General features: G+C 38.5%; 4 protein-coding genes across 7 annotated transcripts; 3 read left to right on the top strand and 1 right to left on the bottom strand.

The window, feature by feature from the left end:
• Positions 1-21,569: 21,569 nt before the first annotated feature.
• On the bottom strand, positions 21,570-23,762 carry LOC138888216 (uncharacterized). Its single transcript, XM_070170036.1, has 6 exons — positions 23,489-23,762; positions 23,312-23,390; positions 22,765-23,098; positions 22,608-22,691; positions 22,032-22,340; positions 21,570-21,854 (listed from the first exon to the last, which is right to left on the bottom strand). Exons 1-6 carry the CDS (start codon positions 23,760-23,762, stop codon positions 21,570-21,572), a joined length of 1,365 nt encoding a protein of 454 aa, XP_070026137.1.
• Positions 23,763-26,994: 3,232 nt separating this feature from the next.
• Positions 26,995-31,358, top strand: LOC104237799 (heat stress transcription factor A-1b). The gene is made up of 3 exons (XM_009792022.2): positions 26,995-27,417; positions 29,034-30,341; positions 30,885-31,358. The coding sequence occupies exons 1-2, from the start codon at positions 27,193-27,195 to the stop codon at positions 30,300-30,302; spliced, it is 1,494 nt and encodes a 497-aa protein (XP_009790324.1). The 5' UTR covers positions 26,995-27,192; the 3' UTR covers positions 30,303-30,341; positions 30,885-31,358.
• A 1,842-nt stretch (positions 31,359-33,200) lies between these two features.
• Positions 33,201-36,124, top strand: LOC104237798 (F-box/FBD/LRR-repeat protein At1g13570-like). Of its 4 annotated transcripts, none has more exons than XM_009792020.2 (4): positions 33,201-33,284; positions 34,360-35,216; positions 35,310-35,462; positions 35,569-36,124. In XM_009792020.2, the coding sequence occupies exons 2-4, from the start codon at positions 34,740-34,742 to the stop codon at positions 35,782-35,784; spliced, it is 846 nt and encodes a 281-aa protein (XP_009790322.1). In that variant the 5' UTR covers positions 33,201-33,284; positions 34,360-34,739; the 3' UTR covers positions 35,785-36,124. The 4 variants fall into 4 exon arrangements, 2 of the variants coding, with proteins under 2 accessions (XP_009790322.1, XP_009790323.1); XM_009792021.2 differs by having other exon boundaries at positions 33,274-33,361; XR_011406217.1 differs by lacking the exon at positions 35,310-35,462 and having other exon boundaries at positions 35,624-36,124.
• A 7,457-nt stretch (positions 36,125-43,581) lies between these two features.
• On the top strand, positions 43,582-47,970 carry LOC138888215 (uncharacterized). Its single transcript, XM_070170035.1, has 8 exons — positions 43,582-43,708; positions 44,066-44,215; positions 44,312-44,406; positions 45,151-45,159; positions 45,740-45,901; positions 46,154-46,263; positions 46,411-46,925; positions 47,543-47,970. Exons 1-8 carry the CDS (start codon positions 43,582-43,584, stop codon positions 47,968-47,970), a joined length of 1,596 nt encoding a protein of 531 aa, XP_070026136.1.
• Positions 47,971-60,917: the final 12,947 nt, after the last annotated feature.

Raw genomic sequence — 60,917 nt, 5'->3', positions numbered from 1 at the left:
TTTGATACTAGAGTGGGTCTTAGCATGCTATCTACGTCTCAAGGGAACTCCAATTCCCTTACTAATGATGTAATTTTGCAACACTGTTCATAATGTTATTGTATGGGTCCAAAATTGACAACCACACCAACGGATAAGCAAGACATGGGATGGGGTCACCACAACACAACAACTGACGGTTGTCGTGACAAAGGACGATGACCAATAGCGGGCAGTCGGAATAAGACAATAACGGTAGTTTAAACTTAGAAAGAGGTAGGACGAATATGCCTTCTGGATATTCTTTATGTTGTACTTTTTAGAGTTTTTTGAAAAATGTCCCTTATAAATAGGAGGAGTTAATAAACAAGAAATGAGGCTGCCATTTCAAAGAAGAGAGAATACATTGTAAAAAGGAGAGAGGAATATACGAAAGAATTGTCTTATTCACTTTACTCAAGCACATGTTGTTTAACTTTCATCCATAAATCTCAAGATTCCACATCCATATCGGTTGCATATCGTTTCACGTCATCAGAAAAGAGGAGACATCTAATCACACAATCATTGGGTGACAGTCCCTTCATATTATGACTATTATCATTTCTTGCATTCATTGCATTTTCAGGATATTATATATTTTGTTAATCACATCGTATTGAACACATCACTTAACGTTCCTAAACCGTTCTCATTATAGTAGAATCTCGTTCCATCTGATCTAGGAATTATTAAGTTCAACTGAGATCCACTCCATTAATTTGTTACTAATTAGTTTTAGCAATTATTTGTTCAAACAATTTGGCGCCGTCTGTGGGGAGTTTTCTAGTTGAAACTATAGTTCTTTCTAGATCATAAATAAAAAAACACATCTCTTCCTCGTTTGCCCCACTAACAATGATAGGAAAAGGAGATGCGAGGTTGAAAACGATAGCAGGTGTCACTACCAACATCTTGAACACAATCAACGAAGATGGCAGGGAAATCGATGAAAACGCGACACCGAATGCTACACCCAGGCGGAGTGCTTCGCCTCCCCCTCTCGCGAGAGCGTAACTGCTTCACACGAAAAAGGGAGCCTCCACGTCAACAATAGAGGAAGCACCACCAGCAATAAAAAGACTACTGTAAGAGTGGCTAACGAGCACTCTGAACAACATACTCGATAAACCTGTCCAAAGGGAGAACAGAAATACTACACATATAGACATCATGACAACCATTGGCGAACAGGACGCCCCCCAAATAGGTAACACTCATACCATTGTTGATGTAGGTAATGACGCACTCATAGCCATTCTGAAGAAAATGGAAGAAATAGAAAACAAAAACAGGGCGCTCCATGATTAGATGAAGGAACATCAAGAAAGGGTCCACAAAATACCGGGAGCCCCAAAGTTATTAACGAAACGAGACGTTGGTCGATTCATCGAATAACCATACAGTGAAGGAGTAGCCCCCCATGCCATATCAAACACCTTCAAAAGGCCACCATATCTGAATATTACGATGGCACTACGGACCCAGAAGATCACATTGTCCACTATGCCACAGCGGTGAAGGGCAATAAACTTTTAAAGGAGCAAGTATCGTCAGTATTACTGAAAATATTCGGCGAAACCCTAATAGGGAGAGCCTTAACCTGGTATTCACAACTGCCGCCGCAGTCAATAGCAATGTTCGAGGAAATAGCGGACAAGTTTGTCACCGCTCACGTGGGGGCTAAAAAAGCGGAAATCAGGGTAAACAATATATTCACCGTTAGGCAATCGCCTGGTGAGGGACTTAGGGACTTCCTCGCCCGGTTTAATAGGGTGAGAATGAGCCTACCAAACGTGTTAGAAGGGATGGCGGTAGCGGCCTTCCACAACGGGTTGAGTAGGAACGGGTCGAGAGCAACCAGAAAACTATTGAGTAGACTCGTGAAATATCCTCCTACCACCTGGGAAGAGATCCACAATGCCTACTGCACCGAGGTAAGAGCCATTGAGGACGACCTCAACGATCCGATCCAATGGCTGACATCAGTTCAATCAGAATCAAGGAAAGATCGTCGTAACGACAATAGAAGGGATCAATTGGGTCCCCGTCTGGCCGAGATAGACACCAACCCTACATCAGAACAGACGTCCCACCACCAGCTCGGCACAGGATGGCCCGCTCCATCACAGGGACTCAGCAAAACAAAAGAGGTATGCCTCCACTCTTATCTGCTCATAATTTTTGTGTTTCCCCTTCAGAGTTAGTGTATGCACTGGAGAAGCTCGGCACAAAGGTGCAATGACTGCAAAAGATGAAATCCGATCCAAATACTCGGAAGTCGAATGCTTTTTGTGAATTTCACCAGGAGCGGGGTCACAAGATCGAAGACTGTATAGGCCTGCGGCAGAAGGTAGTGAGAATGCTGAACTAGGGACACCTGAGAGAACTAATGAGCGACCGAGGACGAGCCAATTTTACCCGCTGACGCGAACAACCCCAAGGACCTCCAAAGCTCCCTTTCCTGCTCACACTATCCAAATGATCATCGGTGGAAGCGACGGGGCAACAATCAACCATATGAAATACACCACTACACACAAACTCAAGCGGTCGATCACTCATGAATGGTATGATGACCTCGAAGATAGTATCATCTTCGATAAGTCAGATACCGATAGTTTGACTTTCCCTCATTACGATGCTCTTGTTATTACTCTACGTATTTTAGATACTGATGTAAAAAGAATAGTGGTGGATGAAGGAAGCGGCACATGCATTATTCATCCCCGAGTCCTCGTACAGATGAGGCTCGAGGATAAGATAATACTGCATTGTATAACACTAACGGGTTTTAATAATGCAGTCGAGCGGACTTCTGGAGAAATAGTGCTACCCGTCTTAGCCGGGGAGTCACCTTGGAAACAACATTTCATATCATGGACCAGGATACAACTTACAACGCCATCATAGGACGGCCATGGATACACGCTATGAGGGTCATCCCGTCAAGCCTCTATCAAGTGATCAAGTTCCCTACTCCATGGGGAATATTCAGCCTCCGAGGCAAACAACATACTGCGTGAGAGTGCTATCATATCGCCCAGGACTGCACACACACTCGACAACTAAAGGAAACCAATGCGGAAGCATAGTAATCAGCGATGTTGGGAACCAAGTCAGGCGTAAAAACAGACGTTATCAAAGATCCCGACATCGTGAAAGCCGCTGAGCCGATGATAGAAGATCTTGATCCTGTCCAAATAAACAATAGCGACAGCACAAAGAAGGCTTATATCGGGCACAATCTCTCGGAGCCAGGTATATTTCATAAATTCTTAACTGACAATGTCGATCTATTTGCCTTCTCCCATTCAGATATACCAGGCATTCCAAAAAACATCGCTACGCATAAGTTGAATGTCGACCCACTCTATCCACTGGTGTGACAAATAAGGAGAAAGTTCAACGTCACAATCAACGAGGCCGTCAACGTTGAAGTTGATAAATTGCTCGCCAACGGTTCTATCCGAGAATCAAAATATCCCTAATGGGTCGCAAATGTGGTCATGGTAAAGAAGAAAAATGGGAAATGGCAGATGTGTGTAGATTTCACAGATCTAAACAAGGCATGCTCGGAAGACTCTTTTCCACTGACTCATATCAACCAACTCATCAATGCAACAGCAGGGCACGAACTGCTAAGCTTTTTGGACCCCTATTCGGGTTATAACCAAATCCTCATGGAGGAGGAAGACCAAGAGAAAACTACTTTCATCACCCATCAAGGAACGTATTGTTACAAAGTCATGCCATTCGGGCTAAAGAATGCAGGGGCCACATATCAAAGGTTGGTCACCAAAATATTTAAAGACCAACTCGGCAAAACGATGGAGGTTTACATCGATGACATGTTGGTCAAATCCAAAAGGAAAGAGGACCATGTCGACCACCTTACAGAGGCCTTCGACACATTAAGACGATACGGAATGAAGCTAAATCCCAAAAAATGCACCTTTGGCATAACCTCAGGCAAATTCCTCGGTTTCTTGGTATTACAAAGAGGCATCGAGGTCAATCCAGACCAGATCAAGGCCATCGAAAGAATACCCAAAATATTAACCAGCAAAAAATAGGTATAAAAACTAGCTAGTCGGATAGCCGCCCTGTCGAGGTTCATCTCCCGGTCATCTGATAGATGCCATAAATTTTTTAATGTGCTGAAGAAAGACAACAGGCTCCAGTGGAATTCAAATTGCATCGAGGCCCTAAGAAAACTAAAAGCATACTTGTCCTCGCCGCTAGGGGTGTGCATTCGATTTTGACCCTTATCGATTTGTACATATTCTTGTCGTTATCGTTTCAATAAGGTTTCAAATTTTTCGATTTTTTATCGATTTTTGGGGCTTATCAATTCGGTTATTGATTACACCAATAAAAAAATTTGTGGGATTCCACGGAAAGTATATCGCTATAAACACGCCTAACTAATATGGACAAAAAGAAGCTAAAATAAGTCGAACACTGTTTATAACATAAAAATTGTGTCAACAAGCACATGCAACGAAACTAAAGTAAGGGATCAAATGTATGCCACCAACACTCTAATAGTATAAAAAAATACATCATCACGACTAATTTTGTTTTCCATTAATTTGAACTTCATTCCCTTGAGCTTTAAATATGATCATTCCTTAAATGTGGTAGAGGAAATAATAGGGTTAGGGGCTTAGGGTAAAGGAAAAGGTATTATAGAATAAGGGTAAAAAAAATTGTCTTTTTAGTATATCTTATCGGTTTATCGATAAATTGATAACCCAAAAGGACAAAATCAAAATCGAAATCGATAACTCGATAAGGAAAATTTTGAAATCGAAATTGAAATCAATAAACCGATATCGATAAACCGATAACAAATAATCGATTCAATTTATCGATAAACCGATTCGAATGCACACCCCTACTCGCCGCCACTACTCGCTAAGGTAGATCCCAGCGAACGCCTCCTATTCTACCTAGTCGTCTTAGAAGTCGCGGTAAGTGCAGTTTTGGTCCACGAAAATGAAGTTACGTACTCTTCGATTTATTATATCAGTAAAACCTTGTTTGACACCAAAATGAGGTATCCCCACCTCGAAAAACTGGCTCTGGCATTGGTTATAGCTTCATGAAAGCTTAGACCACATTTTCAATGTCACATCATATCAGTGGTGACGACGACTTTCCCCCTCAGGAGCATCCTGCATAAACCCGAACTGTCGGGAATTGGCCAAATGGGCCATATAATTGAGCGAGCACAATATAACATATCAGTCGCGAACAGCGATAAAGTCGCAGGTACTCGCCGACTTTGTCGCCGACTTCAGTGCAGAAATATTGTCCGAGGTCGAGCAAGAAGCATTTCGCACCTCCCCTGCGCAACCCGACCTCTGGGTTCTCTACACCAATGACGCATCTAATGCATCGGTGTCTGGACTGGGACTAGTACTTGAAGTCCCAATAGGCAAAGTGATTCGCCAATCCATACGGTGCCCCGAAATGACTAACAATGAGGCCGAGTATGAGGCCGTTATTGCAGAACTGAAACTGGCCCTCAAATATAGTGTACGACGAGTCGTCCTCAGATGCGACTCACAACTCGTCGTTAACCAAGTTACTGGGACTTTCCAAATCAAGGAGCAAAGGCTACAGAAATACTAGGCAGAAATCCATAAGCTACTGCCAGAATTCGATGAATGCCGACTCGACCAAATACCCTAGGCGCAGAACATCGAAGCAGATGGCCTCGCCAAACTGGCAGCAGCAACCAAAAATATCACCAAGGAGAACGTGGTCACCCTCCTCCACTTGTCAACAGACCAATTGAGGTACATTCTGTAAATTTGACTTGGGATTAGCGCAACCGCGCCATGACATATTTGTAAGAGGGAACACTCCCACAAGACAAAAAGGAAGCCAAAAATCTTCGAATGCAGGCGGCCAGGTACAGCCTCATAAATCATGACCTTTACAAAAGGACGTTCGGCGGCCCCTTGGCAAAATGCCTAGGGCCAAATCAAACAAGGTGCGTGCTCAAAGAAGTATACAAAGGATACTGTGGTGCCCACACAGGCAACCGAGCCCTCGTCAGATGCCTCATTCGGGAAGGGTACTATTGGCCCACTATGAACAGGGAAGTCGCGGATTACGTCAAAAGATGCGAGCAATGCCAGAAGTAAGCACCCATGATACACCAAGCGGGCGAACTCCTTCACTCCATCACTTCACCATGGTCGTTCATCAAATGGGGAATGGATATCGTTCGGACCCCTCCCAACAGGGCAAGGTAAGACACATTTCCTTTTAGTTTTAACTGACTACTTTTCCAAATGGGTGGAAGCAGGTGCGTTCGCCCAAATATGCGAACAGGAAGTCATCACATTCATATGGAAAAACATCATATGCCGCTTCGGCATCCCCAAAGAAATCAGCTGCGATAATGTACCTCAGTTCACCGAAAAAAAGACGATCGAGTTCCTCGAAAAATGGCGCATTAAGCGAATACTCTCCACGCCATACCATCCCAGTGGTAACGGTCAAGCCGAATCCTCCAACAAAACAATATTGAATATCCTAAAGAAAAGGTTTGAGGATGCCAAAGGGTTATGGTCGGAACTGCTACTAGAGGTATTATAGGCCTACTGCACCACGCCAAAAACAAGCACAGGCAAAACACCATATTCATTAGTCTACGGGACTGACACTGTTATACCCGTTGAGGTTGGAGAACCTAGCCTGAGATACTACAACGAAAGCAGAAAAAACAATGACGAGAACAGAAAGCAAGACCTCGACGAAGTAGAAGAACGAATAGACATGGTTCATGTAAGGATGGTATCCCTAAAACAACAAGCGGAAAGGTACTACAACAAGAAGGCTAAAATACGATCACTCAAAGTTAGGGAGTATGTCCTCAAGGACAAAACACAAGCGGCCAAAGACCCAAAAGAAGGAAAACTGGGAACCAATTGGGACGGGCCATACAAAATCACAGCGGCAGCAAGCAAAGCGGCATTCTAGTTAGAAACAATGGAAGGAAAACTACTACAAAACAATTGGAACGTCACCCATCTTAAACACTTCAAAACTAAAAAATGACGCCCCTCGAGTCGTACTCTTTTTCCCTCACCCGGGGTTTGTCCCAATCTGGTTTTCTCAAGGAGGTTTTTAACGAGGTGATGAGGGGGACGTCTCGAAGTTCAAAGTATAATTCATCGCCCCGCCTGCCGACAAGCTCTCCAGGTCGAACGATGAAGGGACTAGATATAGGGAAACTCTAATATATGTATGAAACCGACATGTACAATACTCCAGCAAATGAAATTAAGCAACATTTTACTCTCCATCATTCTTTTGCAATCTAACGTTCGACCTCGCTCGAATTACAACGGGTTAAAATTTCGACCAACTTGAAATAACACCCCTGCGGCCAAAGGCCATCGCCAAACAAAAAATTCAACCTCACTTGAATCATTTAATATTCGTCATCGCTCGAATTACAATGGGTTAACATTTCGACCAACTCGAAATAACACCCCTACGGCTAAAGGCCATCACCAAAAGAAATTTTTTTTGACCTCGATCTAACCATTTAATCTTTGACGTCATTCGAGTTACTTGACATCTGACGTCGCCCGAATTACTTTACATAACCTTGTTTGAGTTACTAAGATCTACGGTCATCTATGACAAAACATCACACGAGGTTGAAAAACCAGGGACCCCCTCGCAACAAACAAAAATAACAATTCAGAGGTACACAACAAAAAAGTAATTGGTCCATTACAACTGGATATATTACAGAAGTTTTTCTTACAAAAGGCTCAAGGACGCCCTCACAAAAATAAAAAAATGAATACAACAAAGTCCTACGCCACGTCATCCCCCGTGGCATACTCCTCATTATATCAAGAATCGGAGGCGAGCCTATCCGTATCATCATCATCAATATCATCCCCTTCAGGTGTACCGGGGTCGTAACCACAAGCCTCACGAGCTCCATATGCTTTAATACGCACATCCTGAAGTTTTGCCTCTAAAACATTCCCATTGGCTTGCAGGGACTTGTACACATCAAGTCAAGCCTCGGCGTGGACCTATATCTCATATAGTTCCAGTGGCATGACAGGATCAGCCAAAGTATGAGACGTAGAGAGTAGCGACTACCATCGCACATCCTCCGTATTCAAAGCAGTAACTTGTTCGTTCAACACGGACAACTCCGCCTCCAGATCTTGAATACGTTCCTCAAACCTCGCTACCTTGAGCGCGGACGTCTCCATCTCATTGTCCAGTTCAGATCTACAAACATGAAGGGCGTCTTCCAAAGCCACTACCTCAGATAATGGCAGTTGCCCTACCCCTTTTGGCACGAGCCAATCCATCAGCCTTAACACTCAGCTCACCCCTCAAATCGACAGCCTCCGCCGCTCTTCAATCAAGCTCAACAGTTAAGGTGGCCATCCGCGCTTGAAAATCGGCGTTCTCGGCCATCACCCCCTTGATCACCTCAAACTCTTCTTCCTTGTCCTTAAGAGCCGCCTCAAGTTCACTATATCAGGCGATGGATTTCATCAGATCTTCGTCCCGCTCTTTTAGCTCTTCGACCTTTTGTGCCAACTGTTTCTCCTTCTACTTAAGCCCATCACGGAACAGCTGAAAATCGATGTCCTGAGTGAAGAAATCGGCCAATGCACACTGCTTGGTGCGATACTCCTTATATTTAGAGGCCACTTTACCAAAAGCGCCCGTCTTCCGCTTATCCCTTCGATCACACTCGATATCCATGATGAGAGTCTAATATGCAGAGGAAAGAAAGCCAGCTGAAGTAGATTACGTATACAAAATGAATTCAAAAACAAAAAGAAGAGAGAAAAACACTTACCCGCAAAGACATGCTGAAAATACTCCACGATAGCTCTGCATCACTTATTGCCTTAAGCACCGTACTCTCGGAAGCAGCACACAAAGGGGCAAATGCCGACGCTGCCTACTCAGAATTCGCCAACAAGTCATAATCCACGGGGATGACTATGTGTTGGTCAGGACCCTCCGTCCTCACTTCCACACGAGTATGTTGCTCCAAGAAAGCTCGCACATCTTCGAGATCGACGTCCAAACATGAAACATCGTCCTAGGCATGCACCGCTCCACCACCTTCGACAGTAGAAGACGCACCACCCTCAGCAGATCATATAGATCCCCTGCCTTGACATACCCTTTAGGCCCTAGGGGACCTCTCTGCCAAAATAACGTCCTCCATAAAAATGGCCCATGTGCCTGACCTAGGCGAGGACGCCACTCCCAAAGCAACGACTCATTTCTTTTCAAGATCAGTGGCGACGGCCTTCCTGAGCTCCACCCTCCTCCTTTTCCTCAACGGTGATTCATCCCCGTTGGAAGGCTCATCCACGAGGTGGTAGATAGGCCGAGAAGAGATCTCATCTCGTATAATGACATCATGAGGAGAGTCTCTTGTTGGTACGGTCTGAGTACGACCTTTTCGGACAGACTCAACTAAGATAAATTGCATCCCCGCCGATGCAACGGCCTAGCAAAATGCCGGGACCGGAGCCTTCTTCGTGGAAGCTCTACGACCTATCACCACAAAGAGGTCGTCTCAATAAACGATGGCAAACAACCAAAGGTAAGAGCAAAGGGAACACTTACCAGACAGAACTTTCTGCCCAAAGCGTTTGAAGAATGCGGGCCAATCTCGAGTCCCCACCACATGAGGCAACACACGAGCTACCCAATCCTCAATGCCTATGACGGAAAAGGGTGCACGCCTCTGAACTACACAGAAAAATCACGGGTAAATAAAAATTAGAAAGAACGAAAGTAAACAACAGGCGTACGCCGCCGACACCCACTATTATGACTCTACTGCTCTAGAAATCTAGTAGGGTACGACACCAAGTGCTCAGTTTTGATGAAGAAATACTTATGCCAAAACTTACGGCTTGTCCTGTCGTCTGTTCCGACCACCAACCCTCTGGTCCCACGATGTTACAGATGTAACTCTATCAAAACTCGGGGAATATATATGTAAAAGGTGGTGAATGCTAACCTCACACCCAGGCAACTCCGTATACTTCGTCAGCACCAAAAAAATCTTATATGTATATAGAGACAACTGTGCAGGGCAAACTTCGTAGAATCGACAGAACCCCTCCGCCAGCGGAAGAAGAGGGGGGGTATGACCGATCACAAAACGATACACGTAAAAATCACAATATCCCGATATGTGGACATCCAAGTTGGAACCATCTCGACATGAGGAGGAATACTGTACGTAGACCGAAGTTCATTTATGTGAGTGGGCCCAGTCTCATAGATCACCGAAACGGGGGAAGGAGTGGGCTCCTTGTGGAAATCCTTTCTGGACATAGGGTTTCTGGGGAGTATCTCTTCTACGGTGGGGAAACTATCACCCTCCTCAACCGCTACATCCTCGCTACCGGAAAGAGGGGCCATAGACAACGGAGTAGCATCAGAAACCTCATCACGTGCACGGTGGGTTCAGGGCATCTTGGTAATAGGGGGTGTGCTGGTAAAACTAAAATGAACAACAGTGACTGAATGGAAAAACTAGAAACAGAGTTATAGGAACTGAGCTAAAGAACTGATGAAGATGGTAAGGAGGCAATGTATACACAAAGAAGGAAATGGCCAAAAATTTATGGAAAAAAAACTTTCACCTATTTATAGGGTTGGATGGCACGAGAATTGAAGCAAAAGACTACCAATGGCGCTAAAACCAAAGTGACAAGCAATCAGACGATGTCTCGGGAAGATGCGCAGTAATGACGCACGTGGGAGTGATGTCACACCTTGATAAATACATCAATCAGGGTTCCGTGGAATGTGTCGCTCTCTCGGCCTTGGCCAAACCGGTGCAATTCAACAACCAAATTCTCCAACAGAAACGGACGATGTCTGTTTATCAAGGACGTGCAAGTAGGGGTGGGCGTTTGGTATTTCGGTTTGGTATTTAAGAATTTCGGTTCGGTATTTCGGTATTCGGTTTATCAATTGTGTATACCAAATACCATACCAAAATATTTCGGTACGGTTCGGTATTTCTTATTTTGGTTCGGTACGGTTTCGGTTTAATAATCAATGAAATAATCAATATTTCGGTGCACTGTTTTCTGATATATAACAGTGCACAACTGCACATGGCTGATCTGAATCTGATGGCACATGCACAATTGAATAAGTGAAAAGCAAAAGCTGAATAAGACAACAACTTCTTTACAAGCAAAAACTGCACATTACACAACTTAACACTTAATACAGTACACAATTGAATCTGTACACAACTACACAACTACACAACACATTATTGATTACACAACTTAACACTTATGACTTAACACAGTACACAGCCAAACCATCTGAACAGCATCTGCAAGCATGAACTAAGATGCAGCAGCAGAGAAACCAGTGATTGGAATTGTGGCCAAGTGTACCAGGAGCATAGCAAATCCAATAGGCAATGGTGCCAAAAGTGGGACATATGAATCCCTAGCACCAAGACACTGCATCACCATGTAGAACACTGCCCTTGTCAACGATAGTTTCCTTGCCAAGAACAGCCCAAAGGTCACTGCTGGATTTATGTGTCCTCCAGAAATGCCAGCGCCCAGCAGTACAGTAGACAATGGCAAAGATCATGCCCACAAAAGCCCAAGCATTGATAACTCTTCCAGGCACTCAACAACTCATGTCACTTCATTCCGAGCCAATAGCTTCCTTAATTATGCATCAAACGTCCTTTCATTTGTCTCCCTTTATTATATTCTCAAACATAATATTGTTTTTTAATAAGTTATTCTTGATCAAAATTAAGCATTGCAATACTAAATCAAAGCAGGCTGATAAGAACTAGATATAGCAACAGATTTATGTCATTGTACCGCAGTACTGATATTCAACTATGTAAACTTCCAACAACAAGCTTCTTTCTCTCAACTAGCCATCAAGTCATTCTGATTCATCATAATTATCAAAAAATTGATAAAATTGAGAAAAAGGCCTTTTTAATCTTATGATTCATCAAAATGCAGAAAACAATGAAAAAAATTCGAAAAAAGCTAGACCTCTTGCTATTCAGAAGGTAATATGGCAATGAGTAGCTGGAAAGCAAAGTGAAATTGCTCAACTAAGTATTCTAGACCTATCAAGTTGATAATTTGATCCGCTATTCAAAATTATCATTTAAGAACAGTTTGCTCCACCAAGTCCAAATAATGAAGTGTTGAACGAACAGTTATCATTGTTAGCACAATAACGTCCACTAGAAGTAGAATGCAAGAAATTAAGTTTCATGACATACACTACTTTAGTGGCTAAAAGCAGCAAAACTATGTAAAGAGACACGGCTGACAAGTGTAGAACAAACAAGTCAATTAGTCCTTTAATGCAGTAAAGTGTTTGAACTTTGAAGAGATAAGTTTAACAAAAGCAGACCCAACAAGCTAATCAGTCTCCAAAATTAATTAATTAGAGTACTATGTCCATTGCTAAAGAACAGAGAGCAGCAGCAACAGAAATTAGTACAGTTTCTAACTTTCTATCCAGTTAGCTCTAGTAAGATACAATTACTACAGTTTGTGCAACGGTCTACATAAATTAATCATTTTCCTGTATCAGTTACTTCAATCAATATCAATACACAACTGCCAACGCCCAACGCTTACTGCTAAAGAAATTTCACGAAACTACTATCTTCATTCCCTGTTCTACTGCTATACCTTATAGGATCCTCATATGTCAACCTACTTTATACCTAATCAAATACTTGATCCAAAAAAATGAGTTTCGAATATAAAATTAATCTTCGCTAAAGAACACCGCTAGAAATCTTCATCAAATTCATTTCCATCGCTAGAAAGTAGAAATCGCTAGAAAGTAGAAACATACCTTTGAAAATTGAAACTATCGCAAGTTCGCAACAACAGCATCTTCGTTTGCCCGGAACCTTGTGACAAATCCCATCACAACAAAACCGATCGCTGGTGACAAAAATCCAACAACCTTGTGACATCTTTTGACGAGCCTAACGTTGTCTTTGGCGAAATCTCTAAGAGGATCGAACACAGAATCGAGAGCGTCCATTTGAATTAGATTTGATCTGAAAGAAGAAGCAGATCAGGGTTTCTCACTTTCTCTTTTGTATCTGAAATTCAGAATTGGACAAATGACCTTTAGAGTTTAGGCTTGGGCTTGGGCTTGGGCGTTTGGGGCTGGGGCGGGCGATGGGCTGGGTGTTTGGGGCTGGGGCGATGGGCTGGCCGCTGAGTGTTTGGGGCTGGGGCGATGGGCTGGGCAATAATTAAGAAAATGTCTTTTAAAAATCGGATTTTCGGTATTTCGGTATACCGAAATTTCAGAATTTTAATACCGAATACCGTACCGAAATACCGAAATTGCAATACCGAATTGGACCAGAATACCGAAAAAATCAAAACCGAAATACCGAATTAATTCGGTCCGGTTCGGAATTCGGTTTTTCGGTTTTTATGCCCACCCCTACGTGCAGGGCCACGACCTCCACAAGTTGAGGGACTAACTGTATGGGTCCAAAATTGGAAACAACGACAACGGATAAGCAAGGCATGGGACGGGGTCACCACAAGTTCACAACACAACAACTGACGGTCGTCGTGACAAAGGACGGCGATCAAAAGCGGGCAGTCGGAATAAGACAACAATGGTAGTTTAAACTTAGAAAGAGGTAGGAAGAATATGCCTTTTGGATATTCTTTATGTTGTACTTTTTAGGGGTTTTTGGAAAATGTCCCTTGTAAAAGAGGAGTTAGTAAACAAGAAAGGGGGCTGCCATTTCAAAGAAGAGAGAATACATTGTAAAAATGAGAGAGGAATATACGAAAGAATTGTCTTATTCACTTTACTCAAGCACATGTTGTTTAACTTTCATCCATAAATCTCAAGATTCCACATCCATATTGGGTGCATATCGTTTCACGTCATCAGAAAGAGGAGGCAACTAATCACACAATCATTGGGTGATAGCCCCTTCATATTATGACTATTATCATTTCTTGCCTTCAATGCATTTTCAGGATATTATATATTTTGTTAATCATATCGTATTGAACATATCACTTAACGCTCCTAAACCGATCTCATTATAGTAGAATCTCGTTCCATCTGATCTAGGAATTATTAAGTTCAACTGAGATTCACTCCATGAATTTGTTACTAATTAGTTTAACAATTATTTGTTCAAACAGTTATAATATCCAGTTTACCCCCCAAAAAAACTCTCAAATGTTTCTTGATTCTTTCTCTTTTAGTCAATTTTCAGTCTTCATGTTAAATTTATGTTTACTTTTAAAAGTACTAGGTGGGCGTTTGGATATAAGAATTGTAAAATTTCGAAAAAAGTTATTTTTTTTGAAGTGAAAATGGTATTTGAAATTTAGAGTTGTGTTTGGATATGAATATAATTTTGGGTTCTTTTTGAATTTTTGTGAGTGATCTGATGGAAAATTTTGAAAAATTATTTTTTGGAGTTTTTCAAATTCTCGAAAAATTCAAAATTCATGTTCAAGTGAAAATTGGAAATTTTATGGTCAAACGTTGATTTTGAAAAAAAATGAAACTTTTTGGAAAAAAAAAAATTCATGGCCAAACGGGCTCTAGAATTAAATAAGTATTGATTAATACCATAAATCAATACTCTAGTTAGGTCTTAGCATGTCACCTTGATTTCAAATGTTGGAAGGTAAACTCAAATAATAGGCTGCTTACTTTGTAATTAGCTCACAAGTGCCTGACTGCTCTCGGCGTAGTTCTAGTGTGCTTTGCTATTGTGCGCCTAGCCGGAAATGGGAAGAGGAAGACTGAGGAAGGAGCCTGAGAAGGCTCAGGCAGGCCATCAACAGACAAGTGAAGCTATTAAACGAAGTGGAGGAGCAAAGGAAGTAATAATTTCTATGGAACAAATGGGAGCTGCAATGGAAACTTGGCCACCTCTGGTAATTAGAGGGGAGGAGATCCAAACTCCGACGAGCACTGGGGTAGAAGGCACAGGGAAAATGAAATCGAATTCTGGGAGAGGAATTCAACTGATAACCAATGGAACAGTGATGCAACAGGTGGGTGCAGATACGAGCCATGTAATAGTAAGTGATACTGAACAAGGGCTAAATTCAAAGGTAGATATAGCAACTGGTGCTCAAAGGTGTTTGAATTTAACGAAAACAATTGAGGGAAAGTTTAATTCTGGGGGAATAAAAAATGGGCCAAATTTGGAGGTAAAATTGAAAAAACTAGAGGAAGAAGCACCATTGGTGAAGGGGGGAGGGGGAAGTTAATCCTACTGGAGTGAAGGAATGAAAAACATTGTTTGCGGGTAATAAAATGGCGGCAAGGGGTATGAATCTGAGTTTTGTTGCTCCAGTTATTAAGTATGGGGAGAAGATTATTGAACTTAATAAGGAGGAAATAGAAAAGGAAAATTAAAAATGGAGACAAGCATTGATACTATATGTGGTGGGGGATACTCCATCTATTGGAGCCCTTGAGAGATTCATAGCTGCGCATTGGAATTTTGCTGCAAAACCTAAAGTATTCTATCACAATGATGGATACTTTGTAGTGAGGTTCAGTTTTATGGAAGACATGGATCAGTTACTGTTTACAGGGCCCTATACAATCAACAATAAGCCAATAATAATCAAACCATGGACAACTAATTTTGATTTCCAAGCTGAAGTTCTACAAACTATTCCATTATGGGTGAAATTTCCAAACCTCCCCTTGAGCTGCTGGGGAATGGATTCACTGAGTAGAATTGGAAGTGGTTTAGGGATTCTCCTATATGCTGATGAATGTACTACAAAAGTGGAACAAATATCCTGTGCTAGAATTTTAATTGAGATGGATGTTACTAAAGAGCTGCCAGATATAATCAAGGTGTTAGATCCAAATGGGAGGATTTTTGAACAAAAAGTTAAATATGATTAGGTTCCAGCATATTGCCCTCATTGTTTACAGGTTGGACATACTTGTAGGCCAATGCAAAAGCCCCCCCCCCTCAGTTGCAGTCCAAAAGAAAAACATGGATTAAGAAAAACGAGGAAAATGTAGATAGACAGGACGAAGTTATAAAAGGGGATAAACTTAAGCCAACAGAGAAGAGAGCTCAGAGTGCACAGGAGTCCAAACCAATAGAATCTGCAGCTGATCAATGGCAAATTACAAGGAAGAAATCTGCCATGAAAGGAGTACATAATGTAATTGAGCAAGGGGTGAATGTATCAAATGGTTTCATCCCTCTCAGTGAACAAAATTTTCAGCATCTAGGGCGTATTAGAAGTGATGAGGAGATGTATGGGCAAAGTAGCTATAGTAGGGATCCTGGGGATTTAATCACTCCTTTTAGTCCAACATAAATTTGGTAACTTGGAATGTGGAGGGTCTGAACAAACCATATAAACAAAAGGAGTTCAGGTTGTTCATGAAGAATAATAATGTAGTAATCATAGCAGTCCTGGAGCATAGAGTAAAGGAGTAGAATGCTGTCAAAACGATTGGGAAAATAGCAAGGAGCTAGGGTTGGCATCATAACTATAGTTATAGTAATAGAGGTCGAATATGGATAATTTGGGATCCTAACTGTATTACTTATACTATAGAGAGTATGTCAGATCAATATATACATGGAGTAGTTACTATTCAGAGACTAAACTTGAGGTTTAGTTCTACTGCCATATATGGGTTGCATATCATTGAAGACAGGAAGAAGATGTGAGAGGATCTAAGAAAGTTGAATTAGAATCAAATGGAGGCTTGGCTAATTATGGGTGATTTCAATACCATATCTCACATTGAAGATAGACAAGGTGGAGCACTAGTACATGAGATGGAAATTAAAGATTTCAATGACTATATGGAGGATACTAACATGAATGACATGAGATATATTGGGAGATGGTTTACATGGACAAACAACCATGTATTTAGCAAAATTGATAGGGCCATAGTAAATTCAGAATGGATGCTCAGATTTCCACAAAAGGAGGTTATTGTCATGGATCTAAATCTTTCGGATCACTCTCCTTTATGTATATCTTTGGATGAGGTGACATTTAAAGGACCAAAAACCTTTAGATTCCTCAATTGTATTGTTGAACATAGCAGTTTCCTGAAGGTTGTCAAAGATGCGTGGGAAATTCCTATGGGAGGAAGCTGGATGAATAGGGCATGGATGAGACTGAAAATATTGAAAGAGGAGCTGAAACAAATCAACACAAAGGAATATAAAGGGGTGAATATGAGGATCAAGACCTTGAGACAACAATTAACATAGATTCAAGCACAAATGAGATGCCATGATCACAACCAACTATATTTTGAACAGGAAAGGGATATCAAAAAACAGTTGGAAAAATGGGATACTATTGAGGAAAGCATTCTCAGGCAGAAATCACGAATACAATGGTTGAAATTGGGGAACTCAAACAGTGCTTTTTTCTTTACTAGTATGAAGAATAGGGTGAATCAAAAGAAGATAAGACATTTGATAAATGAAGATGGTGTTTTTCTGCAAACTCAGGATGCTATTAATGAGGAGATTACTACATTCTATAGCAAATTATCGGGCACTGCAGTAGCTCAATTACCTACTATAAATCCTAATATTATGAAGGAAGGCAATAGGTTGGATAGACAACAACAACTCTGCCTTGCTGCACCGGTCATAAAAGAAGAAATAGTCCAATCTTTGAAGGATATAAATGACTTGAAGGCATCGGGGTGCGATGACTACAATGCTGTATTTTTCAAAAAAGCTCGGTCAGTTGTGGGAGAAGACATTATTAAGGCTGTTTTGGAGTTCTTCTCAACAGAAAGTATGCATGAACCTATAAATTGTACTACTATTACTCTCACTCCTAAAGTGAAGAACCTTTCAAAAGTATCGGAGTTTAGACCTATCTCATGTTGTACTATACTCTACAAGTTGATATCGAAGATCTTAACACATAGATTGCAGTAGATCATGGATATGCTTATGGACTCCAGTCAGTCAGCTTTCGTACCAGGGAGAGTGATCACAGATAATATTGTTATGAGTCACGAATTAGTTAAAGGGTATGGAAGAAAAGGAATTTCGCCAAGATGTATATTGAAAATTGATACGAGGAAAGTGTATGATTCAGTGGAATGGACTTTTATGGAGCAAATCCTTAATAACTTAAATTTTCCATTAGTGTTTGTGAAATGGATAATGATCTGTATCAGCACAGTATCCTACTCAATAATTATCAATGGTATACCTGTTATCCCTTTCAAAGCAAGGAAAGGACTCAGGCAGGGGGATCCCCTATCCCCTTTTCTTTTTGTGTTGGTCATAGAATATTTGAATAGGAGAATGAAGACTTTAAGAAGACAACCAGATTTTAATTTCCATCCAAAATATGAGAAACTGAATGTTACTCATTTGGGATTTGCTGATGATTTGTTGTTCTTTTGTAGAGGAGATCCTATATCGGTTAGAATGATTTATGAATGCTTCCAGGAATTTTCTGAATCTTCTAGGCTGGCAGCAAATACTGAGAAGAGCTTCATTTATTTTGGAGGTGTATGTAGAGAGGATCAAGAAGACATAATGCAGAGTTTGGGGTTCACAAAATGGGAGTTGCTTTTCAGATACCTGGGGATCCCTCTAAGTGATAAAAAGACCAGTGTGGTACAGTTTAAACCACTGATGGACAGAATGCTAAGCAAAATTACATCGTGGACTGCAAAATTCTTATCTTATGTTGGACGTGTCCAATTGATAAAATCTGTACCGTTCAAATTTTCTGGTCGCGGGTTTTTGTATTACCTAAGAAAGTGGTGCAATTGATTGAATCATTATGCATAAGGTTCTTATGAACTGGTGGAGCTGAAATGTCAAAGAAAGCCTTAATAGCGTGGGATCGACTATGCTATTCTAAATCTGTTGGGGGTCTAGGATTACTGTACATATATGCTTGGAATAGGGCAGCCATATATAAGCATCTATGGAATGTATATGGGAAAAAAGATAGAATTTGGATTAAATGGGTTCATGCTTACTATATCAAACATGGTAGAGTATGGGATGCAAGGGTGGACAGAGCTTCATGGGTGGTCAGGAAAATTTTGAATGCGAAAGAAGTGTTTGAACAAGCTGGATGCAATGAAATGCAGGTAACTCAAATGATTACATTTTCCACAAAAGGGATGTATTGCAAAATTAGGGGAGAATTTCAAAAAGTTATCTAGAAGAGACTAATAGGCAATAACTTAGGGGCACCAAGATGGGTGTTCATATTATACATTGCTATTCATGAAAGATTGCTTACAAAGGATAGATTCGTAAAGTGGAAGCATGTGTATGATTTGAAATGTCCTCTGTGCAACAGTGAAGATGAATCCATAAATCACCTATTCTTTCAATGTTGTTACTCTGCAACTGTCTGGGACAGGATATTGGGATGGCAAGGTAATAACAGGAAATCTATGGGATGACATGATAAAATGAGATGGACTGTGAGATACGGGCAAGGGAAGTATGATACTGCTGCTATGTATAGACTAACTTCGGCTGGATGTTTGTATTGCATTTGGCAGGAGAGGAACATGAGTTTGTTTCAACACAAGAGGCGAACTAGTGAGATATTGAAAAGACATATTATCCAAGAAATCCATTGTAGAGGATCGAGGTTTCCTAGCTTAAAGACGAAGATGGAGAGTCTGAACTTTTATCTTTAGTAGTGAGTGATAGAAGGTTAGAGCAGTAGAGAAGATGTGTAGTTGGCTGGATTGGGGCTATGTCCAAGATAGCACGGTTGTATTTTTTCTTCTTGTATTGAGTCGTATATGTTTACTTGGTAAATAAAGAGTTTAGTTACCAAAAAAAATGTTGCATATATTTTTTATTTTTAAATAATATTTTTCAATCTTCGTTATTTTTACTATGTGTTTTTCTCTATGAGATACAAACTATCAATGATTACAGAAATAAATAAATAACTAGACATTATCAATTGAATAGCTACAACTTAGTTTTGTTATTTTGTACATGCAACAAAATGCTTTATAGATTATTTTTTTCCGTTGTTTTCCTGCTACTTCGTTATGTCTAATTTGTATACTCATTTATGTACTTGAATATTTTTACAAAATTTTGAATATGTATTGTTCTTGTTTCGTCTTCTTGAGCCGAGTGTCTTACGGAAACAGTCTCTCTATTCCTCGGAGTAGGGAAAAAATTCTACGTAAACCTTATTAGTGGGATTTCATTGGATCATTGTTGTTATTGTTGTGTTGCTCTTGTTTGTGCTCGCGATTTTAGTTTTTATAACCAGCTTATTACTATATAATCATCAATCAGGGATCTAAGTGTTATTTTTGTCACCTTGGTGGGTAGAGAAACACTGCTTGTTCTTATTGCCCCCTCCCCTCCCCCATTTTTCTAACTTTTAGATCGCTAGTTTTATATTTTATATTTTTGGTTTTTATTATTACTTGTTTTTATTTTTCTAAGCCAAAAGTCTATTGACTCTTTACCTCCCAAAAATAGGGATAATGTTTGCGTATACATTATGCTTTCGAAACCCACTTAAGAAATCTATTGGATTCTTTTGTTATTGTTGTTGGGTACAAAAACTATAAGAGTATGTTTGGAAAGTCACCCAGTAATTGGAATTGGTGTAATTACTAGGGTAGTAATTACACAACCTAGTAATTACACAGTTGTGTAATTACGACGACTTGTTTGTTTGTCATAGTGTAATTATAGTGTAATTACAAGTTTACTGTTTGGTTGCACAAGTGTAATTATACAGTTAGATTAAATTTTAAATTAAGTACTTATCAAAAATTAAAAGTTAATATAATAAATATATGCTTATAAATGTTATAAGAGTAAATAACATTAAATTTGGTATTTAAGATGTACATTTTTTGTGAATATACATTAATTAGTAATTATATATTTATAACTAATATTATAAAAATAATTTATATATATATATATATATATATATATATTAAATTAATAATATTTAGTTTAGATACTTGCAAAAACTAAAAATATACGTTTTGTAAGAACATCATGGAATTCATGTTTGATAAAATAAATTAATATTCATAAATATAGTGTCATAACATTTTTCAAATGTTTGATAAAACTAATTTATCAATTCCAACTAAAAAATGAATAACATGCAATGTGAGCCAATACTACTAAAATAAGTAAATTGGAACATGAATATAACACAATTTCAAAATTTAAAAAAATAAAATAAAATAGTTTTTTTTGGTAATTAATTTTTTTTATTAATCATCAAAATGATTACATAAAAGTTCCATAGTAGACTACATCACAGTCTACTATCTGTTAATACTCACAAACGACTAAAACACATACTACCAGAATTAACTAACTCTAAGCTGCTGAATCTAATCTTTGATTCTGGCTGGTGCTTGAACACTACACACATAAGCAATTTGCCTCACCAGTTGACTTGAATTCTTTGATTTGCCTTCAAATCTGCGTTGATTCCTTTCTATCCATGTTGCATACACCCATTCTGTGTATGCCATCTTAAACACTTGAGCTCTTTTTGTTCTGCCTTTTGCTCTTTCAATGATCCAGTTCTCCATCTTTGTGCTATTTTGAAATGTTGAACCTTCATCCATTTTAGTACCCCTTCCCAGATTTCCATAGAATAAGGACATTCCATGAATAAATAGTTCCTTGTTTCATCATGCCTATTACACAGTTTACATACACGATCCACATTTATGCCCCAAGCAGCAATTCTGTCCACTTTTAGTAATTTCCCTTGCATCTGCATCCACATTGTGAAATGGGCTTTTGGTCAAGCATCATTCCCAAACCTTAGTGTCTTCCATGGTATCCTCTCATTGTTGTCAATTGGTTGAAGGTAAATCTGCTTGATTAAGCTGTTTTTGTTGTTGTGTTGAACCCGTGTCACATATCTTCATGCTTCAAAGATTCTCCTCACCATCCATCCTGCATGCATAGGTATGACCATTTGATCAAACTTTTGGTTCTTAATATAATAAGAGTGTACCCATCTGATCCACAGTCTGTCCACCTTATGTTCAATGTCCCAGTTAGCTTTAATTATTGTTGCCTTATTCCATAGTCTCATATTTATCAATCCTAATCCACCCATTGATTTTGGAGTGCACACTTTCTCCCATGCTAACAGAGCCTTTCTCGTAATTATATTGGTACCAGACCATAGATAGCTTCGACAGTAAGCCTCAATTGCATTTAATACTTTTGAGGGAAATTGTGACAAATATGCCTGAATACCAAACAATAGTGTTTAAATTAGCTGGGGCCTTCCTGCGTAGAGAGTTTCTTGGCAGTCCAAGCAGTAATTCTAGATACCATCTTGTTGATCAAAGGTTGCCACTGTATTAAGGATATCTTCTTTGTAGCTAAAGGTATCCCTAAATAGCTGAATAGTAAGTCACCTTTAGTGACTTCTAGCAATTGTAGTATTTGATTCTGAACCTCTTGAGTAACCCCTCCAAATAAATAGAGCTTTTATCTTTATTGACTTGAAGACCTGAGGCATTAGAGAACTCCATGAAACATCTTCTAATAGTATCCACAGATTCAGTATCACCTCTTTAAAATAGCAAAAGATCATCTACAAAGGACAAATGAGTTATTGATAGCTTAGAGCACTTTGGGTGATATTTGAATCCTTTACTTCCTTTCACTTTATTAAGCATCCTACTCAGATATTCCATGGCTATTGCAAATAGGAAAGGAGAAATTAGATCTCCTTGCCTAAGTCCTTTAGCTGCATTGAAAGGAACTGTTGTCTTACCATTGACCAAGATAGAATAATTCACAGTTGTCACACATTCTAGTACCCATGAAATGAACTGTCTAGGAAATCCCATCTCATCTAACATCTGCTCCAGGTATACCCATTCCACAGAATCATATGCTTTTTGAATATCTATTTTAATCATGCATCTAGGAGACACATTTTCCCTTGTATATGACTTCACCAGTTCTTGTGCAAGAAAGATATTATCTGAGATCTTCCTTCCAGGAATGAATCCAGTTTGAGTTTCACATATCACTGTTGCAATTACTTTCTAAATTCTTGTTGCTAAGACTTTGAAAATAATTTTATATAACACTGAACAATAAGCAATGGGTCTATACTCCTTCACACTTATAAGATGCTCATTTTTATGTATTAGAGTCACAGATGTACAATTGATAGATCTATTCATCCTGCTAACCTCAAAGAACCTTTTAACTGCATTTATAATCTCTGGACCTACTACACTCCATGCCCTTTTATAGAAATAAGCATTGTATCCATCCAACCCTGGAAATTTATCATTCCTAATTGATCCCAACCCTTCCACTATCTCTTGTTTTTTAACGGAGGAACAAAGAAATATTTGTTGTTCATGGGTCCCTTACTCATTACTATCTTGTTAACTGCCCTTAGAGACTGTTTTGAACTTCCCATTAACCCTTTGTAAAATGAAACAATTTCCTGCTTTAGGTCATTAGGATTAGTCAGCATCTTACCATCTTTCAATGCTTTGAGTTCTTTGATTTGTTTCCTTTGAATTCTTTCCTTTATAATAATAGCAAAATATTTTGAATTTGAATCTCCAAGTTGTATCCACTGAGCTCTAGATTTCTGTTTCAATATACTCTCCTCTATCAGACTCCATTTTTTCAGATTCATCAGGGCTTCTCTCTCTCTTCAATTAACAAACTGTCATCATAGTTAACTTTCATTGTTGTCTGAATTCTTTGAAGATCTTCTCTAGCTTTGTCAATCTTCCCCACAGTTACTCTGAATTCCTTCTGGTTTAATTATCTGAATACATGTCTCATTGCCTTCATTTTATTCCAGATATTCTGCATGAGATCTTTATCCGGTTGTTTCTTCCAATAAGTCTCAACAAGATACAGGAACTGTTCATGCTCACACTATATGTTGAAAAATCTGAAAGGTGCTCTAATGTTTTGGTTCACTTTAAGCAAGGTTAACAACATAGGGGCTTGATTTGAAATATTAGGTAGATCATATTCAAGTACAACATGGCCCCAATTCATCATCCAGTCATGATTTCCAAAAGCTCTATCAATTTTGCTACTGACTCTTTCTCCTCCTTTTTGCTTGTTTGTCCATGTATAATAATCACCTTTCCACTGTAATTCATTTAATAGAGTTGAATTAATGCATTCTGAGAAATCCTTAACTTCATTGAATGTTACAAGATGGGAGCTCAATGGGCAATTAGTGCTTTGTGTTATATCTTCCAAACTACTCCATAAACTTCTCCTCTCTTCCACAGTATTATAGCCATAAACAATAGTCATCACACATTCGAAGTCATTTGTAGTGATTTCACAATGTATTAACTGGGCTTCCACCCTTAGCACATTTACACTATATGAGTTTTGATCCCACATCAACCAGATTCTTCCATTGATAGCAGCTGAATAATTATGTACAATGCCCCAATTAGCATCAATTTTTGTAGCTATCTTCTTGCATCTATGCTGCTTAACTCTTGTTTCCACCAATCCTAGAATTTTTATATTTTTTGCTTTTATATATTTCTTTAACTCTTTTTGTTTATACACTTATTTCACCCCCCCTAATATTCCAAAATATCCAAGTCACTGAGCAATAATAGGTCCTCCTAGGTCAGGAAGTTCAACTTGCCTTATTCTCTACATCTCTCTCTGTTTTATCCATGTAGATCCAGTCCTAGCTTTGGTCATCATCACTGCACTCAACCGTGGAAAGTTGATTAAATTCAATTCTGGGTTAGGCATCAGCTCCTTTCCTTTAGTGACACTTCTATCCTTCTCAGCTGGTGTTGCAATTTCTTGTTGCTGCAGTTTGCTCATACTATAATCCACTTCATTTTGATTGACTTCTGTAGTCACCTGTTGTTGATCATCATTCTGCTTATCCATAGTTTCTTTAGGCTTCCATTATTGCACTATCTTCTTCTGTTCCCATCCTCTTCTATTTTGTACTTGTCTATTCATCCCTTGCTGCTTAGGTTTCTTAGTACAAATGTGTCCAATAACTTGACATTTTGGACAGAATTGGGGCTTCCATTCAAACTCCACTTCTTGTTGAAATTTCTTTCCATTTGGTTCCATTACTACTATATGTATCAGGTAGTGGCTTGGATACATTAACTTCAATCAACATTCTAGCATTGGAAATCCTCATTTGTTTAGTAGTACATTCATCAGCAAATAGAGGTTTCCCTAATGCACTAGCAATCCTGCCTAATGATCCACATCCCCAACAACTCATAGGTAGTTTAGGAAACTTCACCCATAATGGAATCTCTGTCATAAACTCTTGATTAAAATCAAAAGCAGGGTTTCACAGTTTCAAAATAATTGGTCTATTCTTCATAGTATAAGGTCCAGAAAAGAGTACTTCATTCATATCATTTTCATTATTGAATCGAGCCACATAATATCCCTCCTCATGCAAATACAAATCTGGCATAGGAATAGAATTCCACATTTGAGAAATATACCTGTGCATGACTGTATATCCTGGTGTCTCTCCCAAAACATAGACAATAAGTGAGTTTTTCCACTTCTCTGCTTCTTTGTCAACTTCATTTTTCTCTAGTTGTACTATCGTCTCCCCATCAACAATTTGGGGAGGAAAGTAGCTTAGGGCCATTCCATTTTCTGCCACTCTATTTCCAGCAAATAGTGAGTTCCACTGTGGTTTAGCCATCTCCTTTGCTTCCTTTTGATTCTCATCACTCTTTACTGTTGCATCTTCTTCTTTTCGAGTTTGAATCACCTCCTTTTGTACTAGATCTGTACTTTGTTTACTCTGTTTTCCTTCCTCCACTTTAGAATTCTCTGTTATAGGAGTTTTTTCCCCATCCTCCATTGTTATAGCTTTCACAGTTGAGCTCGATGACGGATCTAAAGCTGGGTACTGTTCCATTGGTATTTTTGTCACTGGTTGCTTTGATATTGATGCTTTCTCCTTGGATTGAACATGCACCGAACTTCCAAACGCTATTTGTATCTCTTTTCTAGGTCGTCCCCTTCCCCGACCTCGCCCCCTTCCCATGGAGCTCCAGTGCGTACGTTAGATTAACCTATGCTTAGAGAGAAGTTAGAGCGAAGAGAGAGAAAGTTTTTTTTTGCTTTAAAATAGTTTAACATATCTCAAATTCCAACATAATATTATTAAGTCCCACTGCAACTTAAGATTAGGAAACATGACAAGTCTATAACCACATTCAACAACGAAATCCACTTTAGTTGCATCACTCATTATATGCCAAGTTTATTAATGACTCATTATTTCTAATATTAGGAGGTGTAGTTTCAAAAAATAGGATAATAAAACAAATAAAAAATAAAATATAAGCAATTACATGGAATCACAAGAAGGAAAGATAGAGAAATAAAAAATAAATAATGTACAGAGAAAAATATATTTTAAAATTTCAAAAGAAATTAAAAAGTAAAAATAAAATTTAAAAATTAAAATAATAGAAATAAAAAGTTATAAAGAAAATAAATTAAAATAAAAACAAAAAGAAAAAAAAAACTAAAAAACAACCTTGTAATTATACAGCGTAATTACCACCAATTCTCACCTCCCCTTGAGAATTGAAAAGTATAATTATACCACTCTAATTACACCCAATTTTATGCTGACCAAATAATTACTTGATAGCCAAAATGTGTAATTACACCCAAATCCATGGCTCCAAAAGACTATAAACATGCAAATTTAGGAGAGTGCACAAATACTCGCAACAAATATGCTCCTCGAGAAAATTTCAATAAACATAGGGGGCAAAGGACAAACGAATATGCCTCGTTGGCGCAAATCAAGCGTTCCATGACCTTCTCGCGTCCTCTAGTTTCCAATTTCCACCGCTTGGTGCCAGTCACTCTCTCCCCTACTCCCCTTCTTCTTTCTCCTTAGTCTCCTTTTGCTCACCGTACAGCGACATTTTTCCTCTCTTTGCTTCTCTTCGGATCTCGATACTTCCATTTTTTTTGGCAGAATTCTCTCTCTATATTTTTTTGAATTCAGCTGTCGCTGTATATTTATTTCTGTAGAGCTTGTGAGTGTATTGAGAAAACGGTTCGATTGAATGGACGGAGTTCATGAGACCACGACGGTAGGGAATTCGCCGCCGCCGTTTCTGAGCAAGACGTATGACATGGTTGATGATCCGTCGACGGATTCTGTGGTGTCGTGGAGTAAGAGTCACAACAGCTTTGTTGTGTGGAACGTGCCGGAGTTTGCTAGAGATGTTTTGCCCAAGTATTTCAAGCACAATAACTTCTCCAGCTTCGTCAGACAGTTGAATACTTACGTCTGTACATTTCGTCTTCCTTTCCCTTCCTCTGGTTGCTACTTCTCTTGCTTTTATTATTGTGTCCGAACCGTTTCCTTAAACCCTAAAAAAATTAATCAATTTTCTATCTCTGCAAATTTCTGTGTCTATTTATACTGATTTAAATGCTTTAACTTGTTATTTCTCTCGCTTCTCTATCTTCTGAATTTTTTCCATTAGACATTTCGAGACTATATTAGTGGTATATTATGCTGGAACGATGCTTTAGCTTGTTTATTTGGAGTGCACTGGTTGATGCCTAGAGATGTGCAAAGTTTATTGTCAAGCTGGCAAGGATACAAGATTGGAGGAAACAGAAATAAAATTTGGAGAACAGACAGCTGCTTTATGCATCTTATGGAGTATATGGTGGGAAGGGATAGGAGGTGTTTTGATGGAGAGAGGAAATATATAGCAGAAAATCTGTTTCAATGGTGTAACGAGAGGATAGTAGAAGGCTTCTCAGATGTTTTAAACTTTTTAGATTCATTGAGATGAGTGTGATGAATTGTTATATGGTGACTTCTGTACTGTTGTAAATTTGTTTTTTGCAGTACCATCTTGGTACTTGCCTAAATAATATTTACTTATCTTAGTAAAAAAAATAAAAATAAAGGTTAAGAGACTTGTGACTTAGGTCGCATATTCAAGAAGAGTTGAGGGGGCCCCCCCATTATCCGCGAGTTACAAAGGCTGTAGTTGATCCTAAGGGCTGGCTTCAGCTATGTTGCTCGGTCTCTATGAAAATGTCACCGGATGCGTGTCGGATCCTCCAAAAGTAGTGCATTCTTGGAGGATTCGACAGCGGTGCGGCAACATTTTGGAGAGTCCGTGCAACATAGGGCTTCAGACAGCTTTTCTCGGTCATAAAAAGATAAAAAGAAGGATGGCACATCTGTTTTGATCTCTATGATTTTAAATTGTAATGTTTGGTATCTATGGGGGAAGCTTAGGATTGAATTGCTCAAGGGGACTATAATTAACTGAGATGAAGATATTCCTTCAGGGAGGTGGGGTAAAACTTATCCCATGCCTTTACCCCTTCTTTATTTTTCTCTCTCATCCATCACCCACTAACCTCCATTGCCTCACCGCACTCTATACCCCTATTTTGTTGTATTTGCTCTTGTTTTTCAAACATTTATTGTTCCCTTTTTTATATCTACTGTGCCCAGTAAAATTTTACTTGTAAAAAAACTTTACCATTTCCTGTGAAGTAGATTTAGTAAATGTACTGAAGATAGTGTTAGACTAGCTTTTAAAGTAGTTTTAGGTTAAATCGCATATTATTCTATGCCTTTGGGGCATGCCATTTTGTCACAAAATTTAATACTTTATTGCTTTATTCACGTACATACTTGTGCTACACCATTATAGTCCTGCACTTTAACTCCCTGGGTAACAATCGTCGACATAGTTGATGGAATCATTCCAGGTTGAGATGTTTTAAGTAATAGATGGATGTTAGGGATTTGTTTGTGATCAGAGAGTCATCTTTCTGCAGAGTGTGGTCGTCACTATTATGTGTTCTGCCCTTGTACCCACTGGACAACTTTAATTCCTTTTATAGTTTGCTTTCCCCTTTTGTCAATCAGGGTTTCAGGAAGGTTGATCCGGATCGCTGGGAATTTGCAAACGAGGGATTTCTTAGAGGCCACAAACACCTGTTGAAGAGTATAAGCAGGCGAAAACCCTCTCAGGTGCAGGGCCATCAGCAAACCACCTCCCAAGTGCAAAATGCATCTGTTGGATCTTGTGTTGAAGTTGGGAAGTTCGGAATAGAGGATGAGGTGGAAAGGCTTAAAAGAGATAAGGATGTTCTTATGCAGGAGCTGGTTAAGTTGAAACAGCAGCAGCAGGCGACGGATCACCAAATGCAGACTGTTGGGCAGCGTGTCCAATTAATGGAGAAAAGGCAACAGCAAATGATGTCATTCCTTGCCAAGGCCATGCAGAGCCCTGGCTTTGTAGCCCAACTGGTACATCAACAGAATGGGAGTAACAGGCGTATTGCTGGAATGAATAAGAAAAGGAGACTTCCTGACCAGGATGAAGAAAATGTTGCGGGCAGTCCTGTTAATATGTTGCAAGATGGACGGATAGTCAGGTATCAACCTTCAATGAACGAGGCAGCAAAAGCATTGCTGCGGCAGATTCTGAAAATAAATACACCTGGGAGGCTGGACAACAGACTTAAGAATACAAATGGTCTTTTGACTGATAATCCCCTCTCTCCCAAGAACGCACTTAGTGGTGATACATTCAGTCGTATTTCTGGGGTTACCCTCTCTGAAGTATTGCCAATGTCTTCACAGTCTCATATAAACTCAGATTCAGGATTTCCATTCAACTCTTGTTCATCTGTCATGTCTGAGAGCCAATCTTCAACTACTGTTGTTCCTGGGGAGGCCAAAGTTCCTAAGTTACCTGAAACGGATGCTCTGAACTCTCTCACAGACCATGATTTGCCTAAATTTTCTCAAGAACAAATGATTAATAGACAGGAAACTTTTGGAATAACTGGCCTCAAGAGGCCTGAGACTGGAAATGTGCCATATATTGACAACACGCAAGCCATTTTGGATGGTGTAACAGCAATTGCCCCTGATGGATTTTTGGCAGACACCCATGTCGATGTCCTGCTTGATGATGTGCCTAAGCTTCCAGCGATTAATGATATTTTCTGGGACCAGATTCTTTCTGCAAGCCCTCTTACTGGGGATACGGATGAAATTGGCATGGAAGATGGCTTTGAAAAGGAAGAGGATTTTCTAGGAGTTGAGGAGAATGATTTGGATAAACTGAACCATATGTGTCATCTTACTGAACAGATGGGGCTTCTTTCATCAGCAGCTCAGATTTGATGATTTCATGGATTTTATTTGAACACTGCAACAACAGAGGTACATCTCCATCCTCCATTATGAGCTATTGCTAGTCTATCAGATTACATATCTTGCAAAACTCTTGCTATTTGGGTGGTTTTTTCTCATTTCAATTGCCATACAAATAGGGCTCTTATGGATCAAAGATTTCACTATCTATAATGGTTTGACCTGTGTATGTATGTGTTACTTAGCAAAAGGAATTTCACTTCAATGTACACGTGTAAGTGGTTATGTAACTCGCTGACACCGTTTTGATATATTGAAAATCTGTCTTGATATAATTCTTGTTTCATCGCGGGGTCTGAAATTATTCGTTCATCATATGCCTCAGTGTACACTGCATTAAACGTGTGTATCACAAACATTGTGAGGTGGGGTCAGGTGTCAATAGTATATTCTCTTTTCTTCCTTGCCTTCTATTCCAATGTTTATTGCTGCTCATATGTTTACTCACTGCATCAGTGTGATACTGCATTGAACACAATACTGAAGGTGTGGTGAATTTTAGAGGGTGTAGAGCATTGAACCTTTCCCCATGTGGTAATATTTTTTTGTCAGGTGGACGCTCTGAACTGGTGGGCATTAACAAGCTTGTTATGAAGGACTGATCTTCACTACTACTGATGTTCTGAGTAGTGAAAAGGGGACCCCCAAAAGAAAAAGGGCCGTGTCTGATCTTGTATTGGTTTTTTGATGCATATGTATGCAGACTTTGTATGGATATTATCCAGCACAACGGTTAGGTAAAAAAGAGTACTAAAATGTTGTTTACTTGTTAAGAAAGTAAAAAAGGGCACGGTAGAAAGTTGTTGCAGAGGATCTGTTTGTAAATTTTGCTGTTTACATAAGCAACGACTATAAGGATTTTAATGAAGATGCAAGCTGATGTATGGATGGCTTGCTTTTTGTACAGAGATATTGAATGGTATTTGTTTGTTATCGTGAGATTTGTATTCTATGCAGAGGTTGCTTCTAGCAGCTTCTCCCACTAAATAGATGGCTTATTGTTATGGTATGGAAATTGGTATGGAAGATGGCTTGCTCTTTCCCAGCATATTATGAAAATTCTTCCCTCTCTACGTTGCTTATTGTTGGGCTGATGCTGATAACTCTCTAAATGGCCTAAGCGTTTGTGGTAGTTTAGAGTTGGCAGTATCTGTTTTGGTTTCTTTTTACTCGCTACCTACAATTGTACAAAAAACAGAGACGTTGCTTCTTCTGAGTGGGTGAAAATACGCCTTTAAAGACCCATTCAACTTCTTTCCTTCTCTTTCTTATCACAGGAATTGGAGAAATTCATCTTTGGATTAAGCAATTTATAGTTAGATTGGTCCCAAATTTATCCTGTTCATTTTTCATCCTTTTTTAGAAGCCAACAAATGGTCTGTTGGACTAATTGTTGTTATTATCAAACAGTGCTGTTAGATATTTGAGGGCCGGCCTACATGCCATGTTCAAATGAATGTAACTTGGAATCTCGCCTTGTTTTGAATAAGGCAAGGCAAAGAAGCATCGAAAAAGAAATGACACGATTTTTTAAGCATTTTCCCAATTCAGATTTTGAGTTGAAAAGGCTCCTTTTCTGTCATGGCTGGACGAATACATAAAAATATTTGATAGAGACTAATGTTTACTTTATTAATGACAACAGAATGCTTGGTCAAATAATATCTTTATTAAAATGATTCAACAGTCTCACATGATCACTTGATCAGAGTACACAATATTAGGCATAGATATTTGGTTACACCCGCTTTGGTCATTCCTTGTATTTTTGTTTAAATTTCAAGGTGTGCTTTTTCCCTCTTTGCTAAATCAGGTGTGCTTTTTGGGGTTGGGGGTGGGGGGGGGGTTGGGTGGGGTGAAGGTGTGTGTGTGGGGAGGAATTGGATATATTAATAGAGCAAATGATAACCCTATTTAGGAGTCTATTGAACATTACTGGAGATTCTCTATGAGAGGTCGTCTATTGAATATCTTTAAATGATACTAAAATAGCCTGTTTGGCTTAGGTTTTTTTTTTTTTTCAAAATTATTTTTGGGCAGTGCTTTTTCAGAGTAAAGGTGTTTGGCAAGTATTTCGAAAGAAAAAAAAAGTGTTTTTAAGTAGGAGTAGAAACAGAAAAAAGTAACTTCTTTTTAAAAATATTTTTTAAAAAACACTTTTGAGAAAAATACAGGTAGAAACAAATTTTAAAAGTTTGGCCAAATATTAGTTGCTACTCAAAAGTGCTTTTCAAATTAATTAACCAAACATAAGTTGGTTCTCACCAAAAGTATTCTTAACAAGCACTTTTGAGAAAAACACTTTTAAAAATAAGTTGATTTTAGCTTGGCCAAACAGGCTATAAGTAGGATTTTTACTTAAAATGTGCTTCTAAAATTAGTTTATCTTGAAAAGTGCTTTTCTAAAATTTGACTAATTAATTTAAAAAGCACTTTGAACAACAATTAGTGTTTGATTAAGTTTTAAAGAAGTGTTTTTAAGTGTATTTTTTCTCAAAAATGATTTTCAAAAAAGTACTTTTAAAAGAAGCTACTTTTATTTGCTTCTATTCAAAAGTATTTTTTTTCCTTTTAAAACTTCGTCGAACACTTTAACTTTGCGAAAAAAATATTTTTGCCAACACAAAAAAGTACCTTTGACCGCACAAAAAAAAAAATTGCCAAACAAGCTACAAAAGTATATTTGTTTCAAAAATATTTTGCAAAAAAATACTTTTAGGAAGAACTATTTTTTCTCCTTTTACTTTTATTCAAAAAAAGTTTTTTTCCTTTTAAAATTTTTGGCTAAACATTTTAACTTTGAAAAAAAATACATTTGGCCAAACAGGTTATTAGTTGCTCTTTATAAAAAACAAGTCGGTCTAGCTCGGTTTAATTGATACCAAACCCCTACAGCTCTACTCAAATTACATTTTACCCTTGCTAGTTCCGGCCAAATCCCCTCAATCTCAGGTGAGTTTCTCCTCTTCCTCTCTCATCTTTGGTCGATGGTGTCTCAAACACTGTATTTTGTCTTCCATTCCACTAAGGTAGTGAATCTCATCTGCTGCTTTATCTTATTCTCACACAAAAACAGCTTAAAAATTCAGTGGACATTGAATCTATTTACTACAGCCTACACAGCTACGCTACCAATTAGAAGGTTATGCTAGTGAAAAACACCCATCTGCATGATTCTTTTTGTTTTTAAATTACATGGTGGCAAAGTTCAGTTTGTAGCCTATCTTATCGCAGAATCAATAATATAGATTCAAACTTCATAAAAGTACTGGTTTATTGACTATTGAGATCTGTTTAATTGAAAATCCTGAACAAGAGCCTCGTCTGAAGATTACAATGTGATTATTTGCTTAGTTTCATGCACTATCCAAATCTTTTTATGGTGTGAGTTGATGATTAAAGCTTTGAATGATTTTAGAGTATATCAGGGTTAGTCCACTTCATTTGAATGTTAAATGTTGCTAACAATTGATTGCCATGTTAATTTGATATCAACCATATAATGTTTAACTAGTTGTGTTGCCTTGAATTCCTTCTTACACTGTGCGAAGTGTTCTACTTTCTATATATCTGATTCTTGATTCTGCATACTACTATATGGATGTTTGATTACACCAACATCGCTAAATAGTTGATCAAAATCCTGAATATGTATTAACTTAACCAATAACTGACTTTTATTGGTTTGGGTTTAGCACATTTAGAAACCGATAACTGATAAGCCAAAACTAAGTGCAAATACTGAACCTAACCACCGGATAAGCACTCCTACTTATTGTCGCTATTTATGTTAGTTTATAAGCTTAATAGAAGAGAAAGGTAACGTGATTCTACTTTTGCACAACAAATATGATTATCCCTCTGTATTCATGAAGGATATCCAGAGGAGATGGATGAATGATTTCAACAGAACACCCCCTTCTTGTTCTTCTTACAGTTGTTGCATGTTATTCAACGATGGGGAAACAGCAGTTCTGTCCAGATAGTTGTGAACCTTATCTTTTGTAGTCTTGTTTATTTTCTACAGGTTCTTATTGGCGAATGTTGCTCTGATGTCTCCAAATCTCAAGAAGCAGTGTCGTCAAACTTTAACTACTGATGTACTTAGCAACCTTCCTGAGAACGTAATTGATGATATTCTTATGTGTGTGCCTTTTCAAGATGTTGTGAGGACAAGCATCTTATCGAAGAAATGGAGATATATCTGGTGCAGACTTCCAAAGTTGACGCTTGATGAAACACTTTGGACAACTCAAAAGGATTTGAGATCCCATAACATTTACTTTACAAAGATTATCTTCAATATTTTCACCTTTCATTCAGGACCTATTACAACGTTTACCCTCTGCATTCCTCATTCGGGAATGTGTACAAAGATTGACAACTTGATATATTTTCTTTTTAGGAATGGCATTGAGCATCTTTTTCTTAGACTTCCGACCAAGGGTAAACCATACAAATTGCCTTCTTCACTTTTCCGCATGTTTGCATTTGAAGCATCTGATTCTCGAAGGTTGTATAATACTTCCTCCACCCTCCTTCAAAGGATTTGATAAGTTAACTAGCCTGGAATTACGTGGCGTAAAAATTTCTTCTGAGTTGCTTGAAAGTTTAATCTCTGGATGCCCGTTGCTTGAGCATTTGGCGTTGAAAATCTCATATACTTTAAGAAATGTCATTGAAATTAATGCTCCCAACCTGAAATCCTTTGACTTTGACGGCAATATAAGATCTCTTTGCTTAAAACCTATACCCCTGCTGGAAAAATTATCACTTGCGCATTGGGGATGGTATGATGGGGCAAATAAATTTTGTATCACCAAGTTCTTTGAGTTTTTTTCTGCTCTCAAGCATCTCCACTTTAGTAACATAATTACTCTCAAGGTAAATGTGCTTATTTGAATCTTTTAATGCATTTTTATATATGGAACATCATTTGGGCTCTGAGTCATCTTGTATGTGGCATTTTCTCCCTAGTTCGTGCCTGCAGTAGCAGGTGAATTACCGACTAGGCTTCCGTTTCAGAAGCGTCTGTACCTCTTTGGTCATTGTCTGTGTAAATTATGTGAGGTCTCCTATGCTCTTTGCTTGATGAGAAGCATGCCGTATTTACAATATTTGGAAATCGAGGTTCTTAATCATTTCATTCTATTCTTTCTCCTCCTTATTTAGCATCTTTTCTTATAGCTCAGATCCTCAATAAATTCGGGTATATGGTTTTTTTAATCTTTCTTAGGTGAATAATAGCGTAGTTGTTGCTCCAGAATCTCATGAAGTTGAAGGTTTTTCAGATTTGACATTCGATCACCTCATGGAAATCAAGCTAGACGGCTTTATAGGCAAAAATCCTCAGATGCAGCTTATCAAGCTTCTCTTAGCCAAGTCTCCGGTGCTGGTGAGAATGAAAATTGAGTCATGGCTATATGTAAATTCTGCAAGTGACTCGTCATAAGTAAAAATGAAGAATCCGCAAGAGTCAAAATTGCTTGCTGAGATATCAAAATTTCAGATTGCATCACCTAAAGCAGAAGTTATCATCAAAAGTTTACTAGTGAATCATTAATTAAACCATGAACTTTGGCTAAATTGTTTTGGTTGTAATGTTGATGATGTAGTATATATAGCGGTGTTTTTGCCTTGCCATAAGTTAAGAGTTTCGTGATAGATTTGGCATTGCAGTGCTAAGGGCTCTTGAAATGTTGTATAACTGTAGAATTGATATTGTGGTTTATTTTGAACTTCAAAGTTAGGTTGCGGTTTGCTGTGTGTAAGGAAGAGCTGTGGAGAATTAATACTGTGTAGTACTGTTGTGCAACTTTTCTTTTTTCAATTGTTATGGTACTTAATATTTTAATTATTTAATCTCATATAGTATATCTTATGGAGTTTTTCTGTTCTCGAGGCCAACATATATTTCTCTGACTTTAAAATATTCTTATGTTATGGTCTCTAAAGACTTTTACTATATAATATTTTTATCAAATAAAGGGGGAGACGCTAAATATTTATAGTATGAATTTTGTTGTGTGTCATTCAACAAAATTTCATCTCTCATCATTTGCACAAATGCAAATTTGGATTGCAGCTCTTTCTTTCTTGGTCTATTACTCTGATACGATCAGTGGCGAAGTCAGGAATTTCTTCAAGGGTGTTCAAACTTGAAAGAAGTAAAAAAAGAATTTTCCGATAAAAAGGTATTCAATATATATTATGTATCTCTAGAACCTGATATTTTACCTATATACGCAATATATTTTTTCGACAATTTAATCACCCGCTTTGCCCCTGGATACGATAATACCATCTGTTGGACGCAATAGCTTACTAAACCCCAAATTTAGTTCTCCTTCATTTTAATCTAATGACTTTGGGGTACATTGCATACAAGGCATTCAATTTAGCAGTCTTGATTTATAGGCGATGGTATCTATTTTCTATCGAGACAGTGATGTATATCATGTTAGCAACAATATATAGATCAAATAATCAATATCGATTTTCAGTATATATTGTAAGCATCGTCAAAAAAACATTACTATTATGTTCAATAATAAAAGGCATTGAAGCACTATTTTGATAAAAGAAATCAAATGATAAACTATACTGCATATATCCCGTTTGAGGTTAAAAATACTATATCATCTATGTGACTACTGTAAATAATATGTTACTTTTTAAGATACCTAGGAGACTGAGTAGGAACTTGCATTGCCGCCTAGTCTTAAAAACTATAGTGCACTATTTGGGCCTTTTGAAGTACTTAAGAGGATTGGAGAGTGATAGCATCAAGGACAAGGATAGAGTTTTGGAAGCTCCAAGGTCATTTACAAGAACTCAAGCTAAGAGTTGCAGACTAAGATTACTGGACTTCAATGGAAAATAAAGAAGCTTTTAATTGTAGATGAAGAGCTCAAGCCCAAAGGAGATGAATTGTCCAAGTTTTACAATTATTTGGTGGTCCAAATTGAAGTCCAAGAGGAGGAAGATTGAGTCACCAAATCAGCCCTTAAAGTCCACCAAAAGGGCTCAAAATGAGCTTAAAAGAGATTCAAAAGGGGATGTTTCAAAAGGAGCCCAATTGGGGTCCAAACTAATGGCCAAAACTAGTAGTTTTAAGATCCAAATCTGCCCCAAAGGGATTTGGCCGCTCCCACCTAATTTTGATGACTTTTGTTACCCCTTAGCAGCCCCCCCCAAATAATTTTAAGGACTTCTACTCCTGTAAATAAGGAGTTCTTTTCATTCATTAGGACTCCATTATTAATTAAGAATATCATCCTTTGAGAGTTTTTTTGAACCTTTTTCTTATGCTTTGAGATTTATCTTTCAACCTTTATTAGTTCATAGTTCGAGGTAGTAAGATTACTTCTCTATTGTGATATATTTGATTCCTTTGTGGTACTCTTAGAAGGCAATTAATACTAGTTATTAATTATTGTCTCAAGTTACTCGTAAAGCGGTCAAGATCCGAATCTATTGTTTCGATTTGCTTTTAAGTAAAGACATTTGATTTCTTCAATAAATCAAGACGTTGTTGATTTGGTCTTGTCAAGGCTATAGAACTTGCGTTCTTGGAATTCTTTTCTTGAATCTTCCCATATCCTTATTTTATGCCTTTTAATTCTAGTTGTTCAATTCCTTATTGTTGTTGCTTCCGCATTTACTTCTTAAATTCTTACTCTAGTTTGGATTCCCGACCTAATTGTTATCATAGAGGTGACTTATGAACTTGCATTGATGCCTAGTCTATCGGGTGGTCATCCAGTGTTTCATGTATCCATGCTCCGGTTGTATGTCGGAGATCCGTCTCATGTTTTGAATTTCAGTACAGTTCAGTTGGATGGTAATTTGACTTATGATGTGGAGTTGGTGGCCATTTTAGACCAGCAAGTTCGAAAGTTGAGGTCAAAAAACATAGCTCCAGTGAAAGTGCAGTAGAGAGGTCAGCCAGTCGGAGAATCTACCTAGGAGACTGAACGGAAGATGCGAAGCAGATATCCACACCTATTTGAGACTCCAGGTATAATTCTAAATCCGTTTGAGGACGAACACTTATTTAAAAGGGGGAGAATGTAACGACTCAGCCGATCGTTTTGAGTATTACGACCGTATTTCCTCATTTACTACTTATTCTATGTTCAATTATAATTATGTGACTTGTCGGGGAGGTTTCAGAATGAATTGGAATACTTAGTTCTATGATTTAAAGCTTAAGTTGAAATAAGTGACCGGATTAAGTATGGCACGTGGGCTGGTCCGGGCCCGAAATCGGCATGGGGCCGCATGCTAAATGGGCCGGGACCGTTAGGACCGATAGAGGTGGGATTGGGCTGGTCTCATGGGCCGGTTCTTACCTAGGAACCGTTAGGACCGGGTTCGTTTGGCCCGCCAAGAGATTGGGACCGGACCGATAGCTGTTGGGGTTTAAAAAATAGCCGTTGGCTATTTGAAAAATAGCCATTTAACCTCCCAACTTAGTTTTGGCCCCGAACTTTTTATAATTATACTTTTCCCCTATTTACAACTATAAATACCCCCTCATTCTTTCATTTTCTTACAAAATCAATATCAATCTATCACAATCTCTCTCTAATTTTCTTCTATACTTACTACTATTGCTTACTTTAGTGCAAAAAATAGTCAAAAAATATTGAGGTTGTTACAATTTGTGAAAAAAATTGTGAAGTCGGTGAATTGAAGTCTTCAAGTCTTCAACGATAATCAATTTTCAACAAGTTTTTCGTCAATCCGGTAAACTTGTTCCAACTCTTAAGTCATAAAATTATAGTTTTGTTTGTGTATTTATTTGCTATTACTTGATTAATTAAGATGTCTCCCTTAAGAGATATTTTTGGTAAAAATAAGAATAAGGAAAAATCCAAGACTAGCAAATCTAGTGGTACTGCTGTTCCTCCTCCCCTGCCCCCGACTCCCCGAACCAAACCCCATACCCGTCCTACACCTGCTTTCTTGTACCGATATTTTATTACAATTTACCGAGACTGAATTTTGCCATAATATTTCACCCGGTGGACATTTAGACCATGAATTGATGAATGCTCTCTATTCTAGTAATTATAATACTATTGATGAACATGATGATGAGGAAATTGATCTTGACGAAACTCAACCAGATGATGATACACCCACTAGTCCTGCTCCTGATGTTAACCCAACTAGTGATAGCACTGCTAATCCAAATGATGATCCATATGATACTCTCGTTACTGCCCCTACTTTTTCTAGACAACCTACCAAACAACATAAAACATCTTTTATTTGGCCATTTTTTACTCAACTAGTTCCAAGAAAATAAGGCTAAGTGTAAAACTTGTGGTATGGAGTTAACTTTTAAATATTTTGGATCGGGGGGGGGGGGAAGGGTTCTTTGGCTATACACATAAAAAAATACTGTAAAGATAGCGTCAGATATCAACGTCTGAAAGCTTTGGCCGAGGGAAAAAGTGTACCTAGTCCTAGTCAGCTAACCCTAGTACCGGTTTAAATCAATTTCAACCGGGAATAACTTTGTTACCAGTGATATTTTATATTATGATCCAAAAAAAGATCGGGAAGAATTGGCAAAATGGTAATTGTTATGTACTTACTCTGTAGTTTTCCGTCTGACCCTACATTTGCGCATTATATTAGAATTTTTTTTAATCCTACTTATAAAGGTTTTCCTCGCACAACCGCAACGAACGATATTTATAAATATAAGATGAATATGAATAATATTTGCATTATTTCTTCTCAATGGTGGTATTAGCACCTTGTTGTGCTCATTCCATAGGGGGAGGAAGACTAAGAAAGATATTGACATATTTTTTATTGCTATAATAAAATTACAAGAAATTGCTTTGAATATCTTTTTACAATATTTTTGTCTTTAAATTTGAATTAAAAAATCAGGTCATAATTCTATAATAAATTTATAAGGCATTGCCTTAGGTATTTTTTTAACATATTTTTGTCTCTAATTTCTATTTAATTTTTAAAAATAATCACTACTTAGCTGTTGGGCCCACTTAGACTGCGGGCCCGACCCGTTTAGTCCGTAGCTAAATTTAGCTTGAAACGACGAGAATAGAAAATTGAAAGTTTGGAAGTTTGATCGGGAGTTGACTTTTTGATATCGGGGTCGGAATTCGATTCTGGAAATTGGAGTAGGTTCGTTATGTCATTTATGTCTTGTGTGCAAAATTTGAAGTCAATCGGATTTGATTTGATAGGTTTCGACATCGAATGTAGAAGTTGGAATTCTTAGTTTTTATTAAGCTTGAATTGGGGTGTGATTTGTATTTTTAGTATTGTTTGATGTGATTTGACGCCTCGACTAAGTTTGTATGATGTTTTAGGACTTGTTGATATATTTGGTTGAGTTTCCAAGGGCCTCTGGTGAAGTTCGGATGGTTAACGGATCAAAATTTGGACTTAAGGAAAATGTGGAATTTTGCTTCTGGTGTAACCGCACCTGCGAAGCTTTGATCGCAAGTGCGATGCCGCAGATGCGCAAAGGCCATCACAGAAGTGGCCATGAGTGAGGGGCTGGACAAGTTGCGTAGGTGCAAGGATTTTTTCGCACCTACGAGGTCGCAGATGCAGCTGGTTGATTGCAGAAGCTGAAAAGGGAAGGATCAGGCCTCGTCATAGAAGCGGACAACTTCTTCGTAGAAGCAAGTCTGTAAAAGAGGACTTCTGTCCGCAGAAGTGCAATGAGTCGAAGAAGAATGAAGGACCTCGCATCTGCGGACCGCAAATGCGAAATCACCGAACAGAATAAAATCGAAGGAGTCCGAGATTTTTCTCATTTTTGGACTCTCAAGCACATTTTTGAGCGAAAATTCACGGAAAATCTTGAGGTTAAATCACTTGTGATCATCGTTAGTCAATAATAGTGAATTATCATTGAGTATTTCGACTAGATTACGTGTTTTTGAGATGAAATTTAAGGATTTGGGCCTACAGATTTGAAAATACGATTTGAGGATTTGAAGGTCGAGTTGATGTCGGAATTTGTTAAATCTGGTATGGTTTGACTCGTGGTTGAATGAGCGTTCATATTTTGTAACTTTTGTCTAGTTCCGAGATGTGAGCCCCACTATTGATTTTTGAGTTGAATTTCAGATTTTAATTGTAAAAGTTAGTATTTTCATATGGAATTGATTCCTAAAAATTGTGTTGATTTTATCGTATTATTTGTGACTAGATTCAATGCATTCGAAGGCCAATTCGCGAGGCAATGGCTTATTGGAATAAAGAACTTTACTGTTTGAGGTAAGTAACATTTCTAAACTTGGTTCTGAGGGTATGAATCCCTGAATTACGTGTTATATGATTGGTATGGAGGTGGCACACATGCTAAGTGACGGGCATGCACAATGAAAATTGTGACTTAATTGATTCCGTAGAGTTGCATAGTCAAATAATCATGACATTTTTCACATATCCTCCACGTGTTAGAAGAATTGAGCTGAGACTCAGGTTGAAAATCATGCTTAGGCTATGTGCCAACATTTTGAGACCCACAGAGGTCATATTGCTGTTGAATAAATTGTTTTAAAAATGTAAATTTAACATCCAGTCACATTTTATCTAATTGTGAGGATATTTATGAGATCGAGCTGCACGCCACAACAGGCCATACTGGATATATATATATATATAGGCTTTATTATTAAATGGATCAAAGCTGCACGCTGCAGCAGGCCTTATAGGCTTTATTATTATGGGATCGGACTGCACGCCGTAGTAGGCCATATTGGCTTTATATAGCTCTTGGGCTGAAGGAACCCCTCCGGAGTCTGCACCCCCATAGTGAGCGCAATTGATATTCATATTCAGGATGGATCTTCCCAGGGCATAGACTTGCCTTATTTATTTAATATTTTATTTATATTCGGGCTGGATTGGCTATATACAGTGCTGATTGACTAAGTATTCTGAGAGTGAGTACACGAGGATTTCATTGTGGTACATCACATATAGCATGTGTTTTGGCATGTAGATATAGAGATGTCATATTCCTCATATCATGCAGAACTGATCTGTCTTACTTGTATTAAGTTAACTATGAACTTGAAAGCAAGCCAACTTTTCTGTATTGTTATTTCTATATTGGACTGTACCTGCTGAGCTCGTCACTACTTTCAGCCCAAAGGTTAGTCTTATTATTTATTGAGTACATGAGTTAGGTTGTACTCATACTACACTCTGCACTACGTGTGCAAATCCAGGTACTTCCAGATATGGCAACTGCTAGATTTTGGAGATTTATCTGTTGGAGACTATCGAAGTAATTGCTTGGCGTCTGCAAACCTTGACTCTCTTTCCTTTCAGTTATTTGTACTGTTCCATATTTCCAGATAGTATTTTATCAGTCAGACTATTTTATCATTTAGATGCTCATGTACTCGGTGACATCGGGTTTTGGGAGTGTATTTTATACAAACAAAGTATTTTTGTATTAGAAATTTTGGGATTTTTCTCTTAAATCTTTTATTATGTTTTCAAACTTAAAGGAATTTGTGGTTTATTAATATTTCAGCTTGCCTAGTATTGAGATAGGCGCCATCACGACATGAGAGATTTAGGTTCGTAAGAGTTGGTGTTAGAGCCTAGGTTACAAGGTCTCATGAGTCATGAGCAGGTTTAGTAGAGTCTTGCGGATCGCTACGGAGACGTCCGTACTTATCTTCGAGAGGCTGCCGAATCCTTAGGAAAATTTTGCTTTCTTGTATTCTTGTCGTGCGAATGTGTTGATTCCGGAAACTAAAATCCTGTTATTCTATTTTTTACAGATGGCGATGACATATACTACTGGATTGGGCGTCCAGCCACTAGTACCACCAGTTAGGCCAATGAGAGGTTGGGGTTGTGGTAGAGGCCAGGCCCGCGGTAGAGGCCGAGGTGCAGCTAGTATAGCATCTAGAGCAGTACCTTTTGACCCATCGGTTGCTACAGCTCAAGAGCAGGTTCCGGATATAGTTGAGCCAGTGAGACCAACTCAGGCTCCAACTTGCCTATTGTGATTCTAGACCTTTAGGAGGCTTTGGCCCAAATATTGGTTATTTGCACTGGCCTTGCTCAGGTGGTTTCGGCTTAGGCCGCACTTGCCACTTCTCACGTCGTGGGAGGTACTCATACCCCCATCGTCCGTACTTCAGAGCAGGTAGTGCAGGGACTTCAGATACCGAGGGTACTACTAGCCTAGCCAGTTGCAACTGCTCAGGCCAAGGTGGGTCCTATTATGAATGATGAGGAGCATAAGATACTAGAGATATATGGGAGACTCTATCCTCCATCCTTTAGTGGAGCTGAGTTAGAGGATGCTCAGGAATTCTTGCACAGATGCCAGTGGATTCTTCGTACAACGGGTATTTTGGAGATTAGTAGGGTCTCATTTACTATCTTTCAGTTGACCGGGGCAACCTTTAGTTGGTGGGGGGCGTATAAGAGGAGTAGACCAGTTGGTATAGTACCATTTTCATGGCATGAGTTCTGCATTATTTCTTTTGGAGAAGTTTGTGCTGCCGACCAGCAGAGAGGAGTTGCGTATGCAGTTCGAACAACTTCGTTAGGAGGACATGTCTCTTACCCAGTATGAGATGAGGTTTTCAGACTTGGATCATCATGCAATTTGGTTGGTTCTCACTGAGAGGAAAAGATTAGGAGGTTCATTAATGGCCTCAACCAGTAGTTTCATTTTGTTATGATTCTTGGAAATGTATCAGGTGCTAAGTTTGATGAGGTAGTTGATAGTGCTCGACAACTAGAAATGGTCCATACTCGGGAGCATGAGGAGAGGGAGGCCAAAAGGTCTCATGGTCCGGGTAATTCCAGCAATGTTCCTTCAGCTCATCATGGCGCATCAGCTAGCCATGGTTCATACAATGCTTGACCGAGTCTGTCATCTCTTAGTGCACTTCTAGCTCAGAGTTCATCGCATGCACCATTAGTTCACGGTTTATCTGTACCAGGTTACTCTGGTAGTTATTCTGGATCTCAGGGTCAGCCTCAGTGCTCGCCGCCATTTTTCGAGAGGGATTGTTATGAGTGTGGAAAGATGGGTCATGTGAGTAAGTATTGTCCCCGCCTTTCGAGAGGTCCAATCAGCAAAGGAGTCAAGTTGCGACTCCCGCACTAGTTATGTCACCACCCTCCCAGCCAGCACGGGGTGGGGCATATGCAACTAGAGGTCGCCCTAGAGTGGGAGGTTGATCAGGTGGTGGTCAGGCTTGATTTTATGCTATTCCTTCCATGCCAGATATTGTTACTTCAGACACAGTGATTACATGTATTGTCTTAGTATGCCACAAGGAAACTTCTATATTATTTGACCCTGGTTCCACATATTCATATGTCTCGTCGTATTATGCTCGTTGTCTGAATATGCCATATGAGTCCTTAGTTTCACTTGTTCATATGTCTATGCCGATGGGCGATATTATTATTTTGGACCGCATATATTGGTCGTGTGTAGTGATTATTGGGGGTTTGGAGACCAGAGTTGATCTTTTATTGCTTAGTATGGTCAATTTTGATGTGATCTTGGGTATGGATTGGTTGCCTCTATGTCATGCTATTCTAGATTATTACGCTAAAACCGTGACAGTGGCAATGCCGGGGTTACCAAGGGTCGAATGGAGAGGTTCTCCAGATTATGTTCCTAGTAGGGTAATTTAATATTTAAAGGCCCAATGAATGGTTGGGACGGGGTGTTTATCATATTTGGATTTTATGAGAGATGTGGATGCTGACGCTCCTACTATTGACTATGTTCCGGTAGTATGAGACTTTCCTAATGTATTTCCTGCAGATCTATCAGGTATGCCACCTGATAGGGATATTGATTTCGGTATTGACTTGGTATCAGGCACTCAGCCCATTTCTATTCCTCCGTATTGTATGACACCAACTAAATTAAAAGAATTGAAAGAGCAACTTTAGGAACTTCTTGATAAGGGTTTTATTAGGCCTAGTGTGTCGCCTTGGGGTGCACCAATTCTGTATGTGAAAAATAAAGATGGCACTATGTGGATGTGCATTGACTACAGGCAGTTGAACAAAGTTAAACTCATGAACAAGTATCCTTTGCCACTTATTGATGATTTATTTGACCAGCTTAAGGGAGCGAGGGTATTCTCCAAAATGGATTTGAGGTCTGGGTATCACCAGTTGAAAACTCGAGATTCGGATATTCTAAAAACGGCATTTCGGACTCATTATGGTCACTATGAGTTTCTTGTGATGTCTTTTGGGCTGACCAATGCCCTAGCAGCATTTATGCACCTAATGAATAGTGTGTTCCAATCGTATCTTGATTCGTTTGCTGTATTTATTGATGACATCCTGGTGTACTCACGTAGCTAGGAAGAGTATGCATAACATTTGAGTATTGTATGCAGAGACTGAGAAAGGAGAAATATTATACCAAATTCTCCAAGTGTGAGTTCTGGCTTAGTTCGGTTACATTCTTGGGACACATAATGTCTAGTGAGGGAATTAAGGTGGATCCGAAAAAGATTAAGGCAATTCAGAGTTGGCCCAGGTCATCTTCAGCTACTGAGGTTTGATGTTTTCTCGGCTTGGCCGGATACTATCATTGCTTTGTAGAGGGTTTCTCATCTATTGCAGTGCCTATGACTAAATTTACCCAGAAGGGTGCTTCGTTCAGTTAGTGGGATGAGTGTGAAGAGAGCTTTCAGAAGCTCAAGACTACTTTGACCACAACTCCAGTTCTAGTTTTGCCTTCATCGTCGGATTCTTATACTATATATTGTGATACTTCTTGGATTGGTATTGGATGTGTCTTAATGCAGGAGGGTAGAGTTATTACTTATGCTTCACTCCAGTTGAAGCCACATGAAAAGAACTACCTTGTTCATGATTTAGAGTTGGCAGCTATTATTCATGCATTGAAAATTTGGAAGTACCATCTCTACAGTGTGTTTTGTGAAGTATTTACAAGTCATAGGAGTCTTCAACACTTATTCAAACAAAAGGATCTAAATTTGAGACAGTGTAGATGGTTGGAGTTGCTAAAGGACTATGATATTACTATTTTTTATCATCCTAGGAAGGCCAACGTAGTGGCCGATGCCTTGATTAGAAAGGCAGTGAGTATGGGTAGCCTTGCTTTCATTCTTGTTGGGGAGAGGTCACTTGCATCAGATGTTCAGGCCTTAGCCAATCGGGTCGTGAGATTAGATGTTTTGGAGCCCAATTTAGTTCTAGCTTATGTGGTTTCTCGGTCTTCCTTATATGACCACATCAGAGAGCGCCAATATGATGATCCTCATTTGCTTGTCCTTAAGGAAACAATTCAGCATGATAATGCCAAATATGTTACTATTGGAGATGATGGGGTGTTGAGGATGCATAGTCGTATTTGTGTACCAAACGTAGATGGACTACATGAGTTGATTCTTAATGAGGCCCACAGTTTGCAGTATTCCATTCATCCAGGTGTTGCGAAGATGTATTATGACTTGAGGCAACATTATTGGTGGAGAAAGATGAAGAAAGATATAGCGGGGTTTGTATCTTGGTGTTTAAATTGTCAGCAAGTGAAGTACGAGCATCAAAGAGCAGGCATATTACTTTAGAAACTTGAAATTTCGGAGTGGAAATGGGAGCGTATCACCATGGACTTCGTAGTTGGACTCCCACAGACTTTAAGGATGTTTGATGCTATTTGGGTGATTGTGGATCGGTTGAACATGTCCGCGTATTTTATTCCAGTTGGTACTACTTATTCTTCGGAGTGGTTGGCTGATATTTATGTCTGTGAGATAGTTCGCCTTCTCGGTGTGCTAGTGTCCATTATTTCAGATAGGGGCACGCAATTTACATCACAATTTTGGAGAGCGGTGCAGCAAAAGTTAGTCACACAAGTTCAATTGAGTTCAACATTTCACCCTCAGATGGACGGACAGTCCGAGCGCACTATTCAGATATTGGAAGATATGTTACGTGCTTTTGTTATAGAGTTCGTGGGTTCTTGGGATGAGTTTCTGCCACTAGCAGAGTTTTCCAATAACAACGATACCAATCGAGAATTCAGATGGCTCTGTATTAGGTTTTGTATGGGAGACGGTGTCGATCTCTGGTAGGTTAGTTTGAGCCGGGTGAGTCTAGGCTATTGGGTACTGACTTAGTTCAGGATGCTTTGGAAAAAGTTAAATTGATTTAGGATCAAATTTACACAGCACAATCTAGACAGAAAAGTTATGGTGACCGGAAGCTTCGCGATGTTGCTTACATGGTAGGAGAGAAGGTACTACTCAGAATTTTGCCTATGAAGGGTGTTGTGAGATTTGGAAAGAAGGGCAAGTTGAGTCCTCAATATATTGGGAATTTTGAAGAACTTAAGAGGATTGGAGAGTTGTCTTATGAACTTGCATTGCCACCTAGTCTATCGGGTGTCCATACAATGTTTCATGTATCAATGCTTTGGAAGTATGTTGGACATCCATCTCATGTTTTGGATTTAAGTACAGTTCAGTTGGATGGTAATTTGACTTTTGTTGTGGAGCCTATGGCCATTTTAGATCGACTGATTCGAAAGTTGAGGTCAAAGAACTTAACTTCAGTGAAAGTACAGTGGAGAGGTCAGCCAGTCGGAGAAGCTACCTGAGAGACTGAGCGGGAGATGCAGAGCAGATATCCACACCTATTTGAGACTCCAGGTATAATTCTAAACCCGTTCAAGGAAAAAAGTTGGTTTAAGAGGGGGGAATGTAAAGACCCGGCTGGTCGTTTTGAGTATTACAGCCACGTTTCCCCATTTACTGCTTATTCTATGTTCAATTATAATTATGTGACTTGTCGGGGAGGTTTTAGAATGAATTTGAATACTTAGTTCTAAGAATTAAAACTTAAGTTGAAATAAGTGACCAGATAATGAAATATGTATAAATGACCCCGGAATAGAATTGTGATGGTTCCAATAGCTCCGTATTATGATTTTGGACTTAGGAGTGTGTCCGAATATTTATTTTGAGGTCCGTAGCAAAATTTGAAATGGCAAAAATAAAAAATTGAAAGTTTGATCGGGAGTTAACTTTTTATATCAGGGTCGGAATTTGATTCTGGAAATTGGAGTAGGTCCGTTATATCATTTATGACTTGTGTGCAAAATTTGAGATCAATCGGACTTTATTTGATAAGTCATCGAATGTAGAAGTTAAAATTTCTTAGTTTTCATTAAGCTTGAATTGGGGTGTGATTTGTGCTTTAGCATTGTATGATGTGATTTGAGGCCTCGACTAAGTTCGTATGATGTTTTAGGACTTGTTGATATATTTGGTTGAGGTCCCGAGGGCCTCAGGTGAAGTTCGAATGGTTAACGGATCAAAATTGAACTTAAGGAAAATGTTGAATTTTGCTTCTAGTGTAACCGCACCTGCGAAGCTTTGATTGCAGGTGCGATGCTGCAGATGCGCAAAGGACAATGCAGAAGATTCTAGGAGTCAGGGGCTAGGCATATTGCACAGGTGCAAGGATTTTTTCGCACTTGCGAGGTCGCAGATGCGGCTGGTTGATCGCAGAAGCGGAAAAGGGAAGGGTCAGGCCTCATCACAGAAGCGGACAACTTCTTCGCAGAAGCGAGTCCGCAAAAGCAGACTTTTGTCCGCAGAAGTGCCATGATCCGTAGAAGCATGAAGGACCTCGCATCTGCGAGACCGCAGATGTAGCCTAGTTCACTGCAGATGCGAAAATCCCTGAACAACATAAAATTGAAGGAATCCGAGATTTTTCTCATTTTTGGACTCTCAAGCACGGTTAGGGCGATTTTTGAACGAAAATTCACGGGAAATCTTGAGGTAAATCACTTGTGATCATTGTTAGTCAATAATATTGAATTATCATTGAGTATTTCGACTAGATTATGTATTTTTGAGATGAAATTCAAGGATTTTGGCATACAGATTTGAAAATAAGATTTGAGGATTTGAAGGTCGAGATGTAGAAATTTTGTAAATTTGGTATGGTTGGACTCATGGTTGAATGGGCATTCACATTTTACAACTTTTATCGGGTTCCGAGATGTGGGTCCCACTATTAATTTTTGATTTGAATTTCGGATTTTAATTGGAAAAGGTTGTATTTTCATATGGAATTAATTCCTAAAAATTGTATTGACTGTATCAAATTGTTTGTGACTAGATTCGAGACATTCGTATGCCAATTCACGAGGCAAGGGATTATTGGAATAATGAACTTCACGGTTTGAGGTAAGTAACATTTCTGAACTTGGTTCTGAGGGTGTGAATCCCTGAGTTACGTGTTATATGATTGGTATGGAGGTGACACACATGCTAGGTGACGAGCTCATGGGCGTGCACCATGGAAATAGTGACTTAATTGATTTCACAGAGTTGCATAGTCAAATAATCATGACATTTTTCACACATCCTTCATGTGTTCGAAGAATTGAGCTGAGACTCAGGTTGAAAATCATGCTTAGGCTATGTGAGATTTTTTGAGCCCCACAGAGGTCATATTGCTGTTGAATTGATTGTTTCAAAAATATAAATTGTACATCCAGTCACGTTTTATCCAATTGTGAGGATATTTATGGAATCGAGCTATACGCTGCAGCAAACCATATTGGCTATATATATTATCTATGGATCGAGCTGTACACCATAGCAGGCCTTATAGGCTTTATTATTATGTGGATCAGGGTTGCACGCAGCAGCGGGCCTTACAAGCTTTATTATTATAGGATCTGACTGCACGCCGCAGTAGGCCATTTTGGCTTTATATAGCGCTTGGGTTGAAGGAGCCCAGTTGATATTCATATTCAGGATGGATCTTCCTAGGGCATAGACTTGCCTTATTTATTTAATGTTTTATTTATATTTGGGCTGGATTGGCCATATACAGTACTGAGAGATTGCATATTCTGAGAGTGAGTACACGAGGTTTCCATTATGGTACATCACATATAACATGTATTTTGTCATGTAGATATAGAAATGTCATATTCCTCATATCATGCAGAACTGATCTATCTTACTTGTATTAAGTTAGCTATGAACTTGAAAACATGACTACTTTTCTGTTCTGTTATTTTTATATTGGACCGTACATATTGAGCTCGTTATTACATCCAGCCCAAAGGTTAGTGTTGTTACTTATTGAGTACATGGGGTCAATTGTACTCATACTATACTCTACATTACGTGTGCAGATCCGGTACTTCTGGATACATCGACTGCTAGATTTTAGAGATTTATCTGTTAGAGACTACCGATGTAGTTGATTGGCATCCATAGACGTTGACTCTTTTTCCTTTCAGTTATTTGTACTATTTTATTTTTAGACACTGATTTATCAGTCAGGCTATGTTATCACTTATATGCTCATGTACTAAGTGACATCGGATTTTAGAAGTGTATTTTATACAAACATAGTATTTTGTTTAAGAAATTGTGGAATTTTTCTCTTAAATATTTTATTATGTTTTCAAACTTAAAGGAATTTGTGGTTTATTGAGATTTCAGCTTGCCTAGTATTGAGATAGGCGCCATCACGACATTAGAGATTTAGAGTCATGACACACAAGAAGTTGGAATTAAACCATTCCCGTAATCAAGATAAATTATATTTAATCTTGTACTACAATCATCCATGATGGTTTGTCCAATTCCATCATTAGATTGTGAACTAAAAATTTATACTTATAAGAACCGATGATTTAATCTTCCGTGTATAAGCTAAACTCTATACACTACATCATCTACTATATAAGCAAAGGACACATGCTAATATTTGATCTATTTAAAACTTTATTAAAACTGAATAAATAATTATTTCATAATAAATACTATATCTAAACCAATCCGTTAGGCAATAGTATATATCCCAACATTCTCCCATTTAGACTTTTAACCATGACAATTATTAGAATATACTATATTCAAATGCATGGTTAATAGTATATACCCAACAATATCCTACTTAGACTCATAACCATGCATCTACAACTTTCTCATGCATTCTTTTTACACTATTAAAAGTCTTACCCAAATAAGGTTTTGTTAAAGAATCTTGTCAAGTTATTTCTGATGCAATCTTTGTCCAGTAATGCTTTGTCATAACTATATAGTTTGGTATTAAACTCTTCAGAGATCCTGTTACCGAAACTATCCCAAGAATGTACCCAAAACTATAATTTTTCTTAGTATTCTCCCACTACGACGAAGTACTACTAATATTACCTCCATTACGTTACGGTAATAAAATATCAAAAACTTCTTACTATAGTATTCACTGTTCAAATATCACTCCCACTCAACAAAGGTATATTATGTCTATTAACGTTCTCCTACTACTTAAATGCAATGGAACGTCAATTCCGATGTGTGGGTTTTGATATTCTTGAACATCTAGTTATTTCTTTGCCCAATTCCTATAAACACTAGTTTACTTCTAAGAACATAGTTTATTAAGCAATCCATATCTAGAACATTGCATTTGTTTTAACAATTCCCCTATTTTATTTAAGATAATAAAATAAACCACCATTCATTTTTTTGGATGTTCAATAAACATGCACCTATACGTTCTTAGTTCCAACTTATATATCTGATTTCCCTTTTAGCACATGTTCTAGACAATCCTATATCTGAACATGCCATAGACTGAGCTTTCATTTAGTACAGAGTTCTATAGATGTCACAAGTACTAACTAATGACATCGAAATCCACTACTAAAAAGTAAATGGACACGGTCGCATGCAACATAATATACCCAACTATGAGTCGGGGTCGAATCCCACAGAGAACAATATATAGGCGATTAGGAATGTAAGAGAATTATCACTTGTTATGCAATGCCAAACACTTAGAATTGATTTGAGAAAATATTTATACCTAAATGCGGAAATATAAACTAACCTAGAAAGCAAGTAAAATGATCAATGGCTACAAGGATTGATGCATCGGAAATTACACTCAAGTAACGATCCAATGTATTTCACGATTTTACAAATATGAGCGAATTTATGTTAATTAGCCACGGATAATAATTCTTAATTAGCTTCTTCCGAAGACTAACAAGACTTCCTAATTGAATTATTCCTAACCCAATTAAGAGATTAAGCATACCCGAAGATGTCTACAAGTAGTTCAATCCTATCCCTAGGAAGAATCTATAAAATGAGGGTTAAAACCTCAAGTTCTTGTTAATTAATCTTTTCCAACCCCAAATTATCTTTTCCAAAATTAATTCGGAGTTAATGGGCGAGTCCTAGGGTTAGCTAATCCTTTTGGAAACATTAAAGAACAAGAATAATTAAAGAAACATTAACTCACTTCATAAATAATTGAAAATCATTCAATACATAAACACAACAAGGTATTTAATTCACACTTTAAATATAAATATTTCCATAAACAAGATTCAAGTGTTGGAAATAAATACTACACACTTAAATATTCAATACAAAGCAAGGAATAGAAGAAATAAACATAAATAGGTAAGAAATCCTTAACCATAAGCTTGAAATCTTAAAAGTCCAAGTGTGTGTGCAAAACCCTAGCTTCCACCTTGTTCTCTCTAGTCTTTAGAACTGAAAATATGCCAAAAGATCCATTACAAATGAGCTGGTTCTAGGTATTAAATGATTTGGGGTTTAGAATATGTGAAATGCCTAAAGTGCTCAGGTCTGATGCCTGTTGACCGCACCTGCGAAAGAATATTCGCAGGTGCATCTCTGCAGATGCGGATAGCCCACCGCAGAAGTGAAATGTCAAATAATCTTTGCCACCGCAAATGCAGTCTTCTCAGCGCAGATGCAAAATTGTAGGAGCGGTAATCTAACCGCAGATGCGGTTTCTTGCATGGTCACATAACTTCGCAGAAACGGGCTTATACACGCAAAAGCGGAGTCGCTTCTGCGACCAACCTTCCGCAGATGCGGAATCACAGGGGAGTTTCACATGGTTTTCACCCTTTTTTGCTCAATTCCACTCCAATTGCATTCAAATCACTTCATGGCATCATTTACCTGAAAATCTAACAATACACACTATAAACGACTTCATATTAGAGTTAAAGGACATAAAAGCTAAAGAAAAGAGACTAGAATGAGTGGTAAAATCACCACTCATCAACACCCCCAACTTAAAGCTTTTGCTTGTCCTCAAGCAAATCAAAACCAACACTTCAATGAGGCTTTATCATTTAAAACACAAGTGGTATTGCTATTATTTACAAATCACATTCTCTAATTAAGCACCACACTTATGGAATTGGTTGGTACTAATAATTAGGCTCAAGTATGTGCGTCTTTCCCAAATGACTCCCTCATTTGAAAACAACTTCAAGAATGTGCACAGGAGTTTCAAAATAATCAAGTGACAAGAATAAGCATCAAGAAGTGACTCACAAGCACTAGTCCACTACATATGCTCAACTTACTCAATTTCATCAATCCTTCCTAATTTATGTGCCCTCACAAGAAAGAAAGTCCCAAAATCACTATATTTACAATACAACATAAGGGACAAATTTACAAAGACACTCACTCTCACAAAGAATATCAAGTGTTACAACATCTCATACCATAAAATTTCCCTTATTTTAATTCATCGCTTATTCAAGAACATTTGGCTGGAGGTCCCATAAAGACTTTTTAAGCTTGTAATGTAGGTTTAGGAAAGGGCCGGATAAACGTTTGGATATAAGTGACTACACCCTCTTTGAACACTACTTACATTTGTCTTTCTTTTTGCACTTTGTTTCTTTTCAAGCAACATAGCCTCATTGGCATCTAGTTATCAACATAGAACCACCTTAAATACCTCTCTAATTTACTTCAAGGCTCCATATTTATATACATACATATATTTCTCTTCTTTTTTTATATACATATTTTTCTGTTGGAGCTTGAACAATTTAATATGAACACTTTGAGGTATATGTTCCTACACTCAATGTACAACCTTACCAATTTTCACTTTGACACCACACCCCCAACTTAGGCTTTTAGCCTCATTCTCAATGTTCAAGGAGGGACGAGTTCAAAAGAGGGAATTATTTTACAAAAGGGGAAAGGTTTGTAATGAGGTGGCCAAAGAAAAGGTTAAAGGCTCAAATAAGGTACTAGTGATAGTATTTATGCAATGGAAGGCTTGAAAGGCTAAAGAGGTTTTTCAAATATCACAAAGAATGCCTAAGATCATCCCTCCAACCAAACATACTATCATTAGCGCTGAAAGACTAACCGGGCAAGTTCTACATGATAGAAATAAACACAAGATTTATTTGTACAAACACTAACACACATGACACATGAATTAATCAAGACGGATCAATTTTATTTTCTAATAAGAGCATCTAGAGCAATATTATTCAAACTAGTGGGCAAAGAGTCACTAAAAGAGCCAAAAATCTATTACAAAAATTATTCTTCACCATGCAACTTACTTGTTTTAGTTCAAAACCAAAATTCAGAGGGGTATTCTTAATTCACATTTCACATACAAGATACTAATTTATTTAGTACATAATTCAGAAGTCTCTTCCTAGCAAAACAAGACTAATTCCTTTAAGAAAGTTGTCATGCCATCTATCATAGGGAAAAGTCACCCGGTTCACTTCAAAAAATGTTCCTTGGGAAAGAACCATATCATGAATAAAATCCAAGGAAATACTACTAAGGAAATAAAAATAAAAGAACAAAACTACTAAAGAGGATACTAAAATAAAAGCGACTAATACTAATAACAACAAGCTATTAAAGAAAATAAATAACGAAAGTGAGATTAAAATAGACTAATCACACCAAGCTCATCAAGAGCACCTGATACAATAAAATAGCCCTACAAGGACACACAATATCCATAACAACACAAAATAAGCCCAGCAAGGGCACACAATATCACAGTATGAATAAAGTATACTCCTAAAGCCACCCCAACTAAAAACATTGCAGTGTCCTCACTGCATAATATAAAAAATAAAGCATAAATAGTTTGAGGGTCTTCCTGAGGTCTACATTAGACTAGCAGACTGTGGGAGGAAGGCTGATCAATGCTATGCTGAACTCGTAGCCTCATCATCATCAGCCTCATCATCATTATCACCATCACCAACCTCTGACATGAAGGAATACTCCTCGCTATTATCTTTATCCCCCACTGGTATCTTCTTGCCTGGTTGTCCCTATTTGAAGATGGCCTTTATGCCTCTCTACATTTTGATCATGAACTTGCTCTTCTTCTTGTTCTTCTCCTTCTCCTTCTTGAAGTCTGACTGGAGATCTGCATGCACCTTAGCCAAAGTACCGTAGGCTGTCTCGAGTCTGCTAACTGATGCTGCCATCTTCTCATGAGACTCTTTCTGACTCTTATGCGCATCTAAGTAACTCCTCATTTCTTCCCTGGAGAAGTACGCGGGTCCAGGCTAGGAGAATGAGGGCCCACTCGGAAGTTGTGAAACTAACTCCTGGATGGATGCAAACTCAGAGTTTAGCACCCCAAAATGGTCCCTCAGGTGCAGCTACCTGTGAAGATGACTCTGGACCGGCAGCCGTAGTGGTGACCTTCCTTTTCTTGCTTTTGACTGCACTACCCTCTCCAGTCACTCTCAGTGGGTGAAAAGGTTTATCAGCTGGTAACCAACGATCGGTGCTATGCACCTCAACCTATGCCCTCATGCATAACTGTGTGATCAATGAAGGGAACATCAACCCTGCGTCATTATCCAGCAAATACTCCCTTAGCTCCTATAGGATATAGTAACCGACATTCACAGGAATGCCGTCCAGGATGCATGTAATGATCAATGCCCTGGTGTAGGAGACATCCGAGACGTTTCCACAAGGTGACACCCTGTTGCATAGGATGTACATCCACATTTTTTCTTCAACTGTGAAATCAATTGACTTCAACCCTTTTCTCCTGTTTGCCCATTTTGCTCGCATACTTGAAGGGTAGAGTTTGGAGACAAGCCATTCCCGGTTGTCATATTGGTCCTTATCTCACATTGCCTCAACTGGATAGTTATGAATTCCAAGGGTGTTATTTATCTGTTCTATCCCAAACCTTACCAATTTTCCTCTAATGATGAGTTGTGGGTTGGCAAAGTATGTGCGCTTAAGATTCGCATAAAATTCGTGAACCCACTCCTCATTGGCTTTACATGGAGTGGGAATGAAGCATGACCATCCAGAGGCATAGAAACGGTCATAGAAATCTGGGAGCCGTTCAACCAATTTCTCCTCGTTGATCCCCTTTTCAAGCAATATCTTTTTGGTGATAATGTTTTCATAATATCTGCGCTGACAGTCAGCCGACATGAAGCGTGAGTTATCAAATGGTTCCTCAACATCCTCCTCAATTTCATATTGTTGTGGAGCATTTTCGTTCATGTTCTGGTTCATTTTAGATCAAAGTACCTTCATAAAATCAAAACAAAGTCAGTCGGGCAATAGAATCATGTTAAGCAATTTAAAACAATGCAATTAGGCCAAAGAATCAACTTGAATGGGCCCGGGAAGGACCTGTTGCAAAGCTGCTGGAATTTGGTATCCTGCCCAATTTTCGCATCTGCGGAAGAGTCAATGCAGGAGCGGTCCCGCTTCTGCGGGAGTTTTACTGCATCTGCAATTTTTCTCAGGTTTCCAGAAATTTCACCTATGGAACATTCAATGCAGGTGCGAGACCGCATCTGTGGTAGAAGTTCCACATCTACGGTGCTCGTGCAAGGGTTCAAATGCCCAGATTTTTTACATTTTTCAATTCTTAAACCCGATTTTGGCACCTAATTTATACTTTAGACTTCTAAATTAGTGCACTACATGAAACTCTGATTCTATTGAGACCGATTTTGTAGTACTTAGCAAGAAATTTTCTTTTAAACACTTTGTCGAACACCTTGCAAGAAGTTTAAAATTGCCTCTTCTTCACACAATTTGGGTACTCAGATTTTCCACATATTTGTTTCATAATAAGCAGCACACACACATGCACTCTCAACCAATTTCCTCACCCTATTCTCACACAAATCAGAGGGGAATGGGGAAGTAGGGGAAATAGCCATAGGAACTTGAGAGATGGAGAAGAAGAAGAAAAGAGAAGTAGATGAGAGATACTTATGGTGTCTTGTGAAAGAGAAATAGAGATCAACAAAGGAGGTTTTGGAGTATGTTAGAGATGGGGGAGTTTAGGGCTGAGAATAACAAAGCAGAAGATACCTGAGGGAAATGAGAGATCTAATTTTTTTAAACACCTACCCGATTTACGCTTCTGTGGCGCCGCTTATGCGGCCAAGGACACTCTTCTATGGGCGGGGCCGCTTCTACGATAGCAGAGCTGTTTCTGCGTGACCGCATCTGCGATCAAAATTCTGCAGATGCGGCTACACCAGATAACTGGTGCCCGGAATTGCAGCCACTTTTTTCTGCCATTCCAACGTCCCAAACTCCTTAATTCAACTCCAAAAAATCTGAAACTTGGCAGATTAGTCAAAAATAATATACTAAGCTATTCTAAAAAAGAAAATTTTAAAAATGACTAAAAATTTTGAAAAACGATGGGTTGCCTCCCACCAAGCGTCGCATTTAACATCGTGGCACGATGCAACTCAATTTTACCACTTTTCTTGCCACTTGGACGATATGAATTGGGCACCCAACTTGAAATCAAGCTTGTGACCACGAGCGGTGGGGGGTGGTAAATTGATGATCAAGCCAAACCTCAATTTCTTCATTTTGCACTTCTTGGCTTTCATGTGAGGAATGTCATTTTGCCTTCTTGTTCCCTTAAATTGTATAATGTATGACTTTTGCTTTTTTTCCTCGCAATCCATAATTGACTCGTGTAGTTCAATTCCCATATCACCACAGAATTCCAAAGTTGAAAAATGCTTGGAATGTGACATCAAACCTCCAAGTTGCAATTCTTCCCAGATTTTGACATCCTCTTTTTCCCCCCGGATTAGAGTCAATTTCAACCAAATTTTTATTTACACCGATTGACTCTAATTCCATATTTTTATTGGCATCAATAACACTCGTGGAGTCGGTTGGCGGATGTTCAATTCTTGATTCCTCAAAGTAGAGCTCACTTTCTTCTTCGAAATTGGACTCTTCTTGACTTCCTTCCACACTCTCAAGTTGGTGGGCATAGTGAGCCTCAACCAATATTTTCATTTGATCTTCCAAAGTGCGGATATGTTCATCATTGTGAGCCAAGCCTTGTTTCAAGTCCTCGAGTGCAAAGTTGTGCTTCTCTTCATTTTCAAGAATGGTCTCCAACATGAGCATCATCTTCTCATTTTGAGCATTTGAGAGTTCTTCTTGGTTTTGATCAAGTGCCAAGGAAGGATTTTTGGCTTCAACCTCTGAGGAAGATTTTTGGCTATCATTAACTTCCAAGGCCTTTTGGACCTCTAAAGCTTCAAGCATTTCTTCCATTTGCAAGTTCAACCTTTCAAGTGCCAAGTTATTTTGGAGACTATTTTCCAACAGCTCCTCCAAGGCACTTTATTCTTTGTTTCCTCCTTCCATTAGGCATTCTAACATGAGCTTGAACTCTCCATTTTGACCATGCTCAACTTCTTCTACTTCCATAGCCCTGTAATTTTCATCACAAAGAGTAGAATCATCATAGCGGGGACTTGGGGAAGGGAAAGACAAATAAGCACAATCATCCCAATGGTCATTTTGACAACTACACTTATCATAAATACTCCACTCATGGGTTTGAGATTGTGGGCACAATCCACCCTCGGGAGAATTTAAATAATATTTCCACGAGTGCGGTCCTCCACAATAAGGACAAGGGTCATTAAAGTATGAACAACTACCATCCGACTAATTTTCATTAAATGATACCATTTTTCAAAACTAAGAAAATAAACAAGAAACACACAAGAAAAATAGACCAAGGTAAAAAAATAATTACACAAATATTCACAAGTTTGGACCAAAGCACTTACGCATATTTCTCAAACAACCTAAATTACGCCAAATTGTTCCCCGGCAACGGCGCCAATTTTGATGATGTCAAAATCCACTACTAAAAAGTAAATGGACATGGTAGCATACAATATAATATACCCAACTATAAGTCGGGGTTGAATCCCACAGAGAACAATATGTAGGCGATTAGGAATGTAAGAGAATTATCACTTGTTATGCAATGCCAAACACTTAGAATTGATTTGAGAAAATATTTATACCTAAATGCGGAAATATAAACTAACCTAGAAAGCAAGTAAAATGATCAATGACTATAAGGATTGATGCATCGGGAATTACACTCAAGTAAAGATCCAATGTATTTTACAATTTTACAAATATGAGCGAGTTTATGTAATTAGCAACAAATAATAATTCTTAATTAGCTTCTTCTGAAGACTAGCAAGACTTCCTAATTGAATTATTCCTAACCCAATTAAGAGATTAAGCACACCCAGATATGGCTACAAGTAGTTCAATCCTATTCCTAGGTAGAATCTATAAAATGAGGGTTAAAACCTCAAGTTCTTGTTAATTAATTTTTTCCAACCCCAAATTATCTTTTTCAAAATTAATTCGGAGTTAATGGGCGAGTCCTAGGGTTAGATAATCCCTTTGGAAAAATTAAAGAAACAATAACTCACTTTATAAATAATTGAAAATCATTCAATACATAAGCACAACAAGGTATTTAATCCACACTTTAAATATGAATATTTCCATAAACAAGATTCAAGTGTTGGAAATAAATACTACACACTTAAATATTTAATACAAAGCAAGGAAATAAAGAAACAAACATAAATGAGTAAGAAATCCTTAACTACAAGCTTGAAATCTTCAAAACCCAAGTGTGTGTGCAAAACCCTAGTTTCCACCTTGTTCTCTCTAGTCTTTAGAACTGAAAATATGCCAAAAGATCCATTACAAATAAGCTGGTTTTGGGTATTAAATGATTTGGGGTTGAGAATATGTGAAATGCCTAAAGTGCCCAGGTCTGATGCCCGTCGACCGCATCTGCAGAAGAATACTCGCAGGTGCATCTCCGCAGATGCGGATAGCCCACCGCAAAAGCAAAATGTCAAATAATCTCTGCCACCGCAGATGCGGTCTTCCCAGCGCAGATGCGCAACCGCAGAAGAGGTAATCTAATCGCAAATGCAGTTTCTTGCAAGGTCATATAACTTCACAGAAGCGGGCTTATACACACAGAAGCGGAGTTGCTTCTGCGACCAACCTTCCGCAGATGCAGAATCACTGGGGAGTTTTGCATGGTTTTCACCCTTTTTTGCTCAATTCCACTCCAATTGAATTCAAATCACTTCATGGAATCATTTACCTGAAAATCTAACAATACACACCATAAATTACCTCATATTAGAGTTAAAGGACATAAAAGCTAAAGAAAAGAGACTAGAATGTGTTAGGTTCTTTTATAAGGATGTAGGGAGCTCTGTCCCGATTTGTACATATACTATGGTTATGTTTACTTAGAGGTTTTGTAGACGGTATCCTGTATATAGTTTTGGGTATGACATGTCTATGGCCTGGTCGACCCCTATGTATATAAACCTTTTTCTAAGTTAGTTATGCAAGTTATGTTTTA

This window comes from Nicotiana sylvestris, chromosome 3, assembly GCF_000393655.2.
Source record: "Nicotiana sylvestris chromosome 3, ASM39365v2, whole genome shotgun sequence".
NCBI lineage: Eukaryota > Viridiplantae > Streptophyta > Magnoliopsida > Solanales > Solanaceae > Nicotiana > Nicotiana sylvestris.
This window is presented reverse-complemented; position numbering and strand designations above follow the sequence as displayed.

Bases quoted from the DNA above. Each gene is read 5' to 3' on its own strand.
- LOC138888216 (XM_070170036.1), bottom strand. From the start codon at position 23,762: ATGAATCTGAAAAAATGGAGTCTGATAGAGGAGAGTATATTGAAACAG. The intron at 22,341-22,607 runs GTCTTCAAGTCA...TTTGGTATTCAG, and splicing joins GGAGTTCTCTAATGCCTCAG to GCATATTTGTCACAATTTCC. The intron at 21,855-22,031 runs GTGAGGAGAATC...ATGTGGATGCAG, and splicing joins CTATGCATGCAGGATGGATG to ATGCAAGGGAAATTACTAAA.
- LOC104237798 (XM_009792020.2), top strand. From the start codon at position 34,740: ATGGCATTGAGCATCTTTTTCTTAGACTTCCGACCAAGGGTAAACCAT. The intron at 35,217-35,309 runs GTAAATGTGCTT...TTTTCTCCCTAG, and splicing joins GTAACATAATTACTCTCAAG to TTCGTGCCTGCAGTAGCAGG. The intron at 35,463-35,568 runs GTTCTTAATCAT...AATCTTTCTTAG, and splicing joins TACAATATTTGGAAATCGAG to GTGAATAATAGCGTAGTTGT.
- LOC138888215 (XM_070170035.1), top strand. From the start codon at position 43,582: ATGAATGATGAGGAGCATAAGATACTAGAGATATATGGGAGACTCTAT. The intron at 44,216-44,311 runs GTTCATACAATG...TATCTGTACCAG, and splicing joins TGGCGCATCAGCTAGCCATG to GTTACTCTGGTAGTTATTCT. The intron at 46,264-46,410 runs GTACCATCTCTA...TTATCATCCTAG, and splicing joins CATGCATTGAAAATTTGGAA to GAAGGCCAACGTAGTGGCCG.
- LOC104237799 (XM_009792022.2), top strand. From the start codon at position 27,193: ATGGACGGAGTTCATGAGACCACGACGGTAGGGAATTCGCCGCCGCCG. The intron at 27,418-29,033 runs GTCTGTACATTT...TTTGTCAATCAG, and splicing joins TCAGACAGTTGAATACTTAC to GGTTTCAGGAAGGTTGATCC.